This window comes from Nuphar pumila, chromosome 8 (genome assembly GCF_984573655.1).
Source record: "Nuphar pumila chromosome 8, dmNupPumi1.hap1.1, whole genome shotgun sequence".
Classification (NCBI taxonomy): Eukaryota; Viridiplantae; Streptophyta; class Magnoliopsida; order Nymphaeales; family Nymphaeaceae; genus Nuphar; species Nuphar pumila.
Genome location: NC_143256.1, coordinates 1,249,582 through 1,321,670, shown reverse-complemented (window position 1 = coordinate 1,321,670; position 72,089 = coordinate 1,249,582). Strand labels below are relative to the sequence as shown.

General features: G+C 35.7%; 2 protein-coding genes across 2 annotated transcripts; one reads left to right on the top strand and one right to left on the bottom strand.

The window, feature by feature from the left end:
• Nucleotides 1-13,106: 13,106 nt before the first annotated feature.
• On the top strand, nucleotides 13,107-21,093 carry LOC149829432 (beta-galactosidase-like). The gene is made up of 19 exons (XM_090015532.1): nucleotides 13,107-13,351; nucleotides 13,469-13,564; nucleotides 13,673-13,785; nucleotides 13,882-13,948; nucleotides 14,071-14,163; nucleotides 14,264-14,407; nucleotides 17,119-17,207; nucleotides 17,429-17,534; nucleotides 17,669-17,756; nucleotides 18,197-18,315; nucleotides 18,410-18,574; nucleotides 18,667-18,845; nucleotides 18,970-19,079; nucleotides 19,171-19,280; nucleotides 19,382-19,492; nucleotides 19,570-19,680; nucleotides 19,791-19,996; nucleotides 20,070-20,406; nucleotides 20,485-21,093. The coding sequence occupies exons 1-19, from the start codon at nucleotides 13,187-13,189 to the stop codon at nucleotides 20,593-20,595; spliced, it is 2,520 nt and encodes an 839-aa protein (XP_089871658.1). The 5' UTR covers nucleotides 13,107-13,186; the 3' UTR covers nucleotides 20,596-21,093.
• Nucleotides 21,094-35,953: 14,860 nt separating this feature from the next.
• On the bottom strand, nucleotides 35,954-47,808 carry LOC149829431 (potassium channel AKT1-like). Its single transcript, XM_090015531.1, has 11 exons — nucleotides 47,458-47,808; nucleotides 40,263-40,628; nucleotides 39,731-39,788; nucleotides 39,335-39,652; nucleotides 38,976-39,221; nucleotides 38,785-38,883; nucleotides 38,660-38,692; nucleotides 38,196-38,381; nucleotides 37,657-37,851; nucleotides 37,450-37,525; nucleotides 35,954-37,193 (listed from the first exon to the last, which is right to left on the bottom strand). Exons 1-11 carry the CDS (start codon nucleotides 47,610-47,612, stop codon nucleotides 36,340-36,342), a joined length of 2,586 nt encoding a protein of 861 aa, XP_089871657.1. The 5' UTR covers nucleotides 47,613-47,808; the 3' UTR covers nucleotides 35,954-36,339.
• Between the last annotated feature and the right edge of the window lie 24,281 nt (nucleotides 47,809-72,089).

Genomic DNA, 72,089 nt, shown 5'->3' with positions numbered 1-72,089 from the left:
AAAGAAGTTTGTCCAGGTTTTCTTTTCCTTTGGTAAACTTAAAAACTGTTTTCATAAGGTTTTCAGTTTTACCTTTTAATTCTGAAATTTCTACTTGAAGATTTTTAGTCTTGGAGCTAGTAGACGAGATTTCAGAAGTAAGCATGAATTTTTTTTTTCAACTCAGAGTTTTCAATAATGAGTTTTTTATTTTTCTAGAAAAGCTCAAAATTCTCAAATTTTAAAACTTTATTTTTGAGACTCATTTTTCTAGATTCTTCAAATAGTTCTTGAAAAGCATCTAGAAGTTCTTCAAAGGAAAAGTCGGAAGTTTCACTTACAGGGCTTTCTTCTGCCATGAAGCACATATTTGCAGTTTCTGCTTTATCATCACTTGACTCTTCACTCGTGGATGGTTCTGAATCATCTTATTGAGCATGCACAACCTTTTTCTTGAAGAACCTTTTATTTGGTTCCTCAACTTTAGATTTTCTCTTTAGTAGAGAACAATCACACTTTACGTGACCTTTCTTATTGCATTGATAGTACATGGTGTCTTCTTTAGAATCTTTCTTTTCTTGATGTTTTTTGGACAGCCTGTTCTTTCTCATGAAGCGCTGGAATCTTCGAGTAAGTAACGCAATTTCAGACTCTTTTCCTGAGTCCTCATTCTCAGAGATGGCTGGGAAGGCTATATTTTTCTTTGGAGATTGTTCTTCTTCCCTTCTTTCTTTCATATGGACTTCATAGGCCATAAGATTGCCTGTAAAACCCATGAATTTTAAGAAATTTTTAATGAAATAAAAACGTATGTTTATGTGAAATAATATGGTTTATGAAATATTCAATATGATTTTTTATGGCTTGCGGGCCAGTAGAGCGAACCCGGTAACGGATATTAGAAAGGGTACTTGGATCCAAACTTTAGCGTGATCCGATGATCCAACCCGGTTCACGGGGCCAAGTGGAGAAATCCGATGGTTATGAGATAATAGTGTGAGATCCGAAGCACATTTATGGTGAGAGAGTACAAGTTTAGAACCAACGGGTGAAAAACCCACTTGAAAATGGAAGAAATCCATCAACAAGGTAAAACGTCCAAATATGACATAAAAAGAATTTTCTTGTAAAAGTAAAGATCAAGTGATGGTGTGGTGTAGTGGTAGGGCACATGGTTGTTTAGAGTCACAACCCAAGTTCAAAACTCGTGGTGCGCCCACGTAGAAGTGAAAAACATTATTTTTTTATGAAATCCAGAACAAAATTGAAAGGGTTATATACAATTTAATTCACACCCTTTGCAATGAAAACAACATAGCACAAGTGGTGGGGCTCATTACCTGTTAAGTTGAAGACCCTAGTTCAAAACCCTCTATGCACGGATTTTTCCTTTTTGCACAAGAAAAGTGATAATTTTTACTTTAGTGGAAAAAAAATTAAAAAAAATAAATAAATAAAGAAGAGGGTAAAAACGTGGGATCTTAGCCAATCCTACTACTTAGGCTTCTTCATTCCAGTTTCCACATTTGTAGTGGAATCCCACCAAATGGGATGAAGGGGTACCCATAAAGCAACAAGTATAGGTGGTTGAGAAAATTTTTCTAAAGAGAGGAAGGGGGCGATTTTGGAAATTCCAAGCACCCACTAAAAAGGTGGGCTGGAAGTTGAGTTTTTGAAAAACCTAAACTTCCCTAAGAAGGGGGGAATTAAATGAGAAAGTTATGATGGGGAGCCATACGAGACTACCCATCTCTCTCTCTCTCTCTCTCTCAACGTTTCCTATTCCTCCTTCCCTTCTATTGTGAGGGTCAACCTCCATTGTTGGACGTGTGGACTCCATTGTTGAGGTGGTGTGCCGCTCCGACGAAGAAGAAATAGTGCAGCCGTGCCATCGTGAAACGCCAAAGAGGTAAGGAGCATTGTTATTTGTATGTAAGTGTTTGATGTCTCGTTTCACAACGATGCTGCAACATCATCGAGGTTATGTTGTCAAGCACCACCCATATGTGCGGGCGTTTAGGGCTTAGAGGCCATTCATGTGTGGGCTGGAACACCTATTAGCCAATAAGGCAATCTGCAGCGGTTCAGCAAATGGCTCTCAACATTGGCCAACGCTGGGGTAATGTGGTGCTTTGGGCACACAGTCTGGTACCATGTTGTGAACTACCATTAAGATGTTGTGGTGGAGATAAGATGGATCGTTTCGCCGCACCAGAAGCAACCGGTTGGGGCAGCAACGATCAAATCTGATACTTGCAGGGTAAGGACGGGTAGGTTCGTGGCGAACCCGGAGTCTACGTACCCCTACCGATTGGAAAGCGTAGGTCTTATTACACACCATTAGAACCCATGACGTCTGTTCAAAACTTCTTATATCACGCCATTACCTAGTAGATCTGGACTTACGGGTGACCTGATTACCAACAAGCATGTGCCTGCAAGAAACATGATTAGGAAATAGGCGTGTGATGGAGGCACTTAGTAAATTATTGTTGTAGATGCGTGACGTCTCTTTCTTTTTGCTATTTCTTAGTAACTATTGACTATACTTGCCTGATCTAGGTTAATCGCAGATTCAAGCTATGCTTTAAATTTTTATTTTATTTCACCCTGGTTACTGCTTTTCGTAGGAGATCATATATTGGTGGTAAATGAACCTCTAAACATTAGGGATTACTTTGGACATTTAAACAAGCTGGGGTCGACTGGACCCCAGCCACAAAAAAAACTGTGTTGAGATATTTCCACTGAAACGTCAAACCTATACTGGACGCTACCAGATTGTTAGAGATTTCTTAAAATGCTAGTGTTTGACAGATTTGTAAGGAGTGTTATCATTTCTTAATATGTTGCAAATTCATACAAATATATATATATATATATATATATATATATATATATATATATATATATATATATATATATATATATCGTGTGAGCAAGAAAGAGGGGATATTAAAATCAAACGTTCCTCTCAAGTATATCCATACTTTTAGTTTTTTTTTTTTATGTATTTTAATATGGAACCTAAGAAAAACGTGCAGGCAAGTACATGTATAACAAATGTATAGTTGAAATAGTATGTTGAAAGGCCATGCTAGACATGGTGTTATGCTGTACATGTTAGTATGTTTATATATATTTAGTGCCTCAAATAAGATCGTGAGGATAGATATGATTACCTTGTTTTTTTTGATGCATGTGTTCAAATGAATCTAAACATGTTGTTCCACTGTACATGATAGTGTGTTAAACTTGTTACAACATGTATCTTGATCATAAAGTTAATGTTAGGGCTGTATAAGAAGTACGTTATTCCATTTCTGGTTATAAGAGAACACATTCATGTGTATTGAGAATGTCTATATGAATAAGCAAGAAACATTTTTTTTAAGCTAGACACCATGCTTACTTGTTTGGGTGCTTATAGAAATAATTTTTTTTTATAGGTTTGGATATATGTAGATGTCATACATACTGAATTTCAAATGGCAAAGGACGTTCATTATTACTTGCAAACATGCAATCGGGTGACGTTAGGAAAAACATAAAATTTTGTATATGAAAACAAGTGTACGAGAAATAGTGTTGTAAGGCTACGTTTGAAAAAGAAAAAAAAATGTGCGTTGGAAGGGGGTCGATTGATCCCAGCCTCACTCGGTTACACCAGGAATAATGGGTCAATGGAGGCCCCTTCCGGTCAGCCCTCCTTGTCCTGCATCGATATGGCCGACACAGGCTAGCCAAGCCGATAGGTGTGAAATATATATATATATATATATATATATATATATATATATATATATATATATATATATATATATATAGTAATAATAATAATAATATTAATTGGTACTCATCTGGAGGCTCGATTTGGTTCCAGTTGGGACGGGGCCGTTGTAAACTGACAGAACTAGAATTGGGTGAGCTCGCTATGTGTCACCATGGCTGGTCAGGACTGTACACCGTTTGGGTGGGTCCTGTGCGGGTGGGTGTCAACGAAGTAGGCCAAGGTGCATCAGCCACTCCCAAACGGAGGCGGGTATTAAAGTGATAATCTGGTTTGGGTCATTTCATGGCCACAAAACTGCTGATCAGTTGGTCGGTACATGTTGGGTGTCAATCCTTAGGTGCCTAAAAGCACAGTTTTTTTGCTGGGATCAGAAGTGTTGAAACGAATAGTGGCACATACTACTATGTCGTTGTTAACCATAAGGGTTACCACAACCACTAGTTTGGTGGTAATATTGTACCACTTTCGTTGGTGCGCGGTCGAGACCCATGCCGGTACTAACTAAGCTTATGACAACCGATACTTTGGGTGAAGTCCATATGACTTCACTATGGGTGCACGTAAGAATATATATAAGATGGTTCGGTACGGGGGATGCAGGTGCATACACCCTCGTGCAAGGCTTAAATGAAACTGTGGGCTTCGAGTCAAGCCATGTTCGGAATAATGCTATGTTGATGGTGCTTATGACACCTTGACCCAGAAATGAATACTATGTGTGTGAACCTCAAGTCAGTTTCGGGATTTTGAGAATCCTCTATGGTGCGATGACTCGCACAGGAAAATAATTGAGAAATCAAATGAGATTTATGAGGCTCTGAGTACACCTGAGAGAAGGGTGTATGTTACCGGACCCATGATCTACCTTGGAGAGGGTCGGATACGATGTCGAATGCCTATGCGTACCTATAAGGAAATGGAAAGATAAATATAAAAAAGTTTACATTGATCTCGTAGTTGTTTGTGAATAAATGTTGAAATCCTTGCAGTGGATCTTGTAAATGATAAAAACACATAGTGCGTGTAAGAATGAACACACACCTGGTATTTTCTTGTTTCATAGCAAAGTAGAAAGCATGCCTATTTCAGTGGAATTTTTCTTCTTAGCAAGTTATATTGCCTAGAACTTTACAATTATGATATCTGCAAATGTTGCACATATTTGTACACAGGACACTGAGCACAACATATAAATATAATACTTCTTACGCAGACAGGGGAGTCTGACCCTTCTGCATTAAAACTTTTCAGGTAATGCATAATTGGAGCATCATGGCGTCGTATTTGGAAGTAGTCAAGAGATCTCAGTTTTTCAGTGTTTCCTGTTTAAACTCTGAATAGTTAGATTTGTATTTCCATTAATGAGATGTACTTAATGTTTTAATAAATGAATGAAATGATTTCAGTACCTCTCTGGCTTACCTGTAACTCGCCCGACGCTTTGACTTGTCACTTCCGCTATTTAAAAAAAAATTTTACTCCAAAATTTTTACTATAAAAAGTTGGGGCGTTACATTGCCTATTAAGTCATCCAGAGTAAGCTTGGAAAGATCTTGGGCTTCTTCAATAGCTGTAGTATTTTTCTCCCAGTCAGTTGAGAGAGTTCTCAAGATCTTTTTCACCTTATCAGTCTGGGAATAAGTTTCACCCAGAGATTTAAGATCATTAGTGATATTAGTGAATCTAGTGAACATTTCAGTAATGGTTTCATCCTTGATCATCTTGAAAAGTTCATATTTTTGAACCAATGATGAGATTTTAGCTTCTTTTACTCTGTTTGTTCCCTCGTGAATAACTTCTAGAGAATGCCAAATATCATAAGCAGAATCACAAATAGATATTTTGTTAAATTCATTTTGGTCTATGGCACAATATAAAACATTCATGACTTTTGCATTTAAGTTTGCCATTTTTTTTCTTCATCAGTCCATGAAGAGTAGTTTGATGTAGGAGAAGAATATGGACATTCTACGATTTTGCATACAGCAAAATATACAAACTTGAGAAATATGGTCATTCTATATTTCCAATAGCCATAGTTAGTGCCATTAAAAAAAGGAGGGTGAGATGAGTGTTGACCTTCGATGTCACGAGCATAAGAGGTTGATGCCATTTTTGTGTCGGAAGACTTGTTATGTCTATACCAGCAGAACCTGCTCTTATACCAAATAAAATTCCACTAGAGGGGAGGTGAATAGTGAAATTCGTTGCAGATCGATAATATAAAAAATATGACAATTAGGCACAACACAATAAACACAGGATTTATACTGGTTCGACCGAGTTACTGACCTACATCCAGTCCCCAAGTAAAACACTTGAACCTTTCACTATAAAATCCGTGTTACGGGATAAATAGTACAACACCCTCTTCCTCAGAGGTCTACTTCTCTCAACAGAGAAGGGAAACACCCTCTTCCTTAGAGGTCTACTTCTCTCAACAGAGAAGGGATACAATAAAAAATAGAAAGTTACAACACTTTCCTATAGAACCTTCAGAATGATATGCAGAGTATGAATACACGTATGAAGATTCTCTCAGAATGTTCCCTCTTTTGAAAAATAGGCAGAATAATCTTTCAGGAGAACATAATGTTTTTTTTCTTTTTATTCACACACTTGATTCTTTTGACAGAGAGCTTTTCTTGTCTTTTTCTCTTTTTTTTTCTAAGTTCTTTTTCAGTGTGTCGAGTATGAATATTTCTCTTTGAAAACTCACATGTATCACTTTGAAATATTATTTTGTCTGTATATATAGGTCTTAAAAAATAGTTGTTGCTTTTTGAAATGCTTTGAAATAATTGTCCTTTTATGATGTGAGATGCCAGGTCATCTAAAAAACAACTTTTTATGAGAAAAGGTGTGTAATAATGTGTGTATTATATATTACGTTTTCAAAAAATCGTCATTCCATATATTAAATATTTGTTAAGTAATAAATGTTTAGTGTATTTAAATAATGATAGTTTCTTCAAGTCATCATTTCTACTTTAAATATTTTGAGGTACAATATATGTTGGTGTAATTAAAAATGATATTTAATTTGTAATGGGTCTTTTCTCAAATAAATGTTTTGTAGTACATTGAACGTTGAAGTATTTAGAAATGTAATTTATATTGTGATTTGTTTTTACTCAAATAAATGATTTATAGTACATCAATTGTTTTGAGTTTATTTTTATTACAAATCGTCACTTCTTTGTTTAAATGCATGTAAGTACAATAAATGCTTGTTTAGTACTTTATTTTATGAATGGTCATTTCTTGAGTAAATACTTTAGAAGTACCATTTAATGCTTACTAAAAGAATGATGACTTCAAATATAAGTCGTCACTTTTTGAGTGAGTGTTTTTGAAATTATATTTAATGCTTAAAAAAATAAATGGTCATTTTTTAAATTAATAAAATAATATTTATTTTTTCAAATCGTCATTTCTAAAATGAATAATTTGAAGTACAATAAATGCTTGAGTAATACTTATATTACAAATAGTCATTTCTCAAATAAATGCTTGTGTATTATGAACCAATATATCTTTTCATAATTTGTCTTTTCTTACATGAATGTTTATGTATTATGAACCAAAATTTCTTACGTAAATGTTTGTGTATTATGAACCAATGCATTTTGTCTTTTCTTACATAAATGCTTTTGAAATCATGAACTTTTATATTTTGTCAAAATGTCTTTTTCATATATGCTTGTAGGAAGTACAATTAATGCTTTGGAAATCATGAGCCTTTTATATCTTGTCAATTTGTCTTTTTCATAAATGCTTGTAGTAAGTACAATGATTTGTTTCAAAAAGGTGTTTTTGAAATACTACAATATACATAACGTATCTTTTTATGAAAGCTTGACTTTTAGTAAATAAATGACTTTGTATGATTTTAAAGCATGTAGTCTAATATGAAATATGCATGCTTTTGAAGGTTTTATTACATATGACTCTTAAAGAAGAAAAAATCTTCATCTTGAAGTAGCCGATCTTTTTGGATAAACTTTAGTGCATCTCTTTGGCTCATCAAACTTTTTCTTCAGAGAAGTATGATTGCATCACATAGTTGCACTTGATCAAGTTGTTTTCACTCTTCTTAAGTGAAATAACCTTGCATCAAATACACGTTAAATACATAGCACATCATATCTAGTCATAAAATTACATATCCAGTTTCAAATATGAAAGCATATCATATTTATTATATCTCATGAAAGCATATCATATATTTATCATGTATCATCAAAACATAGTTTCTCAACAAGATTCATTGGAAACACATGCACATTGCGTAACTTTCCCATGTTTAACCCATCTGTTGAAACAGAGTGCTACTAATTCGAATCACAGAGTGTTTGAGTCATGTTCGGACTCACCTGTTATAAATTTTAGATTTCGCGTGTGGAGATCCATTTGGATCTCGGATCATGAATCAACTCATATGTCGATTCTATACCACTTTTCTACCCCCAAACTTGTCAGGCAGCCCTTGAGGTGTGCCTTCCTCTCCCTCTCTACTTTACAATTTTTATTTTTATATTTATTTTCAAAGAAATTGTGTCTTGGCTATTTTTCTTTTGAGTTTAGCTTTGGGTTTTGATATGTCATGTTATTTATCGTTTAAAGTCCATTTTCAAGGTTTGATCATTTTTTTGTTGGTGTTTTTGCCGAGTCTTGAGTCATCCAGGTCAAAAAACTTAACCAAAAAGGCTTGTCGGTTAAGTTTGGATTTGTAAAATCTATTTGTATCAACCCATAAATTAGTTTATTTTTATATTTTCATATATTATATTAGTTTTAGTTTAGTTTTAGATTAGATCAAGTTCTTTTTTGTTTTAGATTCACATTTTTATAAAATAAAAATTAGGCATAAATAGTCTTTTATCATTTTTCTTGATTTTGAGGCATATTATTATGTTTTAATCAAAATCATGTATATTCTAACTATTTTCTTTAATTAATTAAGTAATTAAAAATAAGTATAAGTTTACAAGATAAATTCAAATTTCTGGTAACCTATTTTATAAAATCTATCAAGAATAGCAGAATGCTTATAAAATCACAAAATTTTAACCGTGGTTACTTGTACCTATCCAAAATACAACCCAATAGACCGTTTATAAAAATAATGAATATAAAAATAATTAAAAATCATTTATGAAACCTTGATCTGACAAAATTGGGCGAATATTAAAGCATGTTTGTTTTAAGATTCACCCAATTTTTTTATAAAATATTTGAAGTCAATTTTTAAAGGTGTTTACAACTTTTATCAAAGATGGGTCAAAATCATCCTATAAACAGGGTCAAAAATTGGGGCTCTGTTAAAACAGGCATAACGTCAACAATACCGATAAAAAATGAGTGAAACAAGATTTTAAATTCAAGATCAGATGATGATACTAATTTTATTTAGATTTTTGGACTGGTATTCATAGAGTTATCAATTTATTTATGAAACTGGTCGGAAAAAATATGTCAGACATCACAACTTAAGGTTTCTCAGAAAATGATTTTGTAAAAACCTTTTTAAGATTATAAAACCTTTAGAATTTTATTATTATTTTTTGTTCTGACTTAATATGGACTAATACATGAATAATACTATAAAGAATCATATTCAAACACCAAATCCAAAACAACACTGGATCCGAACCTAAATCAATTCAAGATCTATAATACAAATGTATATGCAAAAATATTTATTCACTTGTTTAATCCACATATTTTAAATTTTATAATTATTCTTGAAATATTCTTTATAACTTGAGTCTTAATTTTATAATAACTCAAAATCAAGAATTTCAAGAAAACCAAGAAATTGCATTTTTTCAAACAAACCAAAATCCAAAATCGCTTAATCAGATCTCCTACGAGATCTACGGCTCATAACAGATCTAACTAGAGTCCTAGTTTAACTTAAATTCTTGAATTTTGCCTAAATTTAACCTAAATTTAAAAGTTAAACTATATCAAAATCGCAGGTGTTACAATCAAGGTTCCTTGAATCCCTATGCTCCTACATGAGATATATCATTTCATGCATGCATGTTATGACATTTCAACATGCTAACATAGTCAGTAGGATATTGTGACTCATCACTCTATTGAGCGAAATCATTCATTACAAATATTAGTTATATGATGCAACATTTTTAACAGAAAAGCTAAATTATCACATAATTTCAAACATATGTATTCCATAATGTGAAGCATCTAAACCTTGAGCATACGTAATTCCTACACATTTGAAGTAATTTATACATGTATTATCATAAAGCTCATAAGCATATGTAAAAGCTCGTACACAGGAGTAAAAGCTCGTAATGCATGTCAACAACTTGTAATATATGTTGAAAGCTTATAATATAGGTTAAAAACCTGTAATACAGGTTGGAAGCTCATAATATATGTTGAAAGCTTATAATATAAGTTGAGAGTTCATAATACATGTTAATGACTCGTAATATAGGTTAAAAGCTCATAATATTAGTTAGAGGTTCGTAATTAAGGTTGAAAGCTTAGAATATATGTTGAGAGTTTGTAATACATGTTAGAAGCTCATAATATATATTAAAACTTATAATACATGTTGAAAGCTCGTAATACAGGTTGAAAACTTGTAATACATGTTGAAAGCTTGTAATATATGTTGAGAGTTCGTAATACATGTCAGAAGCTCGTAATATGTGTTGAAAGCTCATAATACATATTGAAAGTTCGTAATACTGGTTGATTATAATATTGGTTTATGCATAATGAAAACACATAGTGGTGGTTAAGAGGGAGCTAAGGGATAAAGGGGAGAAGGATGGGTCAAATGGGTTAGAGATTGAGAGAGGGCCCTATTTATAGGTGAGGCAAAGGCAAAAGTGCTCTAAGGATACTTAAAATGGGGTAACCACTTGGCACCCAATTTATTACAAGTGTTAATAGACCATGTGCATATGTGGTCCGGGGGGTTGGGAGGTTTTAAAAGGTGGAGATCCAAATCCAGTTCAAATGATCTACCATGGTTTAGTTTGGTAGGTTCTACCTATATCCTAACGCGAGACTCTTTTCCTAAATTGCCATGTACCTCGTATAAGAGTTTTTAATTAAGAATTGGGGTGGGGGGTCGAAACGGTGGAGATCCAAATTTCTACCATCATTTAGTTTGGTAGGTTCTACCTATATCCTAACGCCAGTCTCTTTTCCTAAAATTGCCATATACCTCATATAAGAGTTTTTAATCAAACTTAGATATTGGCAAAAATAATTTTATAAAGTTGACCAAGATTGGTCAAAAGGGTTACGAACGAAATCGACCATCAGGTTACCACAATCTTTAAAAACCACTAAAATTACTTATATACCCTCAAAACTATCAGGCATGTTTCGAGCCTGTACCAACATGGATTTTGATAAAATCACTTGCTTTCTTTTCAAAATTTTGATGCTAAAGCAACCGTGCATATAAAATAAGTCATCAAAGTATCCATCATTTTAAATATTCAATAAAAATTATCAGATATTACGAGCGATGATGCCGAAGAGAGAGGGCTGACCTGTGTTGGAGATCGGCTGAGAGAGAGAGAGTGGAGAGATGGGCAGATCTAAAAATAATGAGGACTGTCCGATCTGATCCCGACGGCCCTTAACAATTCAACCAGCAAACACAGTTGAGAGGTATACATATTCCAGGTGCCTGACCCTTTTTGTACCTACGACGTGCCTATTGATCTTTGATACGGGTTTTGAAGTTGTTGTTTTCTTTAAATATAACCTCAAAAATGTGTTCTGCATGATCGATCTACTAGGAAATCACACTTGAATCAAGTTTTTTCTGAGAAAAATGATTTTTTAAGCATTGATTATTTTTTGAAATGGTAGACCATTGATTTTTTAATCTTATAAAAACCTAACTTGGTGTTGGAACTGAATGCCGATTCCCACAAAATCAAGCATGTAGATCACATTTGTATGGTAGATTTTAGAAAAATTAGAAGCAATCTTTCCAAAGCTTGATAGGCACGCCGTAGGGATAAAAAACGGCCGTCTTGCTTCTCTCTCTCTCTCTCTCTCTATATATATATATATATATATATATATATATATATATAGTGATGTGTAGCAGTGCAATCCATACGTGCGCAAGCATCCACCGAAATGCAAGTGTGATTTTTTTTTTTTAAATCAGATATCCATGTGATTCTGTCCTTCATGCTCGCTCTTGCAGCACTACATCTGCGGACCATACACTTTAAATAAATGACCTTGATGTCCTTCACTACAAAATAGCATAGTGTTTTTTCTTTTGTAGCGTAGGACAAAATATAAAAGCTAATTATAGCTGTAACCCGTAAGACACCGAAGACGCGTTGTCATTGAATTACCAAAATGCCATCACCGAAACAGGGAGACATCGTCTGTTAGGTGTTCCGTGAGGTTGCTATTGGAGAAGCTTATCTAATTTGGCGGGTGTTGTGTTTGGGAACGCAAGGTTTCTAATTCTCCGAGATATCAGGAAACCTGTAAAACGTCATCCAACGAGAGAAGCATATTAATCAAATCCCCTTTGGTTTTTTGGTTGCTCTCTTGATCATTAAAACATATGGCAAATAGGTGGTGATGCTTCGACTCTCAAGTCATCATGACTAAAATAGACTCTGAAAGAGAACCTAAACGATTGATATGCTGCTCGGTCCAACTTAGCCAAGTCTATCAAGCCCAGATGCTGTCTTCAAGTGAGATTGATTGCTAAAATTAGCGGTATATTTTTTTTTAATTCTAAGATGAGCGGTTCAAAATGTGGACGAGACATGGTAGTAGTTTGTCGGATGTAGTGTGGGTCGTAGATGAACAATGTTCGAATTGAGCGGTTATCCTGGAGAAGAGGCTCAAATTAGACCTCGCAGGAGTAAGGAACCTATTGGTTAGAGATTGTGACCTAGCCGAGGCCCCTAGGATCTAAAACCGACTGCCAAAGAGGGGGAAGGGGTTGATAATAAGCAGGGTTGACAGTAAGCAATAGCAGATCTTGGTCAATATTAGTAAAAAAAAAAAAACCACCAAAAACGAAGGATGATGCTCCACATCGAGTCCGGATCGGGTGCAATATGATTGCACAAAAATTTGTGCATTAAGCACCCCATCACCCTTGATCCCACACTGAGCTGTTTCTAAGATGGAAGATGATTAGGTGCTTAATGCACAAATATTTGTGCAATCATATTGCTACTGACCTTTTCACCTCCACCACTTCGGACCTATCTGCAGTTGGTGGGGTTTGGTTGTGGTTGTGGGTCCTTCTCTGCTTTAAAATGGAGGGCAGCCAACCCAAAAAGAACATGCTCTCGAAAAAAAATTAGAGTGAAGAAGAAGAAGAAGAAGAAGAAGAAGAAGAAGAAGAAAGCCCAATTGAAGAACTCAAGAATGTGGAGGAGGGAAAACACCATGTTATCATTGTTGTTAATGTTAGCCACATTAACCAAGGTTGTGGTGTCCTCAGTTTCATATGATCACACCTCAATCATCATCAATGGACAGAGGAGAATCCTCATCTCCGGGTCCATTCACTACCCAAGGAGCACTCCCGAGGTACATTCATCAAAAATATGGAAATGGGGAAGTTGCGTTCTCCCCTTCCTCTCATTTTTGGACGTTCTGTAATGGAACTAATGGCAAAAAACAAAAAAAAATATTGGGGTCTTGCAGATGTGGCCTGATCTGATACAGAAAGCCAAAGATGGAGGCCTGGACGTGATACAGACTTATGTTTTCTGGAACGGGCATGAGCCCTCTCCTGGAAAAGTAACAACCCTTTCCTTTTACTCTCTGCTTCTTCACACAAAAAATCCATTTTTTTTATTGGTGGAAGTTTTGGTTTAGTTTTCATTTAATTTTTTTTATTTCCTGCAGTATTATTTTGAGGGTAGATATGATCTTGTTCGGTTCATAAAGCTGGTTCAACAAGCTGGCCTTTACGTCCACTTGCGTATCGGACCTTATATTTGTGCTGAATGGAATCTTGGGTTAGTCTTTCTTGTTCTGCAAATAAGAAGATGCACATTGTGTATCATGTGCATGGATATTATGATTTATGCTTGAATTTTGTTTTGATTTCACAGAGGATTTCCAGTTTGGTTGAAATATGTACCTGGCATCAGTTTTAGAACTGACAATGACCCTTTCAAGGTTTGGTTTTGTTCCGTTTCTGTTAATTGATTTCATGGATTTTCTTTCGGTGGTGTGTTTCATAGAAATTGTGAAGTGAAAACATGAGTTTTAATGGGTTGCTTTCATTTCGAATCATGAAGATTGCAATGAAGGGGTTCACTCAGAAGATTGTTGACATGATGAAAGCTGAGAAGCTATTTGAAAAGCAAGGAGGGCCGATCATCCTCTCACAAGTATGGATGCATTGTTCGAGGATAAAGGTGCTGTTAAAGGAAAATATTCACTTCCTCATAGTTAAGTTTTGGTTGGTTTTGGTTGGTTTTGTGTTTGTAGATTGAGAATGAGTATGGCCCAGAGGAATGGGAGATTGGGACCACTGGCAACGCATACACAGCTTGGGCTGCAGACATGGCTGTATCTCTTGGTACAGGAGTGCCATGGGTCATGTGCAAACAGGATGATGCACCTGATCCGATTGTAAGTTTTTTATTGAGTTAGTTGATGCAGTTTACTTCCTTCTTATACCATCGGACCAAAATCACACTGCTAATTGTTCCATATATATATATATATATATTGAGTAATGCTACGGTGCGCTCTGGGAGTACCTACTCCCACGTACTAGAAATCATGGTTGTAGGTTGTATCTTCTGAATCAAACCTTATGGATGTACTCAACATAGTTTATTTGATAGAAATCATGCTTTGGATCATGTTTTTTGGACATAAAATGGGATTTTTCAAGTCATGAAATTTTGATACATTGTGAGCCGTTGATTTTTAAAGGTCTTAAAAAACATAAATATATGCTATAATCACTTGATCCAAAAACATCGAGGCTCCAAACATCATTTTTTTCATCGAAAACACATGATCCAAGTGTGGATTCTTAGTAAATCAGTCATGCCCAACACATTTATGGGTCCGGAACCGCATAAAAAGCACCGTAGAAGCCCGAAAAACCCATTTAGTATGCAGTTTAGCCAGAGTTACCGGAAGCTTCTTAGGTAGGTGGGAAGCTCGCTTCGGAAGCGCGATACTCCTCGGTTCTGAAACTTCATGTGAATCTCGATTCCCCCATGCTTCTTTTATGTTTCTCATACACATGGTCTATGCTTCCTATATGCTTTTATCATGTTTCTTTTCATGTTTTTCATGTATTTCCTCTCACGCTTTAAATAACTTCCCATGTACTTTCTCTAAATTGATAACCATCATTGTTAGATTTTAACAAAAAATCAATTCTTTTACTGAAAAATCATAAAATATTAGAATGATCAATTTTATTTTAATTTTTATTTGTTTCTTGTTCGATTCCTATTCAGTTACCATATTGCTTCATTTTTTATTCATATTTTGCTTTTGAATTGATACTTCGCTTCTCGCTTCCTATAAATTTTAAAATGTCTGGCTTCTCGCTTCCGCTTCCTGTATCGTTTCTCGCTTCAGCTTCCTAGTTTGGCAACCTTGAGTTTAGCACCAAATGGGTTTAGCACATACCCATTTTCCTATATATAGATATATAAGTAACTGAAATATGCAGATTTTCATAGTTTTTTTTAAAAAAAATTTCTAAAATTTCACCATAAGGATGTGATCTATATGTTTGGTTTTATAGAATCAGACTCTTAGATCATCCGATTACAATGTATAAGAAGGATCTTTGAAGGCTTGAAAATCAATGACTCAAAATTTTCGTAAATACTGAAGCATACAAAATCACATTTCTTGATCCGATTACGGTGATCCAATAGTTGATTCCAAGCAAATGAACTACACTGAATGCATCTGTAGGGTTAGATTTGCAAAGAACCCTATGAGAGTCTCGGTTCATATTAGTTTATATATTTTGCTGATTTACATATTCCAATTTCCCCCTCTCTCTCTCTCTCTCTATCTATCTATATATATATATATATATATATATATAAAGTAATCAGTAGGTGCTAAATGATATATGCTAAATGATACGTGCTAAATGGGTTTTTCTGCTCTTCCGATGTTTTTTTACAGTTCTGGCCCCATAAATGTGTTGGGCATAGTTGATTTACGAGGAATCCACACCTGGATCATGTGTTTTCGATGTGAAAAATGATATTTGGAGTCTTGAAAATTTACAAAGATTTTCGACCATTGATTTTTTGAACCTTACAAAAACCCACTCATGTGTTGGAATCGAACACTTAAAGACTTGATCCCTATAAAATCAAGTACATAGATCACATCTGTACAGTCAGAATTTAAAAATAAAATGATATAACCCTGAAAAGCCCATTTAGCACGTATCATTTAACATATTTCATTTAGCACGTACCCATTAGTCTCTCTCTCTCTCTCTCTCTCTCTCTCTCTCTCTCTCTCTATATATATATATATATATATATATATATATATATATATATATATATATATATAAAAAACGGGTACGGCATATGTAAACTAGCAAAATATGTAAACTGTTCATGGGTTTTTTTATTTTTTTTCTAAAATTTCACTATACAGATGTGATCTAGATGCTTGGTTTTATAGAAACAGACTCTTAGATCATCCCATTACGATGTATAATAATGATCTTTTAAAGCTTGAAAATCAATGTCTTAGAATTTTCGTAAATATTCAAGCATACAAAATCACATTTGTTGATCCGATTACAATGATCCAATAGTCAATTCCAAGCAAATGGACCATACCGAATGCTTCTGCATGGTTAGATTTGCAAAAAAACTTATGAAAATCTCGGTTCATAGTTCATACTAATTTACATATTTTGCTGGTTTACATATTTCAGTTTCCCTTTATATATATATATGAGAAGTTCTTCTGTTTTCTCCTTATACTATGTCAAATAGTTGGTTTTATATTTATGGTATGTTCTTTGTGTTTTTTTCTTCTGGTAATGTAATCAGTGGTGGTTTTGGAATCTTGCTGGTATAGGAAATTGAAGATCAGCTTGATAAATTTAATTTTGTTGCTTTACATGTTTGTGATGTTGGAAGAAGAAACTAGTATTAAATTTTCCTGTTTATTATGTTTTTGGGTTGTTTCTGCTCCAGCATGCCTGAGGTTAAATTGTTAGTTATTGAAGGAGTTTAAATATGATTTTCTGTTTCAAAGGCAGTTGCACTGTAAATGCAGCGGTACTAGGACTTGTTATCTCTGCTCCTGATCAATGGTCAATGTTGTAACAGATTAATACATGCAATGGTTATTACTGCGACTACTTCACTCCAAACAAGCCATATAAGCCCAAGATGTGGACTGAAAACTGGACTGGATGGTAATAATTTTTTCATAATACTACTCCGTGTCTACTGGCAATATGTTTTTTGAATCATCCGTGAATTTGTTCAAGTAAATTCATGTTTGATCTGCTACTACATGCAAGGTGGAGTTTGGATTATTTCCTTTAATTGATACTTTAGAAAATGGTCATGTTCAGATCATCTTCTGATCTCTTGTTTATATTTTAAGTTTTTTGGTTTGATTCATTCTTCCTAGGTATACAGAGTTTGGTGGTGCAGTCCCCTATCGACCTGCTGAAGACATGGCATTTTCTGTTGCACGTTTCATTCAGAAAGGAGGGTCTTTTGTCAACTATTACATGGTAAGAGTTAGTCCTAAATGAGCTGTGGGAACTAGTTCAGCATGTTCCCTAGTGAAAGTAAATTGGTTCTTTCAGTTTTTATTTGTTAAAAACCAATCTGTTTGATGTTATATATGTATCAATGTCCGTTGCAGTATCATGGTGGAACTAACTTTGGCCGAACAGCGGGTGGGCCTTTCATCGCCACTAGTTATGACTATGATGCCCCTTTAGATGAATACGGTATGTTACCTCTAGTATGAATTTTCTTCATTAAAGGGCTCATTTGCGTGCTAGAAAAATATTTGGATGAAAAAATAGGATAAAACTTTTATGGAAAAAAAGTCAGATCTCTACATCTGACCTTTTCTTTCTCCAGATAAATGAGCCAAAACTGACTAAAAGTTCAGGTTAAACTTTTTCCATGTTTGGTTGAAACATGGAGAAATGCATGGGTCCCACCATTTTGAAAGATGCTTTTTCTTCTTCCAAAACTTTATCCTGCAACCAAACGCGGCCTAAGGGAGGATCTTGTGGTCGGTAGACACTATGAAACTATTAGCAGAATTCTGTTGCTGTATTGTCAGGAATTAAAGTTAATAGTTTATGCTTGATACAACATCTTAGATTTATCATTCATGATCCAATAATTAGATTGAATTTCTCTAATATTTTTTTAATAGGATTGATCAGGCAACCAAAATGGGGCCATCTGAAAGATCTTCATAGGGCCATAAAGCTATGTGAACCAGGTTTAGTGTCTGGGGATCCTACTGTGGCTTCACTTGGGAACTACCAAGAGGTCAAATGCCTTCCTCTTTTATACCTGTGCTTTGCCAGAAACTCGTATATATTCAAATAGCAAAATTGAACTGACTGAATTTTTGTCTCTCCAGTCTTATGTGTTCACCACAAAAACTGGAGATTGTGCTGCTTTTCTTGCAAACTACGATGAAAAAGCCACTGCAACAGTGACTTTTAGAAACATGCACTACAATCTCCCACCTTGGTCAATCAGCATCCTCCCTGATTGCACAAATGAAGTCTTCAACACTGCAAAGGTGAGAGAACTCTTAGGATATTTGGATTTATCCATTCATTGTGATCAATTATCATGACCTGGAAGCTCATGAGTTATTGGATACTGGTACAGGTTGGTGTGCAGACTTCAAATATGCAGATGGTTCCAGTGGACAACCATGAATTAACATGGGCATCATATGATGAGGAGGTTTCTTCATCATATAGTGATGACCCCTTTACTGTTGTGGGGTTATTAGAACAGATAAATGTCACAAGAGATGTTAGTGATTACTTGTGGTACATGACAGAGTAAGTACAAAGTTGTTCATTTCCTTTAATTACATGATTTCTAATATGTGAACAGATATTTGCTTGGATGTCAAGTGATTGTCATGATAATAACGTAATTCTTCTCTTTGTGTTGTGTGTTCAGTGTCAATATAGATGCGAGTGAAAATTTTCTCAGTAGTGGTCAATATCCAGTTCTCACTGTCATGTCAGCGGGCCATGCGTTGCATGCCTTTGTCAATGGCAAACTTGCAGGTAGTCTTTTGTGGCTTATGCAGATGTAAAGTTGTAGTATCAACAACACTAAACTTTCACTGATATTTGAGCAACTATTATCTGTTGGCAGGTTCTTTTTATGGAAGTCTAGAGAACCCAAAGCTAACACTGACCTGCAGTGTGAAACTATGGTCTGGAAGTAACAGGATTGCACTTTTAAGCATAGCAGTAGGCCTGCCGGTTAGTTTTCTTGGTTTTTCCTTTATATTCTATATGATCATCACACTTAACATTACCAGTGTCTTCCTAAGATCAATTTTCCTTCTGCTTTGTGAATGTAGAATGTAGGCAAACAGTTTGAGACATGGAATGCAGGTGTTCTTGGACCTGTTGAGTTAAGTGGTCTTAATGAAGGCCGAATGGACTTGACATGGCAGAAATGGTCATACAAGGTCTGTTTAAGCAACCTGAAATTAATGGGATTTTCTGTGCTGAATCTTGGAAATCACAATTAGATGTTCTTCGGCAGGTTGGTTTAAATGGTGAAGCTTTGAGCCTTCACACACTCAGTGGAAGCGCTTCTGTTGAGTGGATCCAAGGATCATTTGTGGCTCAAGGACAGCCACTAACATGGTATAAAGTAAGGCAAACCAAGATTGTCAAAACCCATCTTCCAATGTGATATATTTTGAATTCATTCCCAATTTCACTAGATCTTGACATGCTTTTGAACTGCTTTGTTTTGCACAGGCAACATTTGATGCACCATCTGGATCTGACCCCCTGGCTCTAGACATGGCCAGTATGGGGAAAGGTCAAATATGGATAAACGGGGAAAGCGTAGGACGCTACTGGCCTGCTTACACTGCAAAAGGAAACTGTGGAGGCTGTAACTATGCTGGGACTTTTGATGAGAAAAAATGCCTAACAAATTGTGGCGAGCCTTCACAGCAATGGTGAGAGGACCAACCTACTTGATCTCAGTACATTGTAGTCTGAAACTGTCAAACTAAGATCTTGTTATGCCAGGTATCATGTTCCTCTTTCTTGGTTGAACCCAACTGGGAATCTTCTAGTGATCTTTGAAGAATGGGGTGGTAATCCTTCAGGAATCACTTTGGTGAAGAGAACAGTAAGAAGTGCATGTGCTGATATTTCAGAATGGCATCCAACTCTGAAGAACTGGGAGATCAAATCAAAAGGCAAACCTGAATCACCACAAAAGGCAAGGGTTCACCTCTCATGTACTGAAGGGCAAAAGATCTCTTCCATTAAGTTTGCTAGCTTTGGGACTCCACAAGGACTGTGCGGAAGCTTCCAGCAAGGAGCTTGCCATTCCCCACATTCATATGATATCTTTGAGAAGGTCTGTTGCAAAATCTGTGTGTGTGTGTGTGTGTGTGAAACCACTGAAACTCATGCTTTTATGGTTTTGTTACTGCAGAGGTGCATTGGACAGCAGTGGTGTTCTGTGGTGATCTCCCAAGATGTCTTCCGCGGAGACCCATGTCCAGGAGTCATGAAGCGGGTGGCAGTTGAGGCAATTTGCAGTTAAGTATGCTGAAGCAGACAGTAGGAGTGAATGGGTTCAACTATCGTTATTTAGCTTATAAATGAACCCCATAGTTGCATGTTCATAGTCACTTTTGCGTACATACCCAAGATCAAGCCAATTGTTTCACTGGACAGATGATTTGGCAATAAGAATGGCAAATCATTTAGCAGGAAAAAGGTTGCAAATGGTTTGGTCTTAGCATTTTAGTCTATATAGAGCAGTTAGGAACATAGTATGTATGCGTCATTGTTCAAAATTTGAGGAACGGATCTAGCAACAGAGCTTCCACAAGAACTGTAAAAATTTAGAACAGGCAAGAACTTGTACTTTGATGTTTGTTCTTATGTTAGTCCCCATTGTTTTGGTTCATTGCTTTCATCCTTATGGAATTGAAAACTTGAATTCTACCCATATTCACTCTCCGATTGTATCAATCACTTGGGCATCAGCCTGTATGAAATGAACAATTTCAATGAACAGAAGTGGTTAACAACGAAATAATTAAGTTGCTGTGGATATGCATGAGATGCCGTAATGAAATTATGAGCCAAGTTTGTAGGAAAATGATGAGAGAAATATTGGAGTTTTTCATAGATTCTAAGGACAAGGCTCCATCGTGATCATCTCTCTCTCTCTCTCTCTCTCTCTCTCTCTCTCTCTCTCTCTCTCTATATATATATATATATATATATATATATATATATATATATGTATTAAAATTTCATGACTCAAAAATAATAGTTTTAGATCGACATCATAAGATCCAAGGTTTGATCCTCAGCAAACAAACCATGCTGAACACGTTTATGTGGTCAGATTGAGTCAATAAAGCTTAAACCTATGATTTTCAATATAATAATTCTGTGCCTTCAATAGCACTAAATATATATATATATATATATATATATATATATATATATATATATATATATATATATATATATATATATATATATATATATATATATATAATAGTTTTAAATCAGGTGATCATGACATGTAAGCATGTTATTCAAGGGTTTCAAAAATTAAGGGCCCACAATGTACTAAAATCTCACAACTCAAAAAATCAAATTTTTAGACCTAAATAACTTGATCCAGGGTTTGATGCTTAGTAAACAAACTATGCTATACATTTATGCAGTCAGATGTAGTTGATAAAGTTTAAATGTGTGATTTCCACCTAAATAGTTTCATACCTTTAATAGCACCAAATATATATATATATATATATATATATATATATATATATATATATATATATATATATATATATATATATATATATATATATATATATATATATATATATATAAGAAAACACCTAACGTTGGACAGGTAAGACGTTGGACACACACCCTATGTAGATTTACATAAAATTAGTGATGATCAAGACTGTCGCTATTGTGCTGGGCAGAAAAACAACTTTTAGCCGCGGTCACAACAGCCACTAAAAGTTGTTTTTCACTAAAAGCATGCCCAATGCTGATTGTGCACACGTCCAATAACAGTAGATGTGTTAGTGGACGCACACCCGCTGATTGCGCATGTGATTAGTGACAGGTGTGCGTTTAAAACATGTTTTAGCTTCAGCAACGGTCCTGGACTGCGGCTAAAAGTCAAAAAAATGAAGAAAAAAACACATCAGAAGCGCTGCACAAGTCCAATGCTGTTTTTGATGATTGGGTGTTCGATGATATGTCCAATAGTATATATATATATATATATATATATATTTGATGTTATTGAAGGCATGGAACTATTGAGTTGGAAGTCATCGGTTCAAGCTTTATCAACTCAATTTGACTACATAGATGTGTTACATGGCTTGTTAGTTACAAACCAACCTTGGATCGGGTTATTTCAATTTAAAAATAAGATATTTTGAGTGATGCAATTTTAGTGCATTGTGAGCCATTGTTTTGAAACCCTTAGAAAACTTGCTTACGTGTCACAGTCAAATGATTCAAAACTCATTTTGTAATCAATAAACTTTGCAGATCACATCCATACAAAAAGGTATATAAAAATTGTGAAAAAGAAAGTGATTTAAGTCAATAGTTTCATGCCTTCAATAAAGACGACTCTCCAAGGGTCCCTATTTATATCGTTTGAACGGGCATCGCGTCTTCTTCCCGAGACTATTCCCATCTAGCATTATCTTTGCTTTTGCACCATAAAATATATTACGCATTTACGAGAGTAGAATAGAGTACGGATTTATGAGAGAGAAAATTAAGTGTAAGGGTTTTATTTCTCATGCAATCATATATACACATTTCTTAAAACAATGAAATGATACCAGAAATAGTCCCACATGGATGGTGCAAGAGAGTAAAAGAGGAGCCGTCCTTTCTGGACAGGTTACCCGAAAGCCCATGGGCTACCGTGAACACCCCAAAATTTCAAAAATTTTCTTTTTGCCCCTGCCCCCCACCTTTTGAGTAATTGGGTCAACTTTTGATCAACTTCTAATCATTTCTCGGATTCACTTCTTTGTGAAAGATCCGAAGCCCAACTTCATTTTTTATATTTGACCCAATCCCGAATCCAAATCAGATATCCAAATTCAATTCTAGGCCCGAATATTCTATTTTCAAAAATCCAAAATCAATTCTCTGTATTGGATCAGGTATTTTATCCAGATCCAATCTCCATTTTGATCCATTCCTCAAACGCTATTTCCTCAAATCGAGATTTGATTTCAATATTTACTCAAAACTTTGGATCCAGATCCATTTTAAAACCCAATTTTTAGAATTTAACCCTGCTATTTCAAAACTCCCATTTTTTTGTAAAATCCTCAAAATTTCAAAATTCAATACTTTTGTAAACTTTTCAAAAAAATCTCATTTGGATCACATCTTTTAAATCCCTCACATTTCACTCGTATTTTTAAGTTTTTCTTTGAAAAACATAAAAGAAAATTTTCATAAAATAACTTTACTCTCTTTTTGAGAAATCTTTGTAAATGAAACCCCCTTTTTGAAAACTTTCAAAAAAATGAAGGACCACTTTTGAAATTTTTGTAATGGTCTCCCTCCGTTATAAACCAACGCAGGGGAGACCATCTCGCATCTCCCATCCACCGAGCATTGCAGGGGAGCACCATCGATCCTTGCTCTCTTCTCTTCTCCTTCTCTCCTTTCCCCTTCTTCTTTCTTCTTCGTTTTCCCTCTCTCCCTCTTTTCCTCTAGTTTTCTTCCTGATCGACTGAAGGGGGTCAACCTTACAGCAAGCTAAGGTAAGAACCATCTCCTTTCCCTTTTGTTTTTCCATGAATCCATTTCTTTCTTCTTCTTTCTTTCCTCTTTGATTTTTTTTATATATCGGTCTCTGCTTCTTCTCCATTGGAGCATAATATGCAACATCGATCTGCCTATCGCAGCATCAATTTGCATTTTGCAATAGGACTTTAATCTTTTCTTTGATTACATTTCTTTCATTTTTGGTTTATATATTTTGATTCTCTGCATCTTCATTATGTGTTTTTATTTCATTACCTATTAGTTGCAGCTGAATCACCGCGTCTCATTCTGTGCATTTACTTGTTCCATCATCATCCTGTGTATCGCAATTCTGATCCGTATCCTGTTTCATTTTGATTTCCTTTTTTTATTTTGATTTCCTGTTTGCATATGATTTCCTATTCCATTTTGATAGTCTGTTGCATTTTGATTTTTTGTTTGCGTTTCGATTTCCTGTTTTCATTTTGATTGTCTGTTGCATTTTGACTTCCTGTTTGCATTTCAATTTCTTGTTTTCATTCTGATTTCCAATTTGCATTTGATTTCTTGTTTCATTTTGTTCACTGCATTGTATCCATCTAACCAGCATCAGATTCTTTTTTTTTTTTTCAAATATGCTGAATGATAACGTTTGAACACCTTTCATCATATTTTCATTCTATGCATAACAACAATTTGAACATTCAGCAGTGATGATTTGATATAGCAGTGCTGATTGGATTCAACAGTGATTCATTTGAACATTCTGTGCATCCAACCTCACATCTTCATCGCATGTTCCCTTTAGTTCATCTGAGCATCGCATCTCATTAACCTTCTATCTCACTCATTTACTTCATTCGTTAATTCCATTCATTCCCTCTGTTCTCTGTTCTCTGTTCTCTGTTCTCTGTTCATCTCCTCATTGTCACCTACATATTAGTCCATTACCTGTATTGACAACATGTAGCACATTAAATCACCTACAACACCAATCAGCCCTGTGCATTCTGTCACAAATGTGGTTCTGCTGAGCCTTGTACTGTTTGTTTCACTTGTAAAGGAAGCATTTAAGGATTGGAAATGGCTGAATAAAGGTAAACGGTAGTCCCATTGATGTATTGGTCGAACAAAAATGGGTAACCACACCTTGGAAAAGGCTGCAGGTTGGAGATATTGTTAGGGGCTCAACCCATATAAGCTTTGCTGAAATCAATTGATTAAATCCACCTGTAAACACCATTGAAATTCATTTGCTAAATGATGCTGCTAATCGATTTGTTGCTGCTGAAGGTGACTCATCGAGATGTTGTGTTGTGATAAATCAATTTGCAAACTCTAATTACCAACCTGCTGAAGTTGATTCGTCAATTTACCTATGTATTTCAGATGCTAATTAGTGTTTACTTACAAGCACTTGCATCTCACATTGAATTAAACACTTGCATTTGGTCACTCCATTCGATCACCTACACTTAATCACCTGCACATAGGGATGGTAGTGGACCGGGGGAAAGCGGGGCCCCACCCCGCCTCGCTTGGACCGGGAATGAAGGGTATGAAACGGGGATGGAGGCGGGGATGAAGGTTAAAATCCATCCCCGTTCGGGGGTGGAGGCGGGGATGGACGTGCACTTTTCCCCGCCCCGCCCCATCCCCGCCACGATCCCCGCCTCATCCCCACCCCAACCCCGCCTTGACCACTTTTCCCCGCAATATCCCCGCCCCGTCCCGCCTCATCCCCGTTTGAACCGGGGATGGAGGACATGAAACAGGGATGAAGGCGGGGGTGGAGACCTTGTCCCCCGCCCTGCCCCGCCCCACTGCCATCCCTACCTGCACATTACACATAGTGTTTAGTTTAACACCTATCATCATAGGAGACTGCATATCCCCATCACCAGCTGCATTGTGGTTTCCTGTTTCAATACTTGTATTTTTGCACTTCTTCATGTCCATACACCCCGTTTTGATCTGCTGCATTGCATCACTATTACATTTAATTGGTTCACGACATTCATTCCACTATGTGCCTCTTACTATATTCACTGTATTCACTGCATGCACATGATTCAGTTTACTGTAAAACACTTTGACTCGCTTGTTCAAAATCCAATTGAAACACCTGGATTTACTGATTCAAACAACAGATTTCTGATTTGCTATAAAATACCTTGATTTGCTGCAAAATCATCCTGATTTACTATAAAAATGCCTCAAAGTGATGTATGAAGCTAATTTATTGTACAATGTATAGTCACTTCGGGAAATCCTCTTGCAGAAACTGATTTGCTTTGTAATGTTGTGTGCCATCAACTGGCAAATTAACTTGCAATGTGGTGTTGCTGATTCACTACTTTTGCTAAGATCAATATACTGACTGGGATCACCCTGTTATGATGTAGAATTACCTTGATACTGTGAGGAGTTCATTGGTTGAAGGTTGTATAAAATCTACTGGTTCATGTGCTAAAATCAATGGGTTGATATTGCTAAAACCCACCTGTTAACACCATTGAAATTCAGTTTGCCAATGCTGCTGCAAATCGGCTTAAGGTTGTTGAAAGGTGATTAACAGATCTACTGTAATATAGTAAATTGATTTGAATGACCATGAGCTGATCATCCTGTAGTATATGCGATTCATGTTGCATGGTCATCGGCCTCTTCATTTCTTATGTTTGCATATTAGCAGGGGTTTGCCCTTCATACTCTATATTTCACCTCTTATATAGTATTACATTAGCAGGGGGTGCAGTTTTGCGTATTCTTGTCCATTTAAATTCATGTCATTTACTTTGCCACCACGTTGTTACGTGCATAGGCTACTGCTTATGCAATTTACTTAGCCGATGTATGATTTCATACATCATGCACTGCTTGCGTAATTTATTTAGCTGATGTACAGTTTCATACATCGTGCATCGCTTACGCAATTTATTTAGCTCGATGTGTGGTTTCGCACATCGAGTCTTGCTTTATATCATTTACTTTGTCATTGGACTGTTACGTATATAGGTTGCTACTTACGCAATTTATTTAGTCGATTTACAGTTTCTGCTTATGCAAATTATTTAAATAATGTACAATTGCGTACATTATGCATCACTTATGTAGTTTATTTAGCTCGATGTGTGGTTTCGCACATCGAGACTTGCTTTATATCATTTATATTACCATCGTGTTGCAATGTGCACAGGCTTATGTTTTGATATATATGTATTATATATATAGCTTTGTAAGGTATGCAGTTTTGCAAATTTCTGCCTACCTTGCATTATACTTGTATTTAAAAACGCAAATTTGGGCATGTTTGCCAAGTCTTTAAAGAAAAAGAGAATTTCATGCGAGATTTCAATGTTTGTAATATTTTTTATTTTAAAAAGTAAAAATGAATATCTAGTGGTTGCTTATTCACAACCAAGTCATTCCCTTAACTCTGCGTAGCCCTAAGAGGTATGTACGGTCTTTTATAGTGATATCCGAATGACTCAGATACTCCCAGCCTAAAACACGGGACTTTAAGAATTCTAAATAGTGTTGGGGTTTCTTTTTTAGAAACCGATACCCCTTTCATCGTAACGATACCATCAAACATGCACAACTTGTTAGTAGTACGATGATTGGATGAGAGGTTTATGCTAACCTCGTAGCGTGCAAATGCATAATGATAAAAAAAACACATAAATGGTGATAAACAGAACATTGAGAATTCTAAATAATGTTGGGGTTTCTTTTTGAGAAACTAATACCCCTCTCATCATAACATGCATGGCATGTTAGTACTACAATGATTGGATAAGAGGTTTATGGTAACCTCATAACGTGCAAATATACAATGATGAAAAAAAAATTACATAAATGGTGATCATCGCCTTCACAGGTAAGATGCTCGATTTGGTTTGAAAGACCAGAGCATATAGAATGGGTCGTCAATTAAAATAGAACCTAACATACCCATTTGTCTCTTGGTTCCGTCAAGGGAGAGGATGGGATGGTACAAAAACTTTGATGGATATGTTGTTAACAACTACACTCCTCGAGCAAATGACCTGGTGTCCCTAGTCATCAAAGTTAAGGGATTGGGCTACCAAACATTATCCTAGGTGGTAGATCCCATGGACTTCTACAGGAGTTGAATGTATTCTTTGCCACGAATGCCACTAGAGAATTCTCTCTCGATCACTGGCCGTCCCCTTTGGAATAGACTCAGCTAGTTGTCAAGGGTATCAAAATACATGGCATAACAAACCCCTGTGCAGTCTCAGTTGTTTTTACGTTTTAATGTGCATACCCTCAAGACAGCTAATATCGAAACAAAGTTATCATGTTCATTTTACTTATTTTTGACTTGCACACTGCGAAAGAGACAATGTATATGTTAGATTTGTTCTTAATTTTGATATCTATACACCTACCAGATTTTTATCAATCTGACCCGTTTCATGGGTAAAGGTGATGATTAGGTTGAAACGACAAGTGATGGCATGATGACGTGATGATATCAAGATGAGACTCTTTTCTTAACGTTTTGCTCCTGAGGATATTTTATAATTTGGTATAAGGGTTTCTTTGAAATTTCACTTTTTCGTATAAACTTTAAAACCTCGTTCTGAATCTATTTGGTTTTAATGAATGTATGAAGTCACAAATCTATTGTGTAATGAAAAATGTTTACCCGTAATGCGCCCAAGGTTCGTTGACTTGTTATTTTGAACACCATTTTCCGCTAAACTACTATGTTAAACTCTGATAAAGGAATGATTACAAGGCTTTCAAAATTTTCTTAAAAAGTTACAAGTCCGAGATTTTGGGAGCGTTACATTTACTCTTGTTAAATGTATGAAAATTTGAAGTAATTCATGCTTACTTGTTCTAATTATGTATTTTGTATAGTTCCACCCTACTGAGACAAATTTTGTTTGACCCTATGGATTTTAATGTTTTTCAGATAGCGAGTGATCTCACGTATGATGGCAGGAGATTATGATAGGGACTGAGTCAAACCTTTCCCAACCTCTGAGTGTTTGGACTAAGAGCAATTTTAATTGCTCAAAACTTTGATATTTAATTTAATTTGTTAATGGACTTTTATTATTAATTTGGACATGTATAGATGTTTATTCAATCTATAAATGTTTAATTTTTTAATTAAATACATGTATGGATATGAATGTAAACAATAATATAACACACTAAGTTTTTATCCCGACTAGTTTTCTTCTGAAATTTTATAAAAGTATTTTAAAAGCATTTAACAAAAATCATAATTTTCAGACGTATAGTACACGTATTTAGTTGTGGGTTTTAGCCATGGCGGATCAAAGATCAAGTTGATATTAGGTAGGTGAATAACGTGCAGCATAAGGGGTGATGTTGAAACATGTTTTGTTTTGTGCATCGATCCACTCTAAATGGTGGGATCGATGGCATAAGCCTTGCATCGATATACTTAAAAAAGAATATATATATATATATATATGCATGCAACTTGCATGTTATGTTCTTTAGAAAAAGTATCGGCATTTTCATGAGACAGGATAGTGTTGTATGATGTTTGCATTTGAGCATATAAGAATCAATATCCAGCATATGTTGTTATAAATGAATAGATATTGTTCTCATGTTAACATGTTAAATTTTGGACCATATCTTTGCAATACGTATGCACCTAATTTTTTTCATCGAGTTTATTCATGATGTTTAGCAAGTGTAGGGATTAAAAATATGTCTGATATGGTTGTTATGCTGTTTTTTTGTTGGAGCACATATGAATCAACATCATGAAGTCACGGTTATGCACAAAGATAAAATTTTCTTATTTATCATTGGTCTGGTGCGCTTGTAATAATTAGATATTTGGTTTATTTAATGGATTATTATGCATTTAGATATCCAGATCTAATATGAGTATTCAGTTACAACCATAGCCATGATTCGTAGGAGGATCAAATATAGGGTTTATTTCAAAAAAAATATTGTTTAAAAAGTGGGACGCTCAGAATTTTGATTCATGCTTAATACATCAATGCAAGTCGTGAAATATATATCAATCATGTTGTATATATATTTCTTGTTTATGCCAACTATGTATCTACAGTTTCAACCTATGTTTATGAGCATTGATTGTGACTGTATTTACTTTTGAATATATATATATATATATATATATATATATATATCATGTTGTATATATATTTCTTGTTTATGCGAATTATGAATCTGTAGTTTCAACCTATGTTTATGTGCATTGATTGTGACTGGTTAGTTTAAAAAAAAATGAGAAGACTTCGCTAACTGAGAACATGTGTGCAGCGGGCTGCAGGCCTGACAGCACGGTATAATATGTTGACTGACCAGCCAAGCCTGGTCAGCCTGACCAGACCGACCAGGGTCTGACGACTCTGCACAAGTTGTGCACTGCCATGAATTTGATGTACAACCAGTATCGGGCATCTCTGCTGGGTATTGCAGACCTAAAAAACACTGTATCACTGCTTCAATTGGGGTTTGTCATAGCCCCAGTTTGTCTTTCAGAAGTTATATCAAAAAAATAATAATAAAATTAGAAACCTACTTGTGGCTGATCGGCTGGAACTGTCAATGCCCAACCGGCTACCTGCACCTTCAAACACTCTCAGCCACACCCTCTTGCACAACAGACCCGTGCTATTGTGAGGAACAGGAGCCACATCAGTTAGTAAATGGGTTTGGATTTGCCATTGTTGTTGCCGACATCCCTTCCTAGTAAGAGAGTGATTGGTTGTTACTCTTGGTACGACTGCAGCAGGCTGCAGTCCTGTCACGGACTTGCTGCAGTATCATTGTAAATAAAAAGAAAAAAAGAATTATACACATATACGAGGAACAACCTAACTTCCATTCAGGATAGGTACAGGAATAGACTGAAGGAGGTCTGTATAGCTCGGTCCACGTAAGTCATGCAAATATATATATATATATATATATATATATATATATATATATATATATATATATATATATATATATATATATATATATATATATATATATATATATATATATATATATATACCTTGTTAGGTAGTTTGAAGGAAAATAATATGAATGAGTTCTTTATTCGCATCTCAAGTTATAAGAATGCACATGAGATATAAATACCCTGAATATCAATCGTGTAATGAAGATCATAAATTTACACTTCCTAGTGGTAAATTGTAAAGTGATATTATATCCACGTGGGAATGATGTATGTCCCGAACGCAGTGAATAGGACCATGTCGCATTCATATACCACATCCTTGGCTAATGTCAATGTTAAAACCAATTGTATCCTGATGGGAATTTCAGAGCATTGCTAAAGCTCATATATGAATATGTGGTTTCGCAGAAACCGCATGGTGCCATAAGAGCACTTGTGAGATTTGATAGGACATAGCAGGGTCATATTGATACATGTACATTTAGATTGTCAGAAAGACTTAACATTAAATGCAAGAGTGCTCGACTCGAATATGAGCCTGTGGTTTGTGGATAAATGTCTGAGTGTCTTATATGCACCAAATCATACATGCTTACACTTGGATTCACCCGAGTGCGGGTTGGGATTATGATATTCCTGTGAGGTGTTGTGACTCACACCAAGTAATAAACAAATTAATTCAGGTACTCTTAATAATAATTTTGAAAATCTGGTTATACCTGAAAGATGATATATGTTACTGGATTTTTTGGGCTCTGGGTACACTTGAAAGATGGTTAATGTTACCAGACTTGTGGTTTACCTTGGAGAGGGTACATAGTACAAACTCCGTGGGACACTCTTTGTGTTTGTGAGAGCTACGTGTCTCTTCTGATCTCTAGTCATCGGTATCAGTGGGGTCAGGTCTACCAATATATTCTAGGTAGTAGATCCATGTCTTCTGCAGAAGTCTCGGGATGCATCCTATTTTTTTTGTTCTTGCCAATAGAAAGTATTCTCTCGGTCACAAACTATCCCCTTTGAGTATCCGTACAGCTAGTCACTCGGGTTATCTCATGAAATCATAACAAACCCCGAGTGGTCTCAATCTGCTATGATGCCACAGCTTGTGTGTACCCACAGAGCGAGTTAATAAGAGAAACCTAAATTTTTTACTTTTAAATTTTAGGTATAGATGTATGCTATAATTAAAACTGTGGTACGAAGATTTTGATTGAATTTTATGGGGCATAGCCATTGATGATGATTTCATTTGCCAGATGATAAAATTGTAGTGTTGAGAACATTTAATTCGACTTGTATGAATTATATAATTTTGTATATCTATATTCTAATAGTTTGCATGTTTACTTGTACATATGACACTGCGCACACATATATTGCTAGTATGTTACTTACTTAGATTGGGTGTAGTCTAACCCTCTCAATTATATTCACTTTTCAAGAAGCGAATAGACTTCATAGAGCAATTGCAAGTATCACAATGGATGGAGCCACGAGATCGCATAGTTCTTAGATTGTCCTGTGAAACTCTGATGACATTTACTTTCATATTAATTATGATTTTCATGTAATAATGCCAGACATTGTTTTTTGTCTAATAAAATAGAATTTATTGTTATCGCAGATCTATTTAACCAAAGTTTTAATAAGTGATTCCAATGTGATTTAAAAAAAATCACAATTTTTTGAGTTAAATATTTTGGGGTGTTACAAGAGGAGAAAGTTTCAAAAAGATGTCAAGTGACAACAGCCGAAAGAAGAATGCACGAAGTGCAAGCGATCCCATCCATGATGCCTGTGTCCCTCCGACACCGTAGCCTATCTATACTGCCATAAGATGGGTCATTTCATTAATGAGTGCCAAAAGAAGTATAACGAAGGGAAGCAAGGCGTTGGAGCATCTCAGTCTCAATAACAGCCCCAACAACAACAGTCTTAGCAGCAAAGTGCCCAAAAGAAGGTAGCAGGACAAGTATATGCTACCTCAGTCGAACAGCTGAGTTCGAGTGATTTAGTTCAAAGTATTGTGCTAGTCTCTCGCTTAGCATTACTACTTGGTTGGAGTCCAATTAAGCTTGTTGACCTATCCATGTTTGTTGAGTCCCCGTTGAGACTTGCTGCTTGTCTCACCCCTACTTACTTTTCCGTTTTCAAGTATCTACTAGTAGGCATGCTTTGGCGACGATGTATGTGGTAGACTCGAATATCTCTGGGGCTGGATCGTGGACCTATTCTCATCTTGGGGCGGTGTTTTGGGACTATCAAAGATATTAATTAAGTTGAAAATTTTATAAAAAATAATATTTACAGTTCACCTATTATTTTTTGTAAACTGAACTTGTGAATCAATGGATACACTTGTTTTGACTCACTGAATTCCAAAGTGTGCTTGCTTATTTAAATTTCCTATGTTTGGCTTTCATAAGAATTTTAAAAATAGTTTTCTTTCGTTATGTGCTCAATTATAAAAAAAAAGTTTGGCTCAATTTTTTGGTTATTTTTTGGGTGGTTACAATGTTGGTATCAGAGCGAAGTTCTTAGAATAATCCAAGATTCGATCTTGAAGCTCGAGATCCACATCCTACTGATCTCCAAACCTTGTTAGAATGGGTAGTAGTTTGTGTAGTAAGGCTTCATGTGGCTACTTATTTTGATATTGCATGACTGGTCGTTTTCTTTATGTGTATGTCCTGCTGTTGATAACCTTGGGGGTAATTGAGTTATACTTTTTCACTTTCTAGATGTCAATGTATCCTGGGGACTGGATGAGCCAGAAGAACTTCATCTTGGAAGCCCTCGCGACCCTCATCTAGACAATTCAGAACCAGACTCAATCACAGTCGCAAGGCATGACATACAAGCAATTCATGGACTTAGATCCCCCTTCTTTCATAGGAAAATTGGACCCGAAGCTTGTCGAATTTTGGATCCAAGAGATGAAGTCATTCAAAATCCATTCAAGAACCAGTAACAGAGGGCAACTTCATACCAGAAACAACAAAAAATGGGAAATGCAGGAGGTGTTTGTTGGACCATGCATGACAACCATGTCCCATGAAGACAAGCACGTGTTTGCATTATGGTCAACAAGGCCGCTACATCAGGTTTTGTCTGCGAAGGTTGGCTTCACCCTGGCCTTTATAGCAACGACCATTGCCACAACATATTCAGCTTTAACAGACTCCCTAGCAACTGATCCAATAGTAGAAGAGGATTGCAAGCCATGTGTACGCAGACACCATAGATGAGGTGGGCCCAAGTCATTAGGTTATCGAAGGTACTTTGGATATTGTCGACTTTTCAGCCCTCCATTGTTGTTTGATTACGGTGCAACACATTCTTTTGTGTCAAAGGCATTCACTTAGTTGTTGGATACTCTAGCAGTTGAGATGGATAGTTGTGTAGCGATAACCACACCTTTAGGAGTGAAGACCTATTATGTGTTGCATCTTTCATCAATTGCAGTTTCGATAGAAGGTCAAGTGTTTTCGAAAAACCTTATCCTTCTTGAGATGATGGGCTTTAATGTCATTCTTGAGATTGATTAACTTTATAAACACTTGGATAGTTTGGAATGTCGTGGGCATAAAATCCTGTTCGAGAGAGACCGGGTCAACCCATAATAGAATTTTGTGCAGTTCAACCTTCCAGTGATGGGAGATCGATTTCTTTGTTGAAGGCTTTAGGTTTATGCATCATGGAGGTCAGATGTTTCTCCCTATCATGGTTGTCTAGAACCACGAGAAAACAACGATCTACGACATAGAGATTGTTCACGAGTCCACTGATGTATTTCTCGAAGACTTGCTCCATTTACTGCCACCTAGAGACATGGAGTTTTCTATCGATTTGGTGTATGATACAACCCCCCTGTATCCAAAGCACCATATCGTATAGCACCAGCAGTAAAGAAGTAGTTGGAGGAATTGTTAGAGCAAGATTTCCTCTGGTCAAGTGTTTCACTATGATGTACATCAATTATAGAATGCTCAATTAAGTGATGATTAAGAACAAACACCCATTGTCAAGGATCGAGAAACTATTCAACCAACTCAAGACTGCTAAGGTGTTCTCAAAGATAGACTTGAGGATTGTATATCATCTGTTGACGATCGAAGTATTACAAGTTCTTAGTGATCGAAGTATTACATGTTGAAAACAATATTTCATACTCGATATGAGCATTACAAGTTCTTAGTGATGCAAATCAGGTTGATGAATGCTCTGGCCGTTTCCCGTTTTTATGAATTTGATTAATCGTGTTTTTCTTCAATACCTAGATCAATTTGTGATTGTGTTTATTGATGATATATTGATATATTCTAATGATGAAAAGCAATATAGAATTCATCTTTGTATTGTGTTGAAGACGTTACGAGAACATAGATTTTATGCTAAGTTTTTAAAGTACAAATTTTGATTCGATCGAGTGATGATTTTAGGCCACGTTATTTCTAATAATGGCATCAAAGTAAATCTAATAAAGGTTGCAGCAATAATGACTTGGGAGCAACCAAAGCTCGTCATGAAAGTTCATAGCTGTTTGAGTTTAGCAGGCTACTATAAGCGCTTTATTCAGGATTTTGACAGAATAGCAACCCCTGTGACGAAGCTGTTGATGATGAGTGCCAAGTATGTATGGACTCCGCAATGTGATGTGAGTTTCATGATCCTCAAGGAAAAGGAAAAGCTAACTTTAATCCCATTGTTAGGTTCAGGGATCTTTGTGACGCCCCAAAATTTCTAGAACAAAAATTTACCAAAATTTGAAGATATATATATATATGTGTGTGTGTGTGTGGCAGAAAAACGATATTTTCAACCTTGGGTTTAGGCAAACTCCGAGCGAGTCACAAGGAGCATCCACAAGAATCAGAAACATTCTGAAAACCAAAACACTTACATATTAGATAGAAAAACTTTGGGTCAAAATAATGTATAAACAAAGTCTCATAAGTGGTCCTTAATCTGTGTAAGTCTGGTTAAAAATGCCGCCATTGCCTCGTGCCATCCACTATTTACTCGCCCAAAATCTCCTTTAAAGGGTGAAACTTGTGAAATCCTTACAGATAATTATATCAATTCCAGATAAATGCAGTTCAAAAATATAGTTATTGTCATTCAAATATCATAATTAAAGCATGATTGTGCAACTCAGACGTCGCAGTTCATGTGGATATTTTATAAATTTATTAAAGGAAAAACACATGCAAGAATACTCAGAAAAGATTATGTTGAAATGTTTAGTGCATCTTTTCATAGCAATCGGTATGAGTAAGAAGATCTGTCTTATCGAGCTAAAGCTCTGAATATAGGATCCAGTCAGCTGTCGATCATTGCTTACGGATTAGGAAGTGAAACAACAGAAATGCTCACCAAGAGATTTGAGGCAGAAAAGGGTACTCGGTGTTAAATGCACATTCACTGCTAGTACAGGCTTTCTTATCCTGAGGGGCATGTGCTAGATTGAGCATACTGTTGGAGCAAACCCATCTTAGGTGTCTACTTGGAGATGAGCAGAAAAGACTAATACATCCAATTGTTGTGATCTCAAGAAATAGTTGACTTGATCTCATCACCAACTAGAAACAAGTGATCTCCATCCCTTATTAAACTTATATCATCAATAACAGCTTTGTCTTCAGTTAGAATCAGCGTTGGCAAAAACCCGAATGTCTTGGCCCCGATACCAAGTAATGCCTCTAGTGTTCCAGGCAAATGAATAAGTTTTCCGCCTTCATAGCCTGATGGGAGGCAATGTATTGTCACCCTTGTAGTGTAAGCCTCGTCTCCCATCATGCTGTTCATCTGATTGTCAAAAGCCATTCCCCTCCGAAAATCATGTGCCAAAGACATGATCCCGAATAGCGAGTTATGAAAATTGTTTGATTCTCCCCTATGCCGATTAGCTGTCATTGATGACCGGATGAAAAGTGGGTTAGATTTGCTGGTATTATCCACTGGAGGAGTCTGCTTTTGTCCCGTGATCTGAGCATCAGGTCCATTCATGTTGGTCCAACCATTGAGACTCTCTCTTATGGAGCTGAACAGAGCTTTTATCTCCTCGTGACTCTGTTGCTCTGCCAATGCGATCGGAGTCCAACCATGTTGATCAGGCTTCTCAATGTCAGCACCATGGTCTACGATAAACTTAACAACATCTATGTTCCCTTCGCAGACAGCAACATGAAGGGCGGTGGTTCCATTACTCTTTGCAGTAGTTATATCACCACCATAATGCACCATGTCCTTGAGCATTTGAATACTGTTACGTTCCGCAGCAACACAAGCAAAGTTTCCCATGTCACCAGATTGTAGATTTGCACCATTTTCAAATAACAGCCTACTCACTGCATAATGTCCTGAGGCAATTGATTCCCACAGAGGCACATTTCCTTCCAAATCTGTTTGTGTGGATAAAATAAAAAATGAGTAGGGGACCAAAAAAAGAATTTGGGGTGAATGCTTGGCTAGCAGAAAAAAGAGTGGCTGAAAGTTCAAATTATTGATCAGATGACACCTTCCAGTGGTTAGAAGACAATTGTGACTAGCTAAACTAACAGGGAAAATAATGTAACATAACATGTAAAGTTCCAGACTAGGCCAATAGTTTTTAAACTTATGGCTGCAAAATTAAGAACTTGGATGTCCACGATGTACCTCTGCTGTTAGGGTCTGCGCCATGGTCTATCAAGAGTTGAACACTCTTTTCATTTCCTTCAGCGGCAGCTATATGCTGATTACAGAAACAAAACAAAGTTTATCCATAGTAATAGATAATACAAATCCCAACAAATGATTTCAAATTCCTGGTATATCACCTGGATCTACTATTAAGGATCTGCAAGATAGAGAAAAATTACTTACCAGTGCTGTTCTACTATTCATATCAGCTTCATTGGGATCTATCCCGTGCCTCAGTAGTTGGTGCAACAGTCTGATGTCTCCTCTTTGTGCAGCAAAACAAAGATTAAAAGGCAATGTCATTCTTCCTCGGTTTAGCATGCTCTCGGTCTCTGCCAAGACTCCTTCCATCACAGGATCTGTACTTTCTTTCAAGTGCTGTCCAACAACAAAGTTGGTATTACTAGCAGGAAAGATTGTGTTTGCCTCCAACGACATGCATGCATTACCACCCAGAACACGCAACTCCTCTTTACATTAAAAGGAACTCATTTCTACTGGAAATATCAATTCCCCAAAAAATTCTAACGGCAGTAATGCTTTAACACAAATTTTATGGACTATTGGGTGGGAAAAAAAACTATGGCTATGGATAAGGCCTTCATGTTTACTGAGAAGTGGGTTATAGTGTTTCTTTTCTACAAGCAAGCTTATATGAAATAAGTACTATAGGAAAGATCAGGCCACTATTATGCTAAAATGCAAAAAGACTATTAACGCACCTGAAGAAAATTATGTAAAATTATAGTTCCATCTCCAGCATTAGCCTGAACTATATTCAGGAATGAGGTACGATTCAACCGTAAAAGCTGACACAGTCTTCTTGTACGAACTGTGAATAGTTGTGGCCGGTAACATAAAACTCCTATTTCTCCGAAAACGTCCCCAGAATGTGCATCTCCAACAATCTGAAATCAGCCCACCTATTATTCATGATATTAAGGTACAAACCATAATGTTTGTGCAACAGGAGTACAAAGATATTCCTGAAACTAGCAACTGGATAATAACAAAATACAAGCTCTTGCATGCTGCGAGAAATACAAATCACCAGGAGAACCATAGAGACATGCAAGCTAGAGAGTGGAAAAAATATTCTATGCACGGTGAACACCCTAAAGGTCATGTTCCATAACAAGAATATATGGCAACAATAGGAGGTATCAAGAAATAACATCACACTTGCCTGTTCACCTCCATTCTTGTATGCAATAAGATCCTGAAAAGTTGACACAAATATGAGGAACATAAGATTAGGAGTTGCACCTCATCAAGGACTAAACTAATGAGTTTCAGAAATGTGATAGCTACCACAGCACCAGTCACCAGAATATAGAGGTCTGTAGGTGCTTCATTATGCAAGATCACATCCTCCCTTGGTGGAAAATATTCAGCTTTCATCTCAGAGACCTCCAGAGAAAAATTCAAACAAATAATGCAGATATAAAGGCAGAAGGCAACAGAATCAACAGTCAAGATGAAGGGAATCCATAACTGCTTACCAACTGGAAAAGCAGATCATTTGAAAGCCCTCGAAACAGATAAACTTTATCAACTATAGAGTAGAATAAATAATGGGAAATGCTGGAACGGATGGCTTTTGGAAGAGAATCTAGAGTTTCTTGCTGCTGCAGCCCTTCTGAGTCAGTTCTGTACTTTAGACACAAATGTGCAAGCATTTGATCTTGCAAACGACCAGGTAGTTGATTTCGTGTTGCAAAACTTGAAGCAGCTTGAACTGTGTCTCTCTACACATTATTCAAATAAGAATTATGAAGCAATAAGGCGGATCTGAAGAGTAGCCATTAAAAGAAATAAGTGGAGAAAATAATGTGAGAAGATTCACTTAGATAAAACTCACAAATTTCCTTGTGCGGCTGGTGCCATGGACCACCAAATTGGTCATATTACCAATCAAATATGCAGTCAATCCTAGATTGAATAGCATGTATATGATGTTAAATATCATCTCTCTTTCGTTTTGAGCATGAAGATCACCATATCCGACAGTAGTAAGTGTAGTAATTGACCAATACATTGATATGACATAGCGGACCCATAAGCTTTTGTTAAGAAAATCTGGCATTGGTGCTCCAATCCATGTTTTTGCAGGGTCATGGTACCTTGCCGCAAGAAGATAATAGAAACATCCAGCACAGTGAACTGCAAATAATGTCACCTACATAGAGTATATTAATGGATGAGCTAACCAAAAAGAATGAAAGTTTTACACAGCCGACTTCTCCACAAGACTTACACAGATTAGCTTTGCACAGCGGACCCAAAAGTAGCTGAACTTTCTATCTTTCTCCAACCTGGCCATTTAGAGACCCCATGATTAAAATTATTCACAATTTTTTTATTTTCAAATATACCTAATTTTAGCACTATAACATTACAATAAAACATACCTAAAATGCCTTGGAAAAGTATAACCAAACTTTATCTGTGAACAAACTGGGATATTTACAAGAAACTAAGAGTATGAGATTTTGTGGATTGAAGTTATAAAATTGAAGGATAAGAACATACATTGGTTAAATGTCACCATTAATTCAGGAATTCTATACACAGACACAAACACAGAGGACCTGAAAACATAATTCTTCTGCAAAAAGGTCATGAACAGAAGAGGGATCTCATTAGCTACTAATGTTCACCAATGGTATAAAGAAAATCACAAATAATTACATCTAGGAAAAGGAACTAGGATTACTGCAAACAAAATATAACCATTGCATTCTTCACCTTGAACCTTTTTTAAAACAAAGTATGAAGTTTGAAGTAACCTGGCAAATAAAGAACTGACTCTCCGAAGTCGCCATAGCCGAAGCATGTTGAAGAATCCATAAGATCTAAGTTTTCGTGGTAAGATCTTGAGAGCGGCTTCTGATGGTATAGTGGAGATGACATCTAGAACAAACCAAGAAAGCAAGTACCTCCGAGCAATCTGACGACGGTTGTCAACAAGCAAGTATGTATTCCTATCGAGATAAGCAACGAAGAAGGTCATAACAATATCAATTGCAAAAAAGCCGTTAACAACATTGTCTACCACAGAAAGTGGTCCTCTTGATCCATTCATGAATCCAAACTCGAATGGTGAAACCCAAGCAGAGTAGGCAACCAAAACAATCAGAAAATTTTCCCAAGCCCTGCGAGAAAAAGGTAGTTTAAAAATTATGATGATACACAATAATATTATAGGAATTATGCAAAACCATGATCCTTAACTATACATTCTTCTCACATATTAATCATGGAAAGATAGAAAGAAAATATATAGCAGGGTTACACACGGAGGATAGAAGCAACCAAAAAAACCTATTCTTCAAACCCAATATCATGGGAAATTTGATAAAGAACCTTTCTAACAATGATAAATGTTATTCCCTCTCCAATATCTTTAACTAGAATATGTCTGGAAGCAAAACTAGTTATCAGAACAATATGCAAACACAAACAATAAAGCAGCAGTGGAGAAAAAATTATCACTTTGAGAAGCAGATATTTTCTTTTCTTCTTTCTTTCCTCTTTACATAGGAAGAATGGAAATCTTGAACTAAGAAATGGTAGCAGTTTGACCATTTCCCAGAAACAAAGAAAGCGAATACCCTTACTCAGCTTTAAATTGTATTTAAGCTCTCTGTCTTATCATGCAGTGAAGCAATGAAAATTCAAGTAATTGACGCAATTATATTCACACATTAAGTATTCACAAACCCCAAAACCTATAAAAAGTTAAAGATTTTAGTCTTCACAAATATAAGCAAAATAAGACACCAAATTAAAAAGGAAAAAGAATGAGCTATGTCACATGGGTGCGGGGCCGGGGGCGGGGTGGGGCACTTTAAAAAACCTTGGGTGCTGGGGTGCGGCAGGGCAAAAATGTAAAAAATTATATATATATATATATATATATATATATATATATATATATATATATAATTTTGAAGTTTTAACAGTTAACATTATCATAATTTAACAGTTAACATTGTCATAATATCATTCATCATGCATGCAATATATCAACATAAATATCAATCAAATAAGTAAAGCAATTACATAAATCAACCTAAATATCAATCAAATAACTAAAGCAAAAAAGAACTAAATTACACACCAAAAGTATATCCTACAATGTATACGATGATGAAGTAATGGATCTTAATAATTTTTTTCTTCATCATCAAATGCATCATTAGAATGAATAATGGGCTCAGATAAATCCATGTTTGTCATGTTGAAATCATGCTCTCCCTCGAAGTCACACTCTTCTGGGTTTACATCCCAAAATTTGGATGTTCCTTGTCTGCGTTACAAACCCAATTTGAAAATGTTAAATACAATACAAGTATATTTAAATGAAAAACTAAGAAATAATCAAATAACTAAGAGAGCAAATTAGTACTTGTATTCATTATTGGTTCGCGAAAGTAGTCAAAGATTTGAATGAACATATACTAAATCCTCTGCAAGCTTGCTGGTGAGCTTGTTTCTCTTTATGTTGTGGATTTGAGAATATGTGCTCTAATTTCTTTCACAACAAGATGAACTAGCATGTTGCGATAGTAATCTTAATGCAAGACATTGGAGAAGAGGTGTTTCTAATCCAAATGTTGACCACCATGTGATAGGATCTATATTATCCTCCTCTCTCGCGAATAATGTCGGTCCATATAATCTCGAAGATAAAAAATTTTCAAACTCTTGTGTGACTTGATTTAGAAGATATGCTTCTGAAAAAAGTCTTATCATACACATATTTCTATGTTTTGATAGCTCTGGGTCTAAATTTGGAGGGACACGACCAATACCACCTGCCTACCACTTGCATAATATTTTCGATTAAGAGAATGTGCCATGCAATGTAAAGGAGTGTTGCTCTTATCCCATTTTCTGACTAAAATTGAATGAATATAGTTAAAAAATTTTGAATCATCCAATGCAGGATTTTTTTTTCATTCTTGAAAAGTACAACTTGTATTTTTTCAATCATATTATCTCACATTTCATAAACTTTGTGAAGCATGGACTCATCCTTATCAACTTCTCTTAACATTTTCCAAATAGGTTGCGTAAATTGAAGGAAGTATATCACTTTGTCCCAAAACTCATCATCAACAATGAATTTCTTAATTTCTTGAGCCTTGACATCATTATCAATACGATAGAATGTCCAATTTTCATCAGTCACCATGCTAACCAAAGCATTCTTCACTTTTTTATCATCTTCACCATCACAATGATAGACACAAAACGTGTTTTAGCAACCTTCAATAATTTCATGTCAGAATGTCTATTAAATATAGCATTAGCACGATGGTGGTTAACAACAAAATTCCTAATGCTTTTGACATTTCTTTCTAAATCTTCAATCCATGAACATAAAGCATATGCTTCTGAATTTTCTTCTTCTTTGGTGTTGGAGATGCTCTTTAGGGTCAGATTTAAGTTGTGTGCTACACAAGAAGTCTAAAAAATATGAAGGTACTCACTCTCCAAACAACGCTGCACTTTTACAAACTGGAGCGTTGTCTGTAATGATTTATACTACTTTCTGATAACCCACTTCTTTTATGACTTCTATAAACAACCTCTTCAAATACTATGTATTTTTATATTCCCCAGATGCATCAACTGCTTCCAAGAATATTGAGTCACTAAGCGAACAAGCAATGAAATTGATCAGTGGATGCCTTTAATATCTGTCCATCCATCAAAAACAATAGAAACTCCATTTTGCTCCAATGAATATTTTTTAATCTCCAACAACCTCTCCACATTTGCCTTCTCTTTTGCAAGAAGTGTGGTTCGTAGTTTTTCTGAGCTTGGAGGCACATAGCCACTCAAATTATAATTTGCCAAAGATGTTACTGAATCCTTCCAATAAGGATTTCTAACCGCATTAAATGGGAGTGAACTAAAATAAAAATAACTCCCTATTTTTCAATCCATATCCTCCTTTTCATATGTATTGAATGTTGCTTGTATCGTTCATCTACCTCCTACATTGACTTTTCTTTTTTTTCAGCATCTTCTTGGTGGCTTTCAAATGACACATTAATTGCACAAGAATCACTTATTATCTTTTTCTTATATTCTTATTGTATATTCTTGTATTGTCTTCGCATTGCCTTATCAACTTTTCTGCATCCTGAAATGCCATGTCCTGGTATCTTCAACAAATGAGCCTTCACTCTTGTGTAATACCCAACAAAATCTCTTTAACAGAGCTTTCATCAAAATCTCTTGTTTCCACCACCTCGTTCTCCAGTTTTTGAAAGCTTATCTACATGTACCCATAGTGGCCCCACATCATCACTCCCACTACAACTATCAATAAAACTAGCAGCAAAACTCATATGTGGGGATGAAGATGATGCAAGTCATTTTCCTTTATCTGTCATTTTTGTCCTGAAAACACACAAAAAATTATATTAAAATCAATTATGCAGACAATAAAGATTTATAATATCGAGTCCAGCTCCTGGCTCCTGGCTCCTGGCTCCCGACTCACAAAAAAGGGTTGAGGGGTAGGCTCGGATTGTCAGGCCGAGCCCAACTCCCGACCCGTCCAGGGAAAACGAGGAGGGGGGGAAAGGTTGGGGCCTCGCCCCACCCCTGACTGTCGGAAAAACAGGGAGCAGGGAGGAGCTCACCCCCCTCCCATGCGAAAACAGGGAAGCAGGGAGGGGCTCGGCCTCACCCCTGAAATCAGAGGGAGCATAGAGGGGGGCTCGCCCCCTCCCCTGCCGAAAATAGGGAAGTAGGGAGGGGCTCGACCCCTCCCCTGAAATCAGAGGGAGCAGGGGGGCTTGGCCCCTCCCCTATCAAAAATAGGGAAGCAGGGAGGGGCTCGGCCCCTCCCCTGCCGAAAACAGGGAAGCAGGGAGGGGCTCGGCCCCTACCCTACCGAAAACAGGGAAGCAGGGAGGGGCTCGACCCCTCCCCTGAAATCAGAGGCAGCAGGGAGGGGGGCTCGGCCCCTCCCCTGAAATCAGAGGGAGTAGGGGGAGCTCGGCCCCTCCCTTGGAGGCCGAACAAGAGAGCGAGGGGGGAAAGGGTTGGGAAAAGATAGAAGAAGGAAGGGGACGAGGGAGAGGTTACTTGAGAGAAGAGGAGAGGAGAGGAGAGGAGGAGGTGGCTCTGGGCGTCGTCGGAGTTGCGGGTGGGGTTGATGCCAACGATCGCCGAAGGTTTGCGACGAGGGAGAGGAGGTGGCGTCGAGCTCCCCTGAGAGACGTCGGGAGGAGAGGAGGCGAGCGAGAGAGCAGAGTTGTGCGGGAGAGGAGAGCTGTGAAAGAGGATTAGGGCAAAAATTTGCCCTAATCCTCTTTCACAGCCCTTTTGATCGAGCAAAAACAATTTTTTTTACGTCTGAAAATTGGACAAAAATAACCCTAGGTGCGGTCAACGCACCCAGGGTCGTGTTGACTACACCGGGTGCCGCACCTGTGTCGCGTCGACGCGGGTGCGGCACCTGCTTTGCCGAATCCATGTGACTTAGAGAATGCATTGACACTAACAAAATCATGAGAAGCTTTCAAAACAATAACTACATTGTACCACATTGGGAACATAGGTATTCAATAGAAAGGCGCTTAAAGAAAAATACAGAAGAAAAAAATGTGATATGGGGATTAGCTCAACTAGCTCATTCTTTTGAATGGCAAGTAATTGATGGAATAATGAATGAGGTTGGCATTGTAAGCTTCTATATTACTTAGATATTCTTTAACTTGAGGATACGATGTTCTCTAGTGGTCCAATTGATTTTCAAATGCTTCCCTGTAATGTTTTGTGGTTTTAAGAGTGCAGATATGATCTCTATATAGTCTATTCACATGCAGTAGATTAAGAGGATTTGAAGTGTATATACATTTCTAAAGGAATCTAAAAATCAGCGGCCCCTGCAATGTACCAAACCTTTACTAAAAAGCAAGAATATATCAAAACAATTAGACCCCAAGCATGTTTTAACTAAACAATCCTTGATACGCACATCTGGTAATTCCACACCCTCTAGGAACCCCAATATTTTCCAAAGTTTTCCTTGTATACTGTGTGGATCTAAACATATAGATTTGAACTCTTTAGGCTTTTTAATGGAGATCTACACTGAATTAAGATATTGCAATGTGAAAATAAATTCCTAAAGAATAACAAATCCAAAGGCCTATGATGCACCAAAACTCAAAGAAAAAATCATTATTTTACATCAAGATAATTAGATTCAAAACATATTAACTGGAGAACAAGCCATGACAAAAACATCTACAGGGTCTAATTCAATAAGTAATACTTTTAATCATGAGTTTTTGCTAGTGGGTGTGGGACTATATAAATATTGTATTGTTGAACACCTAGTTTGTTCGACCATCCATCGAACGAGCACCGCTGATTGCATGTGCAATCAACAGCGCTGTTTTTTTTTCGTTTTTGGGTTTTTTAGTGATTGCCACTAAAGGTCCCAAATAGGACGCATGGCGTGCGACCGTGTGTCTGAGTGTCGTTCGACATCTTGAACGTTTGATGATACTCCTGTTTGTCTTTATATATATATATATATATATATATATATATATATATATATATATATATATATATATATATATATATATATATATAATGCTCCGGTGCTCTGAGAGCACCTACTCCCACATACTAGAAATCATAGTTGTAGGTTGTATCTTCTCAATCAGACCTTATGGATGTATTCAACATAGTTTATTTCATAGAAATCATGTTTTTTGGACATAAAATTAGGATTTTTTAAGTCATAAAATTTTGATACATTGTGAGCTGTTGATTTTTAAAGGTCTTTAAAAACCTAATGTACGCTAATAATCACATGATTCAAAACCTTTTTTCTACTAAATAATGCTTATAGATAATATCTATAGGGTCTGATCAACAAAAAAAGTTTAAAAAATTTTAAAAATAAAGCTTAAGTTAGGTGGGAGTAGGTGCTTAAGGAGCATCTATCATTACTATATATACATATAGGATTTTGAAAACCTCCTCAATGGAAAACCCTCCCAAACCTACCAAATGGACGTTTTATTAAATTTTTGGTGGTTTTTTCAAAATTCCGACCTTACAGATGTGATCTATATGCTTGTTTTTATAGGAATCTGTTTTTGGAACAGGTTTTCATAAGTTTTAAAATCGACAGCGTGCAATTTTCATAAATTTTTGAGGCAATACCATTTTTTCATGATCCAAGTTTCGATTTCTAGTAAATCAATCATGCTGAATACATCTGTACGGTCAGAATAAAAAAAAAACACCAAAAAACGTCCATTGGGGAGGTTTGGGAGGGTTTTCCATTGGGGAAGTTTTCATTTATATATATATATATATATATATATATATATATATATATATATATATATATATATATATATATATAGAGAGAGAGAGAGAGAGAGAGAGAGAGAGAGAGAATGTTGTATATCAAAAGCAAGAAAAAGAAAAAGGATTCAGATCCAGTCCTGACTTCCTCAGGACTAGGGCCACTTTTTGCCCCTTTCGTTTAAAAAAACGTAAGGTTTTTTTAGCAGTAAGTTTGTAAATAAAGCCATTAGCTGCACCACCGTCTTTTCTCACACCAAGTTAAACAAATATGTGTTTAAAAACCCCTGCAACTAATTTTCGAATTAAAGAAAAAAAAAACTTTGCAACTTCATCCATCCTCAGTCAAAAGATCCAGAGGATAATGACAACCGAAAAGTGACTCCCCAACGAATCCCACCGACATGGAAAATAAACCCATCAACCAAAATTCATATTTTCCTCTCAAAATATCCCACAAACCAATAAACTAGAAAGCCTCAAACGCATACCACAACGAATGTTTTGATGAATACCAAGCAGAAAAAACGACTAAAAATATCATGGTAGCAACACAGCCATCCAAAATAACCTAAACCATGAAAGGAAAGAAAAGGAGCAGAAGAGGAGAGAGAGAGAGAGAGAAACCTGTATCGACGGTCATAGGGAGATATGATGAAGTTCTTGAGCTTGACTCTCCTGTTGCTCCTGGCCCCGAGGGGAGGGAGGATGCCATGCGATAGGCTGTACTGGCTTCCCTCTATCGAGCCCACCTGCTCACCTCCACACACCGCAACTCTCATCTCTCTCTCTCTCTCTCTCTCTCTCTCTCTCTCTCTCTCTCTCTCTCGTTGCAGAGGAGGAGACGATCCGAAAAGAGCCCTACAGAATCAAGATCTTTCCTCTCACTACATATTCAGAAATGATGCCATTGGATATCGTATCTCCCTTTTCCTTCTCCTTCTCTCTGATCATCGATTATCGAGGATGGCCCGCTACGCAACGCAATGGTATTTAACGTCGTTCGTGACTCACGGGATTGATGATGGATGAGACTGGGTGGCCCTCCTCACGTAGCAACATAAACCCTTATTTTTTAGGAAACTACGGCATTGCCATCCCCATCATCAGTAGTCAGTACTCAGGGGTCGGGAATGGGATGACTAAAGAATCATAGTGGGCCCCGTTTCAACTAAATGACGTCAAGGTTTACGGAAGCCATGCGACGCTTTTCTTTTCTTTTTCTTTTTCTTTTTTATTTTTCCCAGCTTGCCCTCACTTTCGGAGGATAATGAGAGTGGCTCGCTCGTCTGTCGGGAACAATGTAAGATGGCGTTTGGTAGACGAGAAAAAAGACGGAAGAAAAACTACTTTACTGGAACCACGTAACACGATACTTTCGATGGAGTACCGTCCTCTCTAGCTTAATCTCAAAGGTGCAAACTTTATTTGATGAATGCAAGTCTACATATGCGTTCGACATGGCTCATTTAATAGGTGAATGCACTTGTGATATGTTCTTTTATCAAGGTTGAAACGTTGGCACATTGTGGAGACTTGAATTTTGAAGTCCTCAAAAGTTGTCCTTATACAACACTAAGGGATGATCTAAAGCACGTTTTTTTACCAAACAAAACATATAAATGATATCCATAGGCTTTGATCCAAGAAAAGATCAAGAAAATATGAAACAATTGGCTGTTTCTACTAGTGTACAGCACAATCGACTGTAGCCAATATTTTCCCTTTTCAATGAGCCATGGCTCATTATTGTGGAATGTGGGTGAGCCACGATGGCAACTTGTAGGACTATTACATGAACTAATTAAGCTACTTTTTAATTTAGTTTAGTTTGACTTGATAATGGGCTCCATTGGGCTCTGATTCAGTTGTGGTACGAGCTTGGGGCATGCCTAAGCTTGGATGAGTGATTGAGTCAAGAATGAAAATAAATAGAAAAGTTTGGTCAAAGATCAAGCAGAGCAAAAGCTGTACGAGACTAAGCTAGAATTGTGATTAATGTAACACTGTAAGTGATCCAAAATCAAAAGAGGAGAAATCTCTTCCTCGAATTATTTCGAGCTAGGTCTTATAACAGCTAAAAAATCACATAGAAAAATGGAGAAAATCGAAAATAGGACATTGAACCTGCTACCGTTTACAAAAGAGAATGTTTACCCTATTAGGTAAGTTGCATATTCAGATTACATGAGTCCATGTCATTGAAACAAGCATTTCTCTCAACAATTTTGCTTTTTGAATCATCCTCAAACTCTTCTCAAATTAGGAGATAAGTCGTAGTCAAACTTTACTACTTATAGTTTGTAACATTTTGACTTGCCCATTTGACCTACTAAATGAGCTTGGATGGGCCATGAAGTAGTGGCAAACCAATTCCATTAATTTACAGCTGCAACTCTTTGTTATTTACAAAGAAAGTTGGGGTTAGGCAGATCCCTATTAGTTATGCAACCATATCATTGGGATTCGAACTTGCAATGTCCCAACACAAGGTGACATTGTAAGACACAAAAATTTCACTAATTTAAACTAGACTTTCTGAGAAAATTTTATTTCACCTATCCAAAGTTAGTATGTAGTTGTGATGAATTCAGGAAAGTATCTAAGTTCTGAATTTTTCCTAAGTATTGTGACAACTATTGTTCTGATTAATAAGTGAGAACAATAATAATAATAATAATATAACAAGGTCAATCAATTAGCCAAAGGAAAATCAGAAAGTGGCTATGATAGTGAATCAATACCTTGATAAAAAAATTATTACCTAAAGACATATACTGAGTATTAAATAAACTAAGATTGGATTGGACTGGATCCAATTGGATTCGGATTCAATTGGACATCCAATATGAAAATTACCTAATTAAAGATTTCTAGAATATGGATCAATGAAATAAATATTTTTAAATAAATAATTATATTAAACCATAATATTACAGTTAGTTGAACATAGTTGAAATGGAATCAATTAAGCCAACCATAGAGGGGGTGATTTTGCCTAAAGAACTAACCATGAAAACCATGTAAGGGAAGAGTGAGACCCAAGGAGTCTCCTCACATGGGATCCCAAGGAAGGATCTCTACTTTCCCAAGGAAAAACAAAAGTAGTAAGGTATAAGGTAAGACCTTGTAGTAGGATACCATTTTTTGTAAAAAGTCTCACATGACTTGAGAGAGTATAGGTTAACATGGAAAAATGGTTTTGGGAGTGGAGGGTTAGACTCTACCACAACCCTCAATCTTTTCTCTTGTTTGCACAATCACACATCTCACATGGCCTAAAATTTGCCTATGAATACCTCTTAAAAAGTAGAAGAGAGTCATTCATTCTCTCTCTCCCATACATCCTTCGAATTTGTTTTTGAAGTTTTTTCTCCTCTTTTTTCACTCAAGTGTAGTATAACACCTCAAGATTTTTAACCCAAAAAAATTGAGTAAATTTTTTTTTTCATCGGCAAAAATATTTTTCACATCTTGGATCAAAAACCTTGTGCGAGTTCCAATCAATCACACTAGTACTGGATTTTATAAAAAAAGAACGCATCATCATAAACATTCATTATAGCACATAGGGTATTGTTCAAGTGGCCAATAACCAATATTAAAGTTCATAAATCAAAATAACAAAATAACAGTAGTTCCAAAATCTAATCTTTAGAAAAGAAAAATGGTTTGGCTTCCTGACTCCACCATAGCTTCTCATCATCGCCTCAGTAATTCATTCAATTCATATAATTGTGTAGGGGGTCAAAACAATACTCCAATAGGAATACAATGACAAAGTATATGTATACGAAAGTAGGCATACTAGAAACATCATTTTTTCAAACATAACCAAATATTGAGGCATTGATAAACCCATCATTTTGCAAACATAAACAAATATCGAGGCATTGATAAATCACAAAACCATTGAAAAACTTACTTCAATACTTATGCATGATCAAGGATGTTATCATGACTTACCAATGTAGTAGAGTATCCATTTATGACATAAGTGGCTTAAGATTCTTTTATTTAGGTGATCTTTCTTAAATGATGCATATGATGCTTTTGATAGAATATACAATACACTTTTGTTTCTCTTGTTAACAGTCTATGTGGGTACGACACTGATAGTATCTAAATTGGAGATACGACCAAGGGGTATATTCAAACAATGTATCTTATTACCTTGGCCTTGCACATCCTTTTTGGCCTTGGGTGAGGGACGAACTTATCGAGAGAGAAATCTCAACACCTTCAACTTGATATACCAATCTTTTTCTTCAACTGAAGCTTTATTCACTACCATCTTGAGGCATCAGTTGTAGCTATTCCCTATCTCTGTGGTTGGGGAATCACATGCAAATTTTGTTTCAGTTTAACTTTTAAATTTGAGCAAAATTCAAACAAAAATCTGGTTAAATCTAAGCAAAATTCAAGAGTCTAATTTGAACTAGGACTCTAGTTAGGTCTATTATGAGTCGTAGATCTTATAGAAGATCAGATTTGATGATTTTGGTTATGGGTTGATTCAAAAAATATAATTTTGAAAATTGACCAGCCTAAATTTTGGGTTTTTCAACTTTGATAAGGTTTATAATTTGATTATTTAAAATTGATTGGACTATATTTTGGATTCGATCAGATTAGGTTGGATATAATCTTTGGCATTTGGATCAATTTAGGGATGAATTTAATTGAATATAACTTAGGATATTTTGGATTTAATCTCATTGGATTAGACCCATATGGTCGGACGCTCTAAACAATGTCATTATTGGTTTGATAGAAATTTCAATCGATTAGCGACTCACCTATTAAATCAGAGTTGATCTTGATATTCCTTATTTTAAGGGCATCAAAATCAACTATTTACATGCCCAAAATTAATGTTGATTTGACTATTTTATCATCGACCAAAGCTTATGCCTAATTATAGGTCAAAAATCAACATTCTTTAGTGTTAAATAAATTTTCTTACTGTTTCATGTGTGTATGATTAAATCTAAGACCACTATAATTATCTACATTTTGAGGGCTATTGAATCGACTATTTAAACGTCAAAGTTTGTTGAGTCTTTGGGTTTGTAGGCTTTCTGAAAGGTTACTAGATTACTGGAGCTCAAGCCAAGATAAGAAGTTTGCACATTTCTTCTCTAGCTTAGTTAATTTTGAAATTTAATAAGTTATGACCCATAAATTTTTTAGTTATTTTATTAATAAAAGACATTAATAGTTATTAACCTCTTATATTAGCCTAAGCATATTTATAAATAGAGGTCTTCTTAAGGAGGATTAACAAGGTTAGTTCTCTCTCTCCCTATTAAAGTGCATATCTTTATTATTCTTCCTCACATCTCCTTCTTTCTTCAAGCCATTAAGGTAGTCCAGACCTCCATTAGAGACCTGCAACCACCTTGGTGAAGGTCTAATCCAGTCAAGAATGATTTGTGAGTGAAAAAAAAAGTGACGGTATTGTTGCGAGAAATACATTTTCGGTAGGAAATCTCTACTTTTATGATGTTCGATTTCGGGATACATTAACATACCATCTTTTTTATCCAGGCTTGGATCTATATGTAATCTAGGCCTAAAATATCTAGATCTACATGAAAAAAAAATTAAAAACCCAAAACGATGTTTTGAAAGATCAGTTTTGAGAAAACAATTTGGAAAAGACTAGATTCAAAACCTTCAAAAGAAAAAATTGTGTGAGTAGATAGATTTGTATTTTATTAGATTGTTCAGCATGTATAATGAATGTAGAAACATATTTTTTGAGTGTTTTTTCATAGATCTTGATGTTGTAAATATGTCTCTTGCATAGATCTTGGTTAAAAATATGCAAAAATAATTTTGAAGAAGTTTTTTGCCAAAAATGTTTCAGGGTTTTGATGTTTTATGATAAAGAAAGCTAATTTGATCATATATGATAGATTAGGGCATGTATATCATGATTAAACAACATATTATTGCATAAATAATCTATAATTTCATATTATTTTTATGTATCTTGTGATTCTTACATAGATAAAATCTCATTTACGATATTCCATAAAAGTTTTATGGTTTTTGTATTATATTTTTTAATATTTTAGTAAGATTAGCCTAAATATGATTAAAGATGTGTTGTATGATGTTGTAAATGTGTTTAGAGCATCCAAAATTTGTGATTGTATGAGTTTCACCGTGTTTTTTGTTCTTGCTTAATAGATCTTGTATGAGTTTGGATCTTGGTTATTCTGTCCTCATTTTTTATTTTGACTAGTCTCAGAAATAAATTAATATCTATATAAAAATGAGGTCAATAAATAAAAATAAAAATACTGCAGTGTTCTACACATCTAGGGTTTGAATGCAGAATCTTGTTTTGTGCTGTTTGGTTCATTTTTGAGGTTGAAAAGTCTATTGCAAAAGAGTATAAACTTTCTACCCTATTAGCAGAATTGTTCCGACCAAAGATTTTAAAATCTCTAAAACCTTAATCAAAACTAGTCAAAATAAATTGTAAAAATTTGGGTGAAAGGTAACACGTATAATAAGATTTTATAAAAAGGATTTTGTCAAAAAAGATTTCTATAAATCTTGAGAAATTCTTCAATCTGGATTAAATTTCAGCAGTTAACAGGATCTGTCTTATATTTGTTTCTGAACATGGTTTATTCCTGGAATGTTCCTAACTTTATTACACTGAATTTTGCAATTCTGTTTCTTGGACTGTATTCCTAAGATGATGAGGCAATCCTAGTAAATTTTTGAGAGTTAAATTCAATTCATGTGATTTTTGGTGGGTTTTCCAAAATTGGGTTAACAGAGATCTGAATTGCACGGTATGGCATGTGTTGATGTCGGGTTTTGTTCATTCTTAAATGGGATATTGGATTAATATATATGTTAAATGAATGCATTTCATTATTGATTGAATTGGGCATGCATAAATATCAATGATTAGCCTACTCTGACTATGCAAATACATAATGATTGTATTATTATATTAATTTTATGGTAGAGACTAATCAAAAGCATGCATAGAGTGTCATGAATATTGTTGTATATGAACCCTGAATGTGGTTGCATGTTTGCATTGGCATAATTAATAAGAGAGTTAATTAAGAAATCAAAATAAAATTATTTCTCTTCGGGCTTATTGAGAGAATAAACATGGTACTGACGATTTTATAGGATATTTGGCTTAGCATAAAAGATTGCTTTTGTCTTCCATCCACAAGACCAGTAGCTGGAGGAACTACCATGATTTATCCTTGGTGTGGTAGATAAGACTCATGAAGGAAATATGATATATCGGGATTGCAGAAGTTGGAAATTCTCTATAAAATTATATTTTCTCTCTGGAGTATGCATAGTTGGGGTATCACGCAGGTTAATAAAATACAATTATTTGAAAATACAAACCTGGGTCGTACATCTATCTAAGAGAGTCTATGTTGTACCCACAAACAGATATTGACAAGTGAAACGAGATTGTGAATTGCATATAGATACAACATGTCATACACCTTTCAAGCAAGAAAACAATAATTGAAGATAAGAACTTATTCATGCATAAAGGACTCGCAATATTGAAATGGTAAGTTCATGCATTTTGTAAATGTTTATGCATGTGCATAATTTATTGTATTGATGCAAATCTTAGAATGAATAGATATGCATTAAATTGAATTGTTATTTTAATTATTAGCATAATTTTATGTTTATTGTTTGCTAAGATATGTGTTGTATGATTGATGTACGAGGTTGTGTTTGAATGTATTCTAATATCATGCATTTATGCAAGTATGCTATTTTCTACCAAGCTTTCATGAGTCAGACCTATTTTATGGGTTTTCAAGTATATTATGATGTGCAACTGTGGAGTGGATGCGAAATACTTAGGAAGCATCGAGAACCAGTCTTTTTCTTTCTTGGGGATAGTTTTAAAAAATTCAATAGTGTTATCAAAATACTCTGATATATATTTTAAATTAATGAAACTGAATTAAATTTTAATATTCATATTTTAATTCAGTTATGATGATTAATTGTATTGTAACCTACTCATGATGTTTAACCCAAAGAAAAAATTGTTTCTATTGCTTTAAACATAAAAAAAAAAAGTTTTCTATGAAATTTTAGGGTTAAAATTTTGGAGCGTTACAAAATGGTATCAGAGCGAGATGAAAACATTGGCTCATGATACGTCCAGCAGTTCGACATTGCTTAGTAAGTAGGTTTAATTGTGTATTGATTTAATTATACAGTTATTATTTGATATAAATTATTTTTGTGATTGAACACCTAGAAAATGATAATTTCATGAAAGAAATTTCTTTAAGGAGGGTAGAATGTAACACTTGCGAATTTTGTTTTAGTTTAACTTTTAAATTCAAGCAAAAATCAGGTTAAATCTATGCAAAATTCAAGAGTCCAATTTAAACTAGAACTCTAGTTAGGTCCGTTATAAGCCGTAGATCTTGTAGAAAATCCGATTTGGTGATTTCAATTATGGATTGATTCAGAAAATGTGATTTTGAAAATTGACCAACCTCTATTTTGAGTTTTTCAACTTTGAAAAGGTTCAAGATTTGATTGTATAAAATTGATCACACTGTATTTTGGATTTAACCCAATTAAGTTAGATATAATCCATGATATTTGGATCAATTTAGAGATGAATTGTATTGAATATAACTCACGATATTTTGTATCTAAACTCATTAGATTGACCTATAGGGTCAGACGCTCCAAACAATATCATTATTTTTCTAACAAAAATTTTGTCCGATCAGTGGCTCACCTATTAAATCAAAGTCGATCTTGACGTTCCTCATTTCGAGGGCGTCAATGTAATACTCATAAATTTTTTATACTTATTAAACGAATAAATGATAAAAATAAAACATCAAGAAACTTGTTGATTAATCATCCTAGTTAAATTTCGAGGACAAAATTTTTTTAAGGAGGAAAGGATGTAAAACCCATAAAATTTTTATATTTTTATGAGAAATAATAGTGAATTTAGGGCTAAAATATTATTTAAAATTAAAATGAAAATTAAATTATAATTCAAGCATTAATCAGGATTCAGAATAAATTTCAAGTTGAGAATTTATTTTGAATCAGGGTTTTGATTTTTAATTGAATTTAATCTAGATTTAAGCTTAACTTAAATGAAATAAAATTTGAATTTCAATATTTGCTTGGTTTTGAATTTAGTGCGTATTTGAATTTAAAGTCTCATTGAATTTCACTTTCAATTTCTAGAGTTTATCGAATTTGGATTTTGATTTTGATTTGGGAATTTGAATTCGGATCGGATTTGGATTTGAATTTGGATTTAATAAATGTCTCGAATATTATAATTAGATTTGAGTTTAATTCAAATCTAAATTAAGATTTAACTGAATGTCAATTCAAGTTCAAATTATACAATAATTTGAATATTCATCATAATTGAGTTTGGACTTTAAATTGAATTCAGATGTAATACCTACGATTCTTTAGTGTATTTTTAATGAATAAAATAATATTAATAATGAATTTTATGAGAAAAAATATAAAATTATAAATTAGTCTAAGATAAATTATAAGAAATATCTTATAAAAAATTAAAGTTGATTCAAGTTGATTTTAGTGAAATTCATATTCAGAATCAAATTTATGAAAAAGATGGATTTTAATAAAATAATTGGTAAATTTTATAGAAATAAAGTGGAATAGAATTTTAGATGATTTTATGATAATTTGATACATATGTAATATAAATTCAATAAATTTGAATTTAGTTTCATGAGTTTAAAATCCAATTTACAAAAAAAATAAAATAAACTCAAAATGACAATGAGTCTTGCTGACCCTAGTGGAAATCCCTTTTGAAGTTTATTTTTGAGAAAATAGTATTTTTTTTAAAAAAATTAAATGATCTAAATAAATTGGTGCTTAAAAGAATTTCATATGCATTTGAAAATAATTTGGTTTATATTTAGAGTCATTTCATTTAAACTTAAATTATAGTTTTGAAAGAATCGAAATCTAAAATAGTAAATAAAGTTAATTAGGAAAATAATTAAATAGAATAAAAAATAATTCAATTAAATTGAATAAAGTGGTAGGAGTCCTTAGGTAGGCCGTCCCATTCTATATGGCACCTCCTTATTAACTTAAATAAATAAATATGAAAATAAAGCTTTAAAATCACAAGCTATGTAAAAGTTTTTAAAAACCAAAACATGTTTTAAAAAGTCAAAACTTGCTTTTTTTTAAGTAGAAGCCTCCCAAGAGAGAGAGAGGGGGGGGGTTGTCCCATCCTAGAGCTTTATAGGATGGGGATGGTTGAAATATTTAGGAGTGAAGAAAGAGGGATTGGGAAAAGGAAAGAAAGAAAAAGAATAATAAAGGAAAAAAAACTAGTTTAACAAGCCAAGCAAGCAAGTTTGACAAATTGTAATATGAAAAGGTTGAGACCCCCATGGGGTGTCGAGCAGCCCATATTATTACATATTATATATATAGTATACACTATATACTATACATATTAAATAAAATCATATCAACCTAAGTCTATTTGATATATAAGATAAAATATAAAAGAGAAGAAAAGAAATAAGACATGAGAAGAAAGGAAAGTGTTTAAGATTTGATCAAGGGCTGAGATTAGCCCAGCCCTTAACTAAATCCACATAGACTATAAAAAGGGAGGAGGAGATCACGTCCCCCTTATTTGCCCCCTTTTGTAGTGCCTTGTTCTCTCTCTATTCTCCTCTTCTCCCTCTTACTTCTTCTTCTTCTTCCTTCTTTTCTTCTTTTTTTGTGTTTTTCTTCTTGATTAAACCAAGAGGGGCATTCATATACATGTTTGGAGCATGAGGAGTACCTTGACACAATCACCATACGTAGCGGACAACCGTTTCACACGACTTTTGATTTTTTATAGGAACAAACCCTATACCACAACCCCCATATGTGGGTTTGGTGTAGGGTTTGTCAAAAATTATAATAGAGAGGGTTTTTAAAAGAAAACCCCTCTCAAAATTGTTTTTACCAAAATTAGGTTTTTGAATCCGAATCAAACTATTAATTAAATATTGGGAGGCGTTACAGCAACCCTCCATGCTTTACGATAACTCTCTCATTGTAAGAAACATGAGAACTAACATTCACATTCTTAATTAATTAACTCTCATGACATATGTACTTAAACATTACTTTCAAACTTTCAATGGCCTCCATAGGACACACGTACGCATGATTTTTTTTTAACTTATGACAAAGTCATTGGCCACCACTTTGGGCACAAACATAACTGTAACACCCCAATTTTTATAACCCAAAATTGGTAGATTTTTTTTTTTTTTTGAAATACATTTAAATCTTTTAGCAGTTAACAGCGGAAAAACACATTGGGCATAAAACTTGGCATGCTACTTCAGATGAATGCTTGCAAACATATACTTATGGAATTTAAACTTTAACAACTAATTAACTATGCATGAAATAAAATTCAAGTTTCACAATATCCAAAATTAATCACATTTGTCCTTGAATTGAATTAAATTAAAATCAGAGTTCAGAATTCATGAAGCAGAGGAAAGGTAGGTTCAGTCCCCGTCGCAACCTTCCGCCTTCGCACGTAAGTACCTACTCATTACCTGAAAATTTTTAAACCATATAGGGTCAGACAACATGTCTAAGTAGAGTAATTATGCTAAACTTGTAAGACAGAATAACAAGACAAGGATTTCAATAGAAATTTCATGGTTTAACATTTAATTTAACTTAAACAATCATATAACAAATCATGCATGTTTAGAATTTTCATATTTAACAGAAAGACATAAATTCATATATTCAAAATACAAAATGTATGAACCATTAAAATGCATGACTTACCATATGCAGAAGCTCTTTCAATGCATGCATATTTTCTTATCTTTAGTTACATTTTCTTAATTAGATGATGCATGCGATGCCAAATTAATGCACACACCATTTAAGTTATCACTTCTTAGCCTTGCTGATACGACACAGGCAGACATTCTCAGATCAGGACCATGACACAGGACGTATTTTACATACAGGGGTGGCTTTAGCCTGGCCAGGTCCATTCACTAAGACGGGGTGAGGGACGTTAATACGAGAGAGATTCCCAACACCTTTCAACCTGATGCATCAGTTTTTCCTCATGAGTACAATAACCTCTACGCTGCAGTCTAATGCAGAGGTTTTCCCCCTAAAATCGTGGGAGGGGAGGAGCAACCTTCTGTGCCCGTAACAGAACTTGTCCCACGAAGTTTTGTATCACCTGCTACTCTCCAAGCAAGTATCTTGAGTTTAATGTCACATGATTACTTGATTTCAGTCATACTTTTGATGCAACATCAAACTTAAACCACTTTATGGTCATGAATGCATTCTTATAAAGCATTAGACAAGGACATATAATTAAACTTGTAACAGACATTTGAGCACATGCGTAGCATAAACATCTTATTCATTTTCACACATCATAATGCATATGCATGTACATGGCCAATGCAACAAGGAGAATATATATGAACATCCATATCAATGAAACAATCATATCATCACGATATCATGGACATACATGTAGTCAACACATTTTTAGAATTTAAAACATAAACTTGTATTCATTGGACCTTTTGATCCTAAATCTTTTATGTGTAACCTTCCATTTATAATTCATGCCATAATCATATAAGATTGCATAAAATCAGACTTGCATAATCATTCACATAATGCATACTAATTCTATAAAGAAATTAAATAAAAACATATATACTATGCACCCTTTGAGCCTTGATTTATGAATTTGCCCTAATTTTTCCAATTTCATAACTTTGTCCGACTGGTACAGAGCTCACAGAAAATTTTTGGCTTCATGAACAGAGCTGAAATTTTTACAGTATATAGGAATTGTTGTCAGCTATTCGTAGCCGCAAACCGTTTGTAAAAACTCTTCCGTATGAGGGAGTTATGCATGTTTTACTACAGACCTATCAGTTTTTGTTTCGACTATCACAGAGACGTGCTCGGTCCATGAACAGAGCCCCAATTTCTATAGTAGATGCACAATGGAGTTAGCTTTCCAACGCAATAATTCGTTCATCAAAACTTCTCCGGACGAGGAAGAAACGACCATTTTACTGAACGGAGGTCAAGTGGAAAACCTGGAAATTCCGAGATTTGCATTTGGGTGAATCAAACTGAGTCACCCGAATCCCAAGAAAAATTAAAAGAAATAGGGAATACGCATGAAATAAAATTCCGAAAATTCTAAAATATTCACAGTAGATTAAATACTTCATAATCTATCAATCCAAACTAATATTTGCATAAAAATCATGGAATAAATCAAATACAAATATATTTTACGAATCTATTTCTAAGAAACCGATTTTTATAATAAACCCGATTTCAAAAATGATTTTCTTTAGAGGAAAAATGTGTTTTTGCCATAGATCATTAGATCTAAGTCAAACCCACGGTTAGGAGGGTTTGATTATGATCTAAACTCATGAAAAAACATCAAAATCCATGCCAAGAACTCCGTTCTTGCAAGAAAAGCATAGAAACCCTACCTTTTGTTGAAAAAAATGTATTTCTTGATAGATGAACACTCTTTTTGATTGATCCACCAATCAGCCCTTTCTTCCAGCAAGATGAGGACCTTAGATCTCCTCCCCACACCCCTTGAGGTCTAGATCTTGCACTCAAGAACCAAAAGAAACCCTAAAAGAAGAGAATAGGGAAGGGAAAGAGAGGAGAGAGAGAGAAGAGGGTTTTGGGGGGAGAGAGAAGCTCTCCTTTTTTTTTCCAGCACAAATGAGGAGGGCAAGGGCTATGGGAGGGTTTTATAACCCTTCTTAAATTAGGTTATGTGCTGGAATTAATTCCAGCCCTTGATCTCATTAATGAAATTCATTTGGAGCCCTTGATCTCCACTTTGACTTTTCAAACTTTAAATAACCTTGAAAATCACTATACCTTTATTTTCAATTTGAATTTGAAGTAAGATGCCACATAGGATGGGATGGCCTACCTATGGGCTCCTACTAAACTAATAAAAAATGGATTTTAATGTATACAAAAGAAAACTATTATATTAAACTATTATTGATAAATCATAAAATTCCAATTAAAAACCGTTTTTGTTTTATATAACCACAACTCATGTGAAAATGTAAAGGAATTGAATATACGTTAATTCCATCTTACTAAGCATATTAATATGTATATTTTTAAAATCTACTTTTGTTAATTTACTTTATTTAAATAATTTTACTTAAAAGAAAAATCAACATTTTCTTTTTAAGTAAGACGTTTTCAATTAGACATCACTTAGAATTTTCTCAGATATCCAAACCATGTAGGGTTTATATTTACTACAATTCAATATAATTAAACCCCTTAATCCTTACGAATATACTCAAACATTAAATTTTTTTAAAGAAATTAGGGTTTTATATTGGCATGAAATTCAAGACATTTCACAATGCTATAGAAAAGAACTTAGAAATTTTCGGATATTACATCCAATCCCCCTAAAAAAAAATCATCCTCAAAATTTGGTTAACATTACGTACCGAACAATTATGGATATTTAGCTCTCATATCAGCCTTGAGCTCCCAAGAACACTCCTCAAGCCCGTGGTGCTGCCATCGTACTTTAACAAGTAGAATTGACTTATGTCGCAACACTTGTTCTCGTCGATCTACTATCTCTGCCGGCCGTTCCTCAAACGTGAGATCTCTCTGAACCTCGACCTCGTCATACTGAAAACATGAGTAGGATCTGGTACATATTTCCTCAACATTGACACATGGAAAACATCGTGGATGTTGGAAAACTGAAGGGGAAGTGCCAATCTATACGCGGTGCCTCCTATCCTCTCAAGGATGAGGAATGGTCCTACGTACCTCGGACTCAATTTCCCTTTCTTGCCGAACCGAAATACGCTCTTCGTTGGCGATACCCAGACAAACACATGATTACCAACCTCAAAAGAAACCTCTCGCCTCTTTGGATCTACATAACTCTTCTGACGGTTGTGTGCTGTCAAAAGCCTCTTACGAATCAACTGTACTTGATCCGTATAATGCTGCAAAACTATAGGTGATTCGACAGTTCGATCACCTACCTCGCTCCAACAAACAGGGGACCTACAGGGTCGCCCGTACAATGCCTCATATGGAGCCATGCCGATACTCGAATGATAACTATTATTGTAGGCAAACTCAGCTAACTTTAGGTGCTTACTCCAGTCACCTTTCCACTCCAATGCACACGCTCGCAACATATCCTCGAGTGTTTGAATAGTCCTCTCTGACTGACCATCCGTCTGGGGGTGAAAAGCTGTGCTAAACTTAAGCGTTGTCCCCAAAGCTTTCTGAAGTTGTCCCCAAAACTTTGACGTGAATCTAGGATCCCTGTCTGAGATAATCGAAACAGGTATCCCATGTAATCTGACAATCTCGTCGACATATAAATCCGCCAAACTCTCCAAGGTTTGATTCGCCCTGGTCGGTAAAAAGTGTGCCGACTTTGTAAGGCGATCCACAATCACCCAAATGGTGTCATACTGCTGGCGTGTCTTGGGTAGACCTACCACAAAGTCCATGGTAATGTCTTTCCACTTCCACTGCGGAATCTCAATTGACTGCATCATACCGCCTGGTCTCTGGTGCTCTATCTTGACCTGCTGACAGATTAAGCATCTCGACACGTATTCAGCGATGTCTCTCTTCATGCCGGGCCACCAATAATTCCTCTAAAGATCCTTATACATCTTGGTGCTTCCGGGATGTATAGTGAATCCGGTACGATGCGCCTCATCCAATAACTCTTTCCTCAACTGGAGCTCTGCGGGCACCCAGAGCCTCTGGCCATACCAGATGCTTCTATCCTCCTCTAAGTGCAATGCTGACTGGTCTTGCTTGCATGCTGCAATCATCTTATTGAATTTGGGATTATCCTTCTGTTGGGTGATGATCCGATCCATGAGTTCTATCCGCACTGCCGTGCTAGCGATCTGAATCTGACCCGATTCTGCTTCAAAGGGCTTCCAATCTATCAGGTCTTCGAGTAATTTCCACTTACCGCTGATAAAACTCGCAAGGCTCCCAGCCTTTCTACTCAAAGCATCAGCCACTACATTGGCTTTGCCTGGATGATAAGAAATGGAGAAGTCGTAATCTTTTAGAAATTCTAACCACCGTCTATGCCTCATGTTCAAATCCTTTTGTGAGAAGATATACTTGAGGCTCTTATGATCTGAGAAGACCTCAAATTGCTCGCCGTACAAATAATGTCGCCATACCTTTAGTGCAAAGACTACTGCAGCAAGCTCCAAGTCGTGAGTGGGGTAGTTTCGCTCATGCACCTTCAACTGACGTGATGCGTAGGCGATCACCTTGCCGTGCTGCATCAAAACGCATCCCAAACCAGTACCTGATGCATCACTATAAATCACAAAGCCTCCTTGCCCAGAAGGCAATGTGAGTATAGGGGCTGCAGTAAGCCTCTTCTTCAGCTCTTGAAAGCTTTCTTCGCATTGCTGGGTCCAGACAAACTTAATTCCTTTACGAAGTAGTTTCGTCATAGGTGAAGCGATCTTCGAAAAATCCTGAATGAAACGACGATAATAGCCTGCAAGCCCGAGAAAATTGCGTATATCTGAGACGCTCTTAGGTTGTCTCCAATCTATGACTGCTTCCACCTTGGCAGGGTCGACTGACACCCCATCTTTAGAGATTACGTGACCCAAGAACATAACTTGATTCAGCCAAAATTCACACTTCGAGAACTTAGCATATAGTTGATGTTGTCGAAGTGCTTCAAGGACAATCCTTAGATGCTCCCTATGATCTTCCTAGCTCTTGGAGTAAATTAGGATATCGTCTATAAATACGATCACGAAAAGGTCTAGGTAAGGCCGAAAGATCCGATTCATCAGGTCCATAAATGCCGCAGGGGCATTTGTTAACCCGAAGAGCATCACCAAAAACTCGTAATGACCGTATCGTGTCCTGAATGTTGTCTTATGCACATCGGATTCTTTGATCTTCAGTTGATGGTACCCTGATCGAAGGTCAATCTTGGAAAAGACCTTGGCCTCCCGAAGTTGATCAAACAAATCATCTATCCTGGGAAGAGGATATTTGTTTTTTATTGTTACCAGATTCAACATTCTATAGTCAATGCACATACGCATTGACCCATCCTTCTTTTTGACGAACAATACTGGAGCTCCCCAAGGTGAAACACTAGGCCGAATAAAGCCTTTATCCATCAATTCTTGCAGTTGCTTCTTTAGCTCCTCTAACTCTGCTGGGGCCATACGATAGGGTGCTTTAGATATCGGAGCCGTTCCAGGCACCAACTCTATCGCAAAGTCCACCTCTCTGGTAGGCGGTATGCCTGGCAGGTCATCTGGAAAAACGTCTAAAAAATCTCGAACTACGTCCAAGTCTTCCAGTGGTGTAGTATTGAGGTCTATCAAAGAAACACTGGCCAAAAAGGCCTCACACCCCTTTTCTACACAACGATGTGCCTTTAATGCCGAGATAAGTCGTCCTTTGCTCTCCTTTTTACAGGCCTTGTACTCGAGTACAGGCTGATCAGGGCGAGCAAATTGAATGCGTCGCTCACGACAAAGCATACAAGCGTAATGCTCATACATCCAATCTATGCCAAGAATTACATCATAACCGACCATATTCAACAGGATAAGATTGGCAGGGAGGTTCTGCCCTGCAATCATAACCTCTACTCTAGATAGATAGGTACGAGCGATAGAGCTACCATTCGAAGGTGTGATAACTTCCAGAGTATATCCCAAAGAAGTCGGCGTGACACCAATCAAATTCACAAAACGTACGGATACGAAGGAATGCGTAGCACCAGTGTCAAAAAGAACTTTAGCATCGAACTTTGCAATAGAGATTGTACCTTCAATGACGTTGGCATCTTCTTGCAACTCCTCTGCAAAAGTCGCATACACGCGTCCAGTAGCTTTCTTCTGACCTTGCGGCTGGGACTGCTGGGGTCGCTGCAGCTGTGGTCCTCTAAGAACAGGGGCAACTCCCTCCTGAACTGGCCTCATAGGGCAGTCTTTGATGAAGTGACCCTGTTTTCCACATCTCAGACATGCACCTGAGACTCTATAGCAGACTCCAGGGTGCCTCTTGTTGCAGTGCTTACATACTGCATAAGACTGCGGTGCTGGTGTGCCGCCCTGTTGTCCCTTGGCCTTCTTTGCGGGTGGCGCCTTACTACTCTCCGCTGTTGGTCGAGGGGCCTTATTCGCATTTCCCTTCGACTTGTCGAAACGGCTAGGCTGAGTCTTCTTAGAAGACTCCCAATCATCCTGCGTCACAAAGACATCGTTACGATCTATCGAGATTGTTTTTGGAAAAGCCAAAAAGTTGGTTCTAGTTTTCCCCACCTGAAGTACTGGTGCCATCTCGATGGCCTGGTTGAGGTTTTGAGGACGGCTGGTCAGCACTCTCGTCCTCAGGCCATCACGTAAACCCTGCACATACTTCTTAGCTCGCGCCTCGTCAGTGGTATAAGTATGCGGGCAGTACTTCTCTAAATGTCGGAAACGTGTAGTGTACTCTGCCACCTTCATGGACCCCTGTCGAAGATCTAAAAACTCTTGTTTCTTACGATCGCGCGCGTACTGGGGAAAGTAGGTGTCCATGAATACCGCTGTAAACTCCTCCCATGTGAGGGCGCGTCGTTCATCAGGCGTATAGCGTACTTCGCGTGTCATCTCCCACCAGCTCTTGGCATCTCCTTGGAGCCGATAAGTGGCAAAAGAAACCTGCCTCTCAGCGGGAACCTCGAGAATCTCGAAAATCTTGCTTATGGCGCGAACCCATTCCTCCGCTGCATCCGGATCTTCCTTACCAGTGAAAGCAGGAGGGCTCAATTCCATGAAGCGCTTGTACGATGCCCCATTGGTTGCGACAGCTGGTGCCGCAATATGACCCTCATGCTGATGGCCTGCACCATTGCCATTACCTCCGTTGCCGGCATGGTTCTGACAATAGGCCGTCAGATTCGCGAGGGCTTCAAAAATAAAGTCCCTCTGAGCAGTCCAACCTGGGGGCTGTCTTCCGGCCATCTAAAGACACACACATTGATTCAGATTACTTATAAGTTGGGTATAAATACAAAATTCTCATTCATGTGACCCTAGTAGATCTACGTTCTGATTCTTGCCGCATATATCAACAGAAATAATTACAGACATACAATTTTCATAAGTCATCAAAACAAATAAAATGGAAGCATACTTACAGCGATGGTGGTCGGTTGGACGAGCTTTAAGCCATACTTTCCTTATGCTCTGATACCATGTTTGTAACAACCCAATTTTTATAACCCGAAATTGGTGGAATTTTTTTTTTTTTGAAATACATTTAAATCTTTTAGCAGTTAACAGCGGAAAAACACATTGAGCATAAAACTTGGCATGCTACTTCAGATGAATGCTTGCAAACATATACTTATGGAATTTAAACTTTAACAACTAATTAACTATGCATGAAATAAAATTCAAGTTTCACAATATCCAAAATTAATCACATTTGTCCTTGAATTGAATTAAATTAAAATCAGAGTTCAGAATTCATGAAGCAGAGGAAAGGTAGGTTCAGTCCCCGTCGCAACCTTCCGCCTTCGCACGTAAGTACCTACTCATTACCTGAAAATTTTTAAACCATATAGGGTCAGACAACATGTCTAAGTAGAGTAATTATGCTAAACTTGTAAGACAGAATAACAAGACAAGGATTTCAATAGAAATTTCATGGTTTAACATTTAATTTAACTTAAACAATCATATAACAAATCATGCATGTTTAGAATTTTCATATTTAACAGAAAGACATAAATTCATATATTCAAAATACAAAATGTATGAACCATTAAAATGCATGACTTACCATATGCAGAAGCTCTTTCAATGCATGCATATTTTCTTATCTTTAGTTACATTTTCTTAATTAGATGATGCATGCGATGCCAAATTAATGCACACACCATTTAAGTTATCACTTCTTAGCCTTGCTGATACGACACAGGCAGACATTCTCAGATCAGGACCATGACACAGGACGTATTTTACATACAGGGGTGGCTTTAGCCTGGCCAGGTCCATTCACTAAGACGGGGTGAGGGACGTTAATACGAGAGAGATTCCCAACACCTTTCAACCTGATGCATCAGTTTTTCCTCATGAGTACAATAACCTCTACGCTGCAGTCTAATGCAGAGGTTTTCCCCCTAAAATCGTGGGAGGGGAGGAGCAACCTTCTGTGCCCGTAACAGAACTTGTCCCACGAAGTTTTGTATCACCTGCTACTCTCCAAGCAAGTATCTTGAGTTTAATGTCACATGATTACTTGATTTCAGTCATACTTTTGATGCAACATCAAACTTAAACCACTTTATGGTCATGAATGCATTCTTATAAAGCATTGGACAAGGACATATAATTAAACTTGTAACAGACATTTGAGCACATGCGTAGCATAAACATCTTATTCATTTTCACACATCATAATGCATATGCATGTACATGGCCAATGCAACAAGGAGAATATATATGAACATCCATATCAATGAAACAATCATATCATCACGATATCATGGACATACATGTAGTCAACACATTTTTAGAATTTAAAACATAAACTTGTATTCATTGGACCTTTTGATCCTAAATCTTTTATGTGTAACCTTCCATTTATAATTCATGCCATAATCATATAAGATTGCATAAAATCAGACTTGCATAATCATTCACATAATGCATACTAATTCTATAAAGAAATTAAATAAAAACATATATACTATGCACCCTTTGAGCCTTGATTTATGAATTTGCCCTAATTTTTCCAATTTCATAACTTTGTCCGACTGGTACAGAGCTCACAGAAAATTTTTGGCTTCATGAACAGAGCTGAAATTTTTACAGTATATAGGAATTGTTGTCAGCTATTCGTAGCCGCAAACCGTTTGTAAAAACTCTTCCGTATGAGGGAGTTATGCATGTTTTACTACAGACCTATCAGTTTTTGTTTCGACTATCACAGAGACGTGCTCGGTCCATGAACAGAGCCCCAATTTCTATAGTAGATGCACAATGGAGTTAGCTTTCCAACGCAACAACTCGTTCATCAAAACTTCTCCGGACGAGGAAGAAACGACCATTTTACTGAACGGAGGTCAAGTGGAAAACCTGGAAATTCCGAGATTTGCATTTGGGTGAATCAAACTGAGTCACCCGAATCCCAAGAAAAATTAAAAGAAATAGGGAATACGCATGAAATAAAATTCCGAAAATTCTAAAATATTCACAGTAGATTAAATACTTCATAATCTATCAATCCAAACTAATATTTGCATAAAAATCATGGAATAAATCAAATACAAATATATTTTACGAATCTATTTCTAAGAAACCGATTTTTATAATAAACCCGATTTCAAAAATGATTTTCTTTAGAGGAAAAATGTGTTTTTGCCATAGATCATTAGATCTAAGTCAAACCCACGGTTAGGAGGGTTTGATTATGATCTAAACTCATGAAAAAACATCAAAATCCATGCCAAGAACTCCGTTCTTGCAAGAAAAGCATAGAAACCCTACCTTTTGTTGAAAAAAATGTATTTCTTGATAGATGAACACTCTTTTTGATCGATCCACCAATCAGCCCTTTCTTCCAGCAAGATGAGGACCTTAGATCTCCTCACCACACCCCTTGAGGTCTGGATCTTGCACTCAAGAACCAAAAGAAACCCTAAAAGAAGAGAATAGGGAAGGGAAAGAGAGGAGAGAGAGAAGAGGGTTTTTGCGGGAGAGAGAAGCTCTTCTTTTTTTTTCCAGCACAAATGAGGAGGGCAAGGGCTATGGGAGGGTTTTATAACCCTTCTTAAATTAGGTTATGTGCTGGAATTAATTCCAGCCCTTGATCTCATTAATGAAATTCATTTGGAGCCCTTGATCTCCACTTTGACTTTTCAAACTTTAAATAACCTTGAAAATCACTATACCTTTATTTTCAATTTGAATTTGAAGTAAGATGCCACATAGGATGGGATGGCCTACCTATGGGCTCCTACTAAACTAATAAAAAATGGATTTTAATGTATACAAAAGAAAACTATTATATTAAACTATTATTGATAAATCATAAAATTCCAATTAAAAACCGTTTTTGTTTTATATAACCACAACTCATGTGAAAATGTAAAGGAATTGAATATAAGTTAATTCCATCTTATTAAGCATATTAATATGTATATTTTTAAAATCTACTTTTGTTAATTTACTTTATTTAAATAATTTTACTTAAAAGAAAAATCAACATTTTCTTTTTAAGTAAGACGTTTTCAATTAGACATCACTTAGAATTTTCTCAGATATCCAAACCATGTAGGGTTTATATTTACTACAATTCAATATAATTAAACCCCTTAATCCTTACGAATATACTCAAACATTAATTTTTTTTAAAGAAATTAGGGTTTTATATTGGCACGAAATTCAAGACATTTCACAATGCTATAGAAAAGAACTTAGAAATTTTCGGATATTACAATAACAATTCATTTTCATAGGTTTTGAGCACATATGACCTTTTTCACTACCTTGTGAGTCAATTTTGACATTTCACTAAAGTGTCTTAGAATAAAGCAGTAACACATACTTTCTTTGCATTCATCAATTAACATACACGTGTCTCATGTTTTTATCATTGCAATATTTTACATGTGTCAACCACCTATTTAGTTGTCAAGCAATATGCATCACACGAATAAATAACTTTGCTTAATTGAATACGTGCACTCTTTCATAAGGCAAAGTATTTGTTTCACATACTTCCAATCACATTTATGATATATCTTATAAATCCATATAGGTTATGGTAAAAATGCATATTATGTATATTTGAAGCTAACATAACCCTTAATCTTTTACTTAATGAAAATACATAGTTTAAAAATCCCTGAGGCAAAACAAGTGTGCCTATATTTCATCAAAACTTAAATCATATACAAAAAATCTAATAAAAACCGAGATTATTTTCTAAGCCAAAAACATATCATATATAGTTTATTCATATCACTTTTCATAAACTCATACTTTAAGATCATCGATTGTAAAGTTTGAAGTCATATATATAAATCATTTTCACAAAAATTCAAATCTTAACTTGTTGGTCAATATATATTTCACAAAACACTTAGGTCATTATATATATATTCTTATAAAATGCCTTGAGCGGTGTCACTGACTTGAAATGAACATTCAAAAAACTCCAATTTGATTTTTAGTCGGAAGGTGCCTCATACGTGACTTTTTTTTCTTTTTCTTTTATAAACCTGATTTAATGAAAATTGTTATGTTGAGCCAAATCACGTTTTGCACCCATCTATTTTTTTAAAAACCAAACCTATGTTGTTTAAGAAAACGCAGACCATCCATATAGTACTAAAACCATTTTTTTTCTAGAATCCCCAAAAAATGTCTAAATGATGTGGGCGTAACTTTTTCTTTCTTTCTTTCACATTCACATAGATGTTGGTGACTCATAATAGAATCTTTTTGGTCAGATAGACTATGCTGCCGCTCAAATCTAATTGAGTGCATATTTTGTCGATTGCAAACCAATTTAATGAACTTACTAACTAAGCATTTTGATTCATAATCATAACATGTGCTATCCAGAACATACAAATCATATTTAACAGGGAACAATCAGTAAGTAGCAGTTCAATGTTTGATGTCAATTGACAGAGCTGATCAAAACGAGATTTTTGAAACATAATAAAACAAAAAATCGTCAAACACAAATCATCTTTTGATGTCAAATAATGCTATAGCTAAAATAAATATTTTCAGAAATTAGCAATATGAAAATTCGACATTTTATGAAGCCAGATTTTCACATGCATATACTTAAATCAAAGTACCTACCTTAAACTAGAAGCTTCGAATTGATGTAGCACAGGTTGGAATATAGTAGTCGGCCACGAATTCCGCTAACTAGTGCCACACACTACTACCCAGCTGAAGCAAGGTAGAGAGAAAGAAATATAGAAAGAAAGATGGAGGAGAGTTCACGTAGGCTTTATATAGAGAGGGAGGGGGTGAGAGTTATAATGTGATTTAAATGAGAGATCATGGTGTAATTTGGGAGTTTCACATTCCAAAAGCCACCTACCTATAGTAGTGGGAGGGAGTTCACGTATAGGGACCTAACGAGAGAGTGGGGAGTGAATGAGGGTTAAAGAACTCAAAAGGTCTTCTTATTTTATTTATTTTTTTTCTAACTTACTTTGAAATAACTAATGTAACTCCCCCATTCACGTGAATGGGAGAGTGTGTTCAGCCTACCATTTCACTAAAGTGTAACTCCTACTCATAAAGAGAAAAAAATGTGTTTCTAATTGCTTATCTCTCTTAAGTATTTAATACTTTATTAATTATTATTATTTTTCTTTTTTATTTAAGTGGGGTCCACTAGAGAGGACGTTCCACTCTTTAATGTATTAACCCTTCAACGTTGGGTGATGGCTGGTTTTTACTAACATACTTTATTAGTAAATGTATGCCTCTAAGTATATTCTATGTAAATATTTCATAGCTATGAAATCCGTTTTATGTATTAATTTTATATTTGCTTTCACCTTATGTTATATCATTAAATTCTGGATCCAGTCCTAGTCCTATGTACATAGACCCACACTCATATATAAAAACCGTTTTGGATTTTGGATCTTGGGATCCAAATCCAATTTGAATCCTTTCAAGATCCAGATCCAATTACCAAAATTTGACCCATACACCTCTACTTTACATATATATATATATATATATATATATATATATATATATATATTCGAATATCGGATTTACCTATGAACTAGATCCAAGTATTCTATCTATTTCCCATAGATAGTGGATTTCAAATATTTTCAGTATTGGACCAAGATCCAAATCCCAGTAGATTTGAATATGCAAAATTAAAAATTTTTATTTTAAATTTCTTATAAACCTTTAGTCTATATTAACTTTTCACAAATTATTTTTAAAACACTTAAAATTTTCTTAGAAATTTGTGGGTCTTACATCCTTCCCTTCTTAAAAGAAATTTCGTCTGTGAAATTTAAGTTATGATTATGTATCAAATCATTCAGGGTATTTCACTTTCACCTCTTCCTCTAGTTCCCACGTCCATTC

Bases quoted from the DNA above. Each gene is read 5' to 3' on its own strand.
- LOC149829432 (XM_090015532.1), top strand. From the start codon at position 13,187: ATGTGGAGGAGGGAAAACACCATGTTATCATTGTTGTTAATGTTAGCC. The intron at 17,535-17,668 runs GTAAGAGTTAGT...TGTCCGTTGCAG, and splicing joins CTTTTGTCAACTATTACATG to TATCATGGTGGAACTAACTT. The intron at 18,575-18,666 runs GTGAGAGAACTC...ATACTGGTACAG, and splicing joins AAGTCTTCAACACTGCAAAG to GTTGGTGTGCAGACTTCAAA.
- LOC149829431 (XM_090015531.1), bottom strand. From the start codon at position 47,612: ATGAGAGTTGCGGTGTGTGGAGGTGAGCAGGTGGGCTCGATAGAGGGA. The intron at 40,629-47,457 runs GTTTCTCTCTCT...TTTTTCTCGCAG, and splicing joins CCCTATGACCGTCGATACAG to GGCTTGGGAAAATTTTCTGA. The intron at 39,222-39,334 runs GTGAGTTTTATC...AATAATGTGTAG, and splicing joins CCAGCCGCACAAGGAAATTT to AGAGACACAGTTCAAGCTGC.